The following is a 58,215-nucleotide window of genomic DNA, read 5'->3' as shown; positions in this document are numbered from 1 at the left end:
CTTGCCTTTCTCATTGGACAGGTGAACAGAGTTCCCTACTGCATAGAGCTTTCTGGAGCAAGAGAGCAGATCTAGAGTACCATACACCTTCACCCAGAAGAGGTCGTTCTTGGCATTTCTCAGTGGCATGTGACTAAAAAGGCTATTTGGCTGGTGATTTTCACGAACCTCAGCTCATTCTCGGCTATCCTGACATTATTCCTGCCATGCTGTGTCATTTTGAGTCTCTCTTCTTGGACTGGTAACAACCTTCCTTCCCATGCCCTTTGAAAATGTGGGCTTTCTCGGATAATTTGCCAGGCAGCCGTACCACTTCTGTTGCTGTGTCACTCCCGCTGGGATTATGTCACTCGTGGGGAGGATTTCTGATCAATACCACCCCAGACCTAGGCAGGAAGGAACCATCTCTGGGCCCCCATGTAGCAAAGAATTAGCCTTACCTAAAGAGAGGTCTGCCTTTGTCCTTGGCTACTGGGAGGTGATCTCTAGACCTCTGGAATGTCCTGCCTAATAAGAGGGCCTTTGTTTGCATGGAGGCTTTGGCCACTGTACATCATATGATTTATGATGGGACATACCATTTCAGTTCCAACCTGCGAAGGTATTAGCCCAAGCCTCCAAGAGGGACTGCAGACTAAAGGTCAACCACATGGGCAGTATGTGACCGAGTGCCATCAAAACAGTGTACACCAGAGACTCCTGTGGGCTTCCCTGGTTGGCAATGCTCTGAGCCTATTGCCATGGCCAGGAGGAGGTCATGCCATCCATGACTCCATGGGAAGACAGGGGCTGTGGAACAAAGGAGCCGGAGCCAGCTCCCCTAACACTACCAGATCCCAATGTGGAATTTCAAAGAGCAGAGATTTGTAAATTTGGACTTGGCCTTCAAGATTCTTGCGAAGGTTTTTTTTTCCAAAACGGCAAGATAGAACATATTTTATTTAATTGAATCGGTTGTTAGCCTGATTTATTGCCTTTAAGTATCTAGACATATGGTACGTGGGTCTCTATTTGTACTCTTTCCCCAGGCTCTGAAATGCTCTGAGCCAGCCGATTGCTCATTGTCAGAATTTTCTTTTTAGAGGCTCCTTGCTGATGATAGTATCTTTTAAGAAAGGTTGCTAAAGGTTAACAAAGCATCAATATCTAAATCTTCTCAGAGATATCTTGAGATATATGTAACAGGCTGTTAAAATAGGATTTCACTTGTCTCATTGTCTCCTGAAGTTAGAATGAGAATAACACAGTCAATGCTAAGTGTTCCCACAATCCAAACTGAAGTGCTAGACCACCTCTTCAGGTGTCTGTTGCTGCCTCCCTAAAACTGAGTGCACTAAACTTAGTGCACTGAGAACAACAATTTTATTTTCCCCAAATCCTTTGGGTCGGACATTTGTACAGGGCATGGAAGGAATGGCTAGCCTTGGCCACTCACGTCTGGGCTTCAGCAAGAATGCCGAAAATGGCAGGCATGGGGTTGGCTGAGATGGCTCAACAGGGCTCACGTGACTGGGGTCTTGCTTTGTCTATCAGTTTGGTTCCTCGGTGTTTCTCCGTGTGCCCTGCCCACATGGCTGGCTTGGGCTTCCTCGTGGTGGACCCACTAGTGAGCCTTCTTACATGGTTTCTGATTTCCTCCCAGAGAGAAAGAAGATGCCGGGTCTTTGAAAGGCTCTGCCCACAACTGGCACAACATCACTTCCACCACACTGAAGGCACATCACAGGGCCAGGTCGGGTTGGAAGACATGGGGAGGAAGACATTCCTCTTTCTTGAGGAGTCAAGCAGGACACATGTCCAGGGAGAGAAGGAAGTGGTGGCAACCACCTTTGGAAACAACATGAGACAGTTACTCATACGCAGGGGACTACAGACTCTGAGTAGTCCCTAGCTCTATACCCACCGAGGGTTTACCAAGTTTGAGGTTAGAAATCAGAAACAGAGTTTCTTCTGAAAAAGTTGCTGGAATGCCGAAGTGCTTTTCTTTCTCTGCTTCTCCTTCACCTCAAGCCTCTTAAGAGAGGCTTCAAGGGAACGTTATGGTTTGATTCATTTTCCCAGCCTTGACTTCAGCACTCCCCAAAACACAACTTCTGGTATGTACCCTCCAGCTGCATCACCAGGGTAAGAGGCACCAGGCTTTCGTACACCATGTTCGTAACAGCACTATTCACAACAGCCAAAAGGTAGAAGCAACCCAAATATGCATTGGCAGATTGAATGGCTAAACAAAATGTATGTATACACACAAGGAACTATTTCTCAGCCTTAAAAAGGAAAGAAATTCTGGGGCGCCTGGGTGACACAGCGGTTAAGCGTCTGCCTTCGGCTCAGGGCGTGATCCCGGCGTTATGGGATCGAGCCCCACATCAGGCTCCTCTGCTATGAGCCTGCTTCTTCCTCTCCCACTCCCCCTGCTTGTGTTCCCTCTCTCGCTGGCTGTCTCTATCTCTGTCAAATAAATAAATTTTAAAAATAATCTTAAAAAAAAAAAGGAAAGAAATTCTGACACATGCTACAATATGGATGAACCTGCAAGACATTACACTAAGTGAAACGAGCCAGACACAAAAGGACACATATTATACAATTCTACCCGTAAGAGGTACCTAGAATAGTCCTATTAGTAGTGATAGAAAAAGAATGGTGGTTGCCTGGGCCAGGGTGTGGGGGAAACGGGGAGTGAGTGTTTGATGGGTACAGAGTTTCAACTGGGGAAGATGAAAAGTTCTGGAAATGGATGATGGTGATGGTTGCACAGCGATGTGAAGGTACTTCATGCCACCCACAGAACGGTACACCCCAAAATGGCTACAATGGTGAATTTTATGTTATATATATTTTACAGTAATTTTTAAAAAGCAGCACTTTCCGTGGAGAAGAGAAATCAGGCCCCCAGCAGGAGGGACTGGACAACCGTGCCTCCACCGCTCCCCATCACCACAACTTCCCTGGGGAGCAGGATGGGCCAAGAGGGTTAACTCCAGACCTGTTTTGTGATCTGCATTGTAAAACCACCCGCCTCCTCTACCAACAGCTGTGTAAGTTGGTATCACGGTAGGCTGGGGTCCTCAGCAAGCCCTTGGGATAGGAGGGAGTTGAGGAAGGAAGGCTAGGAAAGGTGCTGAGCTGGCTAGTATAAGTGACCTTTCATGGGAGGCCATCAGTTACAGTCCTAATTCAGAAAGATCATGCAATTGGCTATAATGCAGGTTTTTTCTCTCCACGAGGTCAGTATTAGTCAGCTTTTCCTTCCAACATGCTGTATAACAAATGGTCCCCAAATTCCATAGCTTACAAACTTTAACTTTTCTGGCTTCTGGGTCTGCAGGTTGGCTGGGACACCTCAGCCTCAGGCTAAAATTTAGGCTAAGGTCTGATCTTCTTGTATTTCATTCTGGAACCTGAGTACAAAAGAGCAAACCAAATCACAAATGCACATTTAAAGAGTCTGCTCATATTGTCTTCTTTCCCATTTCATCAGCCAAAGCAAGTCAGTTGCCCCAACCCAGCACTAATGGGGAAGGGATGTATATTCTGCTGACACTATAAATTCCCATGGTAAGGGTAGAGAGATAGAATTAGACTCAAGGAAATGAAGAATCGGGATGACAGCCCAATGAACCACAGGGGACCAACTGTAGAATGGGCAAGACCTAAAGAACAGGAACATTTAGGCTCATCCCATTAAAGACAGCCAAGAGAGAGTTTGCTTGGCTGGGGTGGGGGTGGGTGGTGAAGGGCTGACGGGGGCTCACAGCTTGAGTGGCCCAGGCTAGGATTTCAAGTTGGGCTCTGCCAGACCACAAACCTAAGCCAGATTCAGAGATGTCTGAGAATAAAAACTCAGAGAATGTGCTTGTCTCACCACCAAAGTTAGAAATGGGCTTGGAAGCACGTGGTGTGTGCTGGGGTTTTCAGCAGCTGCGTGCAGAGCGACCCAAGTTGTCCAGAGCTGTGGGGTTGAGCCTTCGTTGTTACTGAGGCTGGGAGCTGGGGAGCACCCCCAGCATGCAAGGTCTTATTTATGTAACATAAATTTCCTGTTGGGCCTCGTTGTATACTTATGTTTTTATTTCTTGGTGCATAATTGGACCTGTGGGAAATGTTAATGCAAAGGGCCAGGCCATGGCCTTTCACTAAGGACGCAGCTCATTTCATGAGGAGAGTTGCAAAGAGCCACAATCACGCCCACAGCCCATAGGACTGACTGCACACCTTCTCTCTGGAGGGAAAGAGCCCTGAGAGATGGCCAGGCCTGTCTGTCATCAAGGGGCTCAGAGCCCACTGACATCTGCTCTTCGGGGTTCTGTGGGGGTTCTGTGTGACGTGTATATCCCCTCACATTTTATCTCCACCAATCCTCTAGACTTTCATTCCTTGCTCGGTGCAAGGATTTCATTATTTTTCAAAGTTCTGATTGATACTCTTGTTTCATGCTTTCCATTCCCAATATCCCTTCTTTCCTTTTCTATTTAAGGTGGCCTGTGAACTTGCCGACCCCATCAGATGGGCCAGGCCAGCAGAAGCATGGTTCATATACCCACTGGGTGCTCAGTGCTGGTGCCCCTGTGCACAGACAGGCAGCAGCTGTCTAGGCCTGCACAAGGCTCACCCTTCGAGAGAGCATCACCTGTGCACCCCCAGCCCATCCTCGCACAAGCTCACTAATTCTGGGGCTGGCCAGAGGGATAAGTTCAGATCGTACAGATTTGGTGAAGAGATGGCAGGTTTGGGGGGCTGAAGACTCAGTAGGCAGAGGCCGCAGGAGTCCCAAGTTTAGAGCTGCTTCTTGGAGTCCATGCATGTTCAGGCCAGAATTTGGGGGAGGGGAAAGTCAGGGGCACCATGAAGATGGTCAGGGACAAAGGAGAGGAAGGACCGGTCTTTGCCATGTCACTCTTTGCCTGGGCTCAGCCCTCACTGCCTACCCCACACCCCACTTCCCCAACATTGGAACGTATGGGTGCTATGAGGCTTAGTATGTGGGCCAGCGGTAGCTGACCTTGTAGCTGTGTCCTCGGACCGCTGCCCTTGGCCCTGGCAGGCCACAGGAAAGCAGAGGGGGCTTTTGAGGGTTGTCTTTTGGAGAAATGAGGGAGCTGTATGTGAATGCTAACTGGCTGAACCTAGGCTTCTCCGGGCTCCCTCCTGCCTTCACCAATAACTTTCCTGGAGTCTTTCCCCCGCCCCCAGTGGCTTTGAACATGGCTTCCAATTTCCTGACACCCCTTTCCTTGAACCTAGGCCAGGCGATGTCATGGTGAGAGGGAGGCCAGGTAGGGGCTGGGCTTGGGTGTAAAAGTCACACACTTCCCCGGGTCTCTTGCTGGGCTCTGCAGCTGAAACCCCGCTGAGTTTGTCTCTCCAGCTGTCCCCACCCCGGTGCCAGACATACATGACTGTGACCATGACATCTTGGTCGGCATCCATCTGCCGCCACTAGCTCAGTCCCCAGCCCCTTGAGTGACTGCGTCTTCTGAGTCAGCCCATCCCAGGCCCCCAGCACCAAGGAGCAGGGACGAGCCAGCCCCACCGGGGCCTGTCCCAATTCCCCTCCCCCAGTCTGCAAAGGGCATCAAATGGCTGTTTCACACCGATTAGTAACTGAAACACTTCCCTGGCGTCTGCACTTCAGGATTAATATGGAGCGCTTTGCTGATGAAGTGAGGGTTAAGAGACAAGAACAAGGACTTGCCCTAGCAAATGGCCAGGTACACATGTCCTGGAGGGCGTGGCTTCAGGTTGGACAAAACCCAGCTCAGGGCCAGCTTCGTTGGTGTTTCAGGATTGTTTCCATGAGAGCATTCGTTTCTCTGGTTCTCGCGTGGAACATTTCCCCAGCCAGGTTCGGACAGGGCCGGTGGTGATCGATTCCCCTTTGTTGTAGGTATTTCCTAGAGCTGCCAGGAGGTGAAGCTGGGGCCAAGACTCCTGCTACTAGTGAATGAATTGCTCCCCATCATTTTTTCAAAGGTGGGGGGAAGGGGGAAGGAAAACCGTAATACAAGGAAGTTCACGGGGCAACCCCTGGATTCCTGTACAGGAAGGAGAGAACTGTAGTACTACTGATGGTTTTTTTCCAAGGGGAGGAGAATACACACACAACATGAGTAGCTCCTGGTGCCGTAAGCAGTCGTTTTGCACTTGGACTTAATACACAATACAGAGCTTCGAGGTGGCTCAGAAGTGCCTGAGAGAGACAATCCCATCTCTCTCCAGATCGGGGATTTCACATGGCCAGTTTCTGTGACCCACTCCCTAGGACAGCTTGTGTAATATTTGGCATAGGGTTGAGTTGTCGGAGACCACACAGCTACGTAGGGAGTCGCAGCCCCAGGGTTGAGACTCTGGGGTCTTTGCAAGTGCTAGACTGAAACTCGAGCTTGGTTCACACTAAAGGGAGTTCACTGGAGGGACTCAGACCTGGAACTTGGTGACAGCCTAGCCTGCTGAAAAATGAGTAAAGAATACAATTCAGGTGATACGAATACACCTTATTTAACCCTTCACAAAGCAGGTGGTCTCCATTCCCAAGAGCCTAGAGAACCGGAAAATGAGGCAGAAGGCAGGAAACTTCTACAGGATAAAGCGTAAGGAACAGGGAAGAGAAAGAACATGAATAAGAAACAGGAAATTAGTATAGAGCCCAGAGTTGGCATGGTATTTGGGGATTTGCTGACGGGATATGCTGAGTTTCTGGTCAAGCAGAAGTTTTACAGGGACACGAGAGTTCTGTTAAGTTTCCTGTTGGAGGACACGGCACCCCCAGCAGGAGCGACTCTGTCTTGGGCCTAGAAACTTTCTTCAAAAAACCCGAGTATGCCACTTACACAAATTCACCTCTGTGGCTTCCTGTCTTTTCATGTCTGTCCCTCTGTCCCCCGACCTCCACCAAAAGAGGTATTGCGATTCAAATTTCAGAGATGCTCCTAGATTGTGAAGAACTCTCTTGCTCTAGCTTGTGTCGATGATTGTCCCTTAGCTAGAGAAAGGCATAGTGTCTTGAGTGGGCGCCTGGGTGGCTCAGTTGGTTAAGCGTCTGCCTTCAGCTCAGGTCATGATCTCGGGGTCCTGGGGTCGAGTCCCACATCCAGCTCCTTGCTCAGCAGGGAGTCTGTTTCTCCCTCTCCCTCTGCAGCTCCCCCTGCTTGTGCTCCCTCGCACTCTCTCTCTCTCTCTGTCAAATAAATAAATAAAATCTTAAAAAAAAAAAAAATTTCCTCAAACCCATCTTATGGGAGGGGGTCACTCCATCTCCTATGAGGCTGTGTACCTAAGGGAGACCATTGTGTGAAATGCTCCTACCAGGAGGGAAGAAAGCCTAAGGAAAGAGATGGAAGGCCTTCTCCTCAAGCCAAGAGCCGCCCAGCTGGAATAAACCTTCATGCCCAGAAAAGAGTGGAATTGCATGTTCTTTATTACTCTGTGAGCTTCTTTTTTTAAGGCGTTTTGCCTGCACCACTGGCTTGATAACGAACGCAATAAAAGCTGGGCAAATGTTGATATATTGCAACAATATGGAACGATGACGCAAACTGTGTAGTAAACAAGAGTTGCTGTAGAGTTATAAATAATCTTTTTATAGCAATCTTGAATAGGTCTGATACCAGATGTACAGTAAACACACTCACTTTACAGAAATGCCTTGGCTTTGGCAAGCAGGGCAAGTGCTTCCTAATGTAAAGTTACGTGTGCACAGCTCATGTGGCCTTTGCTCGGTGCTTGTGTGTGACAGAACTCTTCTTCCCTTTAGTCCCCTAAAATAGAACGGGCACAGTCTGGCACGCCCTGGTTGTGTGCACCAAAACTACACTACAGAAAATTTGGGTCATTTCACTACTTCTAGTCCTACCCTGTGGCCTATGGCCTTGTGAGTCTGAATTCGCAATCGCCGAATCAATGATTGTCATCTCAACAAGCATACTGTCCTTTCTTAGACCCGCGATTTTGAAGAAATCTAGAGTTTCCTCTCACAGATCATCTTGGGCTTTACGTCTTTGAGGGAAAACTTCATAGAATTCCAAAGGCAGAATTTTTTTAATGGACTTTGGTTCCTGACAGCCTCTGGACAGGACTCTCTTGCTACGTGGTCCTCCCCATCCTCTTCCCTCACCTTCCCTACACAGAATAACCACCATCCTGAAGTCTGTGTTCATTATACCCTTGCTTTCTTTTGTATATACTGTTATCTCGTCAATACTTATTCTAGAAAAATATTTTATATTTGCTATTTCTAACTCTAAAATTAAACCAGTTGATGCATATATGGCTATGTTCATAATAATATTTTTTATTCCTTTTTGAATGTCTTAAATATTTAACAAATTTTTAAGGTGAAAAGCGACCGGCTGGCTCAGTTGGTTAAGCAATCGACTCTTGATTTCGGCTCAGGTCATGATCTCAGGGTCCTGGGATCGAGCCCGGTGTTGGGCTCTGCACTCAGCCCAGAGTCTGCTTGGGATTCTCCCTTTCCTTTTGCCCCTCCCCTGCTTGTGCTCTCTCTCTCTCAAACAAATAAATAAATCTTTTTTTTTTTTTAAAGGAAAGCAAAAATCTACGGATTTCTTTAAAAGTGCTTCTAAAATTTTTCTAAGTATTTCTGTGATATATGACAGAAATGGTGGCTTTGAAAGCTGATATCCAGGAATACCTATGGACAGATATTTTTCAAGACAGCATCCTGTGGTGAACATTTGGCTCATTGTGAAATTGGGGTTTCTGCTGAGATCATTTAGAAAATCATTACAAACTCTAATGGCCGGTGTTGGAGGAGTTTCCACTGTAAACCCACCAGGTATATCATCCACAAAATAAATGATCTGGCATCAGAGAGAGAGCGAGCCCACACCAATGTTCTGATGCTTGTGCCTCCTTTTTGTGGTCTCTTTCCCTTGCCCCCAACCCCCTTCATCCGTCACTACCCCCACCCCCACTCAGTCCTCTCCTAAGGCCAAAGGACTTTTGGGGACTGGGGGGCACATCTGGGACATGCATTCATACCTTGTATAGTGCTGGGAATCAGCATGTTTCTCCTCCAAGGAGAACTTGAACTTCTTAGGAAGACCTACTCCCATGAGGGGCCCTAGTGCCCATGGCCATGATTTTCTAAGACCTGGAGGTGGAGCTGGGAGGGAAGCACATCTGAATACCTGACTTGAGGCAGGTAAGGAGTTGGAGGGATAGAGACAAAAAAGAGTCATGACAATATCCCATTTTTTCTCTCACACCTCCGTGGAGAATTTCTGACGCTCATAAAGAGAACTAATTTTACAGGCAGCAGAGTGACGGGACAGAAGTAGGTGTTGTAGGGATGTCCCCTCATTCAATGAACAAACTTGTAAAGGGTATTGCTCTTCTCATTTCATCACTGAAGAAGAAGCTGGGACTCAAAAAGGAGAATTTTGTCAGTCAGTCTTACAGCTTGTCAGCAAGGGGCAGAGTTCAAGTGCTGTATCTGCCCTGTATCCTGAGCCCATGGGCCTCCGAGCACCCCTGCCTCCTCGCCCGCAGCAACTCTTTCCCTGCTGGGAGCCCCCCCCCCCAACCACCACCACAGCAAAACACCTGGCTTCCTCATTTCAAGTGCTCACAGAGAATGCTTCTTGCTTCTGATCCCAATTGTCTCTCAAGAGCGGAGGTATCCCGAGAGGCAGAATCGTCTTTGCTTTCAGAGAACTACTGAATTCTTGCCAATGATCAAGATTCTCCTGGCAGATGAGGGAGTGACGAGCAACCAGCTGAATTTCTAGTAGCTCAGATCAGTAGTTGCCAGGCCCCTGAATCTATCTTGGTCTGGACCTGAAACGATGCAAGAACACGTTGTGGAATGCTTTGTTCGTGGAAGCAGCGAGAACTTGGGAATGGTAGGTCTACAATGGGCTCCATAGCCTCCCAGAACTTCTCCCATGTTGCAAAAGTATTTTCCCTCTTTATCAAATTCCAGCTTTATCCACCAGCCTTGGATACAATTAAAATGGGATTATACTTATCTCTGCTATTCCAGACAGACTGGCAGAAGTTCATTCAATAAATTCAAGATGGCAGAGAGGCCGTCTCTTTAGAATCTTTATCCTGACAGCACTATCGCAGTAACAAAGTCAAGTTTCTGCAGCTGGAGACAGACTAATCCCAGCCCAGCTCAGCTTGCTTCTGTCTGCCCTTGAACAAATGGGATGAGAAAGGCAGGAGGCGGTGGGGGTGGGGTGGGGGTAGCTGGACAAAGGAGAGCCCAGCTACTTCCTGAGTTCTTCAACAGATAAAGCCGTGTGTCCCTGAGAGTCACCATGGGCCTGCCCTACCACCACAGCCACCATCCTCCCCGGATGGTGCCACCCCCAGCAGAGACTGGCTGAGGACCTGCTCAGGAGGGAGGGGAGGCCGGGCTCCGAACCCATGGCTGAGAGCCGCGTGCATTAGCACTCAGCTGGAGAGCAGTAAGGGACTTGCAACCGCAACTCGGGCTTCAAACCAGGACCTCGTTTTCCACTCCTCCCTGCCAGGGTCCCTCAATCATAATCTTGGACACCCCTGCGGAGCCCGCCCGTCTGTGAAGAGCTGTCTGGCTGTGGCCGATTTCATGGGGCTTTAGGAGTGTGGCCAGCAGCACGGAGGGCGAGTCTGTCTCTGGCAGCTGAACTCCGATGGAAAACACCCCACCAGCGGTGGCTTCCCGGGGCCACCAGGCCTTGCCTCAGGTGCAGGCTGTGGGGGGCAAACAGCCAGCTTGCTCAACTCACCCAAAAAGAGGGACCTTCTGGCCTTAATCCTGACCATCTTGGGGGTGGCTGGAACCAGGCAAAGCTAAAGCAGAATTGGCCACCGGGTGGGAACACAGATATTTTGTCCTTGATGAAAAAGAAAATCCCTCTGAAAAATCTCTCCTTGCTGGCAAAGGTGTGCAGCTATCTAGGGCCTTTTCTTCTGGGCCATTCTGAAGCAAAACTTCTAAAGTCCTATAATTTGGTACCAAAGAGGCAGGGAGAACATGAAGCCCAGGAATTAAAGAAAAAACAAAAAACAAAAAAAGAAACCCAGAAGCTAGATACTTTTTCTCAAAAGCAGGGCTTTGCGCACTTTAACAGGCATATGAATTAGTGAGACTCGTGTCCAAATGCAGATCTCATCCTGCAGGGGGTGCCCAGGATCCTGTCTGTCTCTTTCTTTTCTTTTCTTTCTTTCTTTCTTTCTTTCTTTCTTTCTTTCTTTCTTTCTTTCTTTCTTTCTTTCTTCTTTCTCCTCTTTCTTTCTTTTTTGTAAAGATTTTATTTATTGAGAGACAGCACACAGGGGGAGGGGCAGAGGGAGAGAGCCCAATGTGGGGCTTGATCTCACGACCCCAAGATCACGACCTGAGCAGAAACCAAAAGTCAGATGCCCAACTGCCTGCGCCTCTCAGATGTGCCCAAGATGCTGTGTTTCTAACCAGCTCCCACGCGAAAACAAGGCTGCTGGCGCTCAGACCGCACTCGGAGTGGCAAGGGTCTCCCGTACGATGGTTTTGAGCGCAGACCACGTCAGCAACCACAAATGTTCTATGACATACATTAATATCCATTCATTCGTCATCCCTTCATTCTTCCGTTTACAGACCGTGTATGATGTGACTTCTGTGCTAAGCCCCAGGCAAAGAGGTGACCAAATGTAGATCTCCGTCTACCCAGAGCCCTCGTGAACCCTTGGACCAATTTACCCTGCGCGTTCGGCGTGAGAAGTTCTCTGCTCACAGCGGGTCGAGCACGCGTTGTTGGCTGCACTGCTCCCGCAGGGTGAAGGAAAGCAGGTGTCAGCAAACAGCCCTGAATGTGCGGCTCAACAGGAAGTACCGAGTGAGGCAGCTGCTGTACTTGGGGCTGGACGGAACACCTGTCAGATAGGGCCCCTCCGCAGGTGATGGGGCTGGAGGCTTGGCTGCAGAGGAACTACTAGAAAGAGGGAAGGGAAGGGAAGGGAAGGGGAGGGGAGGGGAGGGGAGGGGAGGGGAGGGGAGGGAGGAAAGAAGGGAAGGGAGGAAAGAAGGGAAGGGGAGGGAAGGGAAGGGGAGGGAAGGGAAGGGGAGGGGAGGGAAGGGAAGGGGAGGGGAGGGGAGGGGAGGGAAGGGAAGGGGAGGGGAGGGAAGGGAAGGGGAGGGGAGGGGAGGGAGGAAAGAAGGGAAGGGAAGGGAGGAAAGAAGGGAAGGGGAGGGGAGGGAAGGGGAGGGGAGGGGAGAGGAGGAGGGGAGGGGAGGGAAGGGAGGAAAGAAGGGAAGGGAAGGGAGGAAAGAAGGGGAGGGGAGGGGAGGGGAAGGGAGGAAAGAAGGGGAGGGGAGGGGAGGAGGGGAGGGGAGGGAAGGGAGGAAAGAAGGGAAGGGAAGGGAGGAAAGAAGGGGAGGGGAGGGGAGGGGAAGGGAGGAAAGAAGGGGAGGGGAGGGGAGGGGAGGGGAGGGGAGGGGAGGGGAGGGAAGGGAAGGGAAGGGAAGGGAAGGGAAGGGAAGGGAAGGGAAGGGAAGGGAAGGGAAGGGAAGAGACTGGTAAAAACTGACAGAGACAAAAAGGAACTCCCACCCTGAGGGAGCTATCTTAATTATACGACATTTTATTCCCTTTTTGTGACTAGGAAAATGCCATCTATTCATTGTAACGTAACTGCAGTAATGAAACATAGAAAACAAAAGTGAAAGCCTCCGCACATCCCGGCAAGAACAGGAAGAGTTTTGTATATATTATTCTATACTTTTTCCGTATGCAAACAAGTACCTCCGAGACCCAAGAGAAGCAGCCTAAGGGCCAAATTTCCTTTATTCACTAAGCAGGATATCGTAGGCTTTTCCACAGGTCCATTCTTTCGCTTCTACTTCAGTATTTTTAAGCTTTCCATTGTATTTTATGGCTTCCCACAATTTATGTCACCAATTCCTTATTAGTGACCATTCGTACCATTTCCTTTTTTTTCTCTAGCAAATAATGAAATAGCAGAATCTTTGAGCATATATCTTTGCATGCTTGATTTCCATAAAATAAATTCTCAAGCGGTATTATTGAGAGAAAAGAGACAGCCTCCAATATTGCCAAGTCGCTGGTTACGGAGGCGCACCGATTTAAACTCTGACCAAATATATGACATTACCCGCTGCCCAGATGGTTTCATCTTTGTTAAACTAATAGGGTCTTACTATCATTGTAATTTTGCATTCTTGTATCTTCCTGAGGCGATGGCCCAGGAGCATGTGATCAGTCACTCTGATTTCCTTCTTTTGTGACCTGTCTTTGCTAGCTCCTTGCTTCTCTTTCTGTTCTGGAGTGTTCTTTTTCAGATGGGTTTATAGAAGCTTTTAATAGTCAGGGGATATTCAAACTTTTTAAATTGCCATCTATGTTTTGTAAATATTCTCTCCAAGTTTGAGGAAGCATGAAGACAAAGTCAAGTGCTCGGGCTTTCAAGTTCAAGCCCCAGCCTGTGCTAGAGTCCTGTATGGAGGGCATACAAAGAAGAATGCCTAGAAAATTCTTACTCGAGGGCCTGGGCTTAAGAAATGCTTCAGAGAGTCGCCTTCTGGAAGAGCTGCTTGGGATTTCCTTTATGGTATCTTCCGTACGTCTACTGTTTGGGTAAAAGTCCTCTTTTAATATTTTCTGCTCTTGTGACTGAGTGAAGAAGGGTCTTGTTTGCCCAAAGATTATAATTATATTCTCCTCTGTTTACTTCAGGCCTTTCCTTTTTCCTTCCTTAAGAGGCTGTGTCCTCTGCTCTAACCCCGCTCCTGCACACACCCTCCAGGCCTGGCCGCCCTCCCTCCTAGGCCTGGCCTGCTCCCTGCTCACACTCCCAGCTGGAGAGAGCCACAGCCCTGCGCTGAGCCCGCACCCCACCGGCCTTACTGCCCACTGCCAAGCCTGTCACTACCCAGGCCTGAGACCCTGACTTCATAGTCCCTCCTCTCGCTCTGCCGCCACTGAGAAAATAGAAGCAGTGGGGAGCCAGGCTATGTCCCACCACCTGAGACCCACCCAGCTGCTGTCCGGTGACCGTGGCCACTCAGCACCAGGGGCCATCCCTCTCTGCACCCCGCAGCCCTGCACCTCTCCAGAATCTTCAGTTTCGCCCTCACTACTGGACCATCCCCACGCATAAAAAGCTGTCTTTTAAAAGATCACCCATCTTTTCTTTTTTTTTTTTTTAAGATTTTATTTATTTATTTATTTGACAGAGAGAGAGAGAGAGAGAGACAGCCAGCAAGAGAGAGAACACAGGCAGGGGGAGTGGGAGAGGAAGAAGCAGGCTCCCAGCAGAGGAGCCTGATGTGGGGCTCGATTCCAGGACCCTGGGATCACGCCCTGAGCCGAAGGCAGACGCTTAACGACTGAGCCACCCAGGCGCCCCCCACCCATCTTTTCTATCGCAGCTTCTCCAAAGTTCTCTCTCCCCAGCCCAATGGGATAGAGCTTCCCTCTCCATACCCACCCTGCACCCCAGACACTCGACCCGCCGCATACTCTCGTCTTCCCTCATGCGCTCAAACCTAGCACCATCCCGCACAGCCTGTCTTTACTTCCTGAAACCCTCTCTTCATTTGCCATTGGGTGATTAGGTTCCAGGTGGTTCTCCTCCTCTCCAGTAGCTCCTTCTGAGTCTCTGCAGATCCCTCCTCTTCCTAACTGCTTGCTACATATGGAGCGGCTGGGCTTACTTCCTAGCCAGCTTTGCTTCCTCGTGCACATCTAATTTCCTGATTTTATACCCTGTACGTGATTGCACCCCCCTAAATTCACATCCCTAGCCCCAGTTGCCCCTCAAAATTCAGACCCACACATTCAGCACGCTACCGTCTCCACCCCGATGCCTAACGGCTATCTTGGAGGTAATATGACCCAGACCATGATCACCAGGCACCGTTGTCCAGCTTGTGCACAGCCTAAGGCAGCCCGCCGGGGGGGGCAAGAGGGTCTGAAATCCTGCCCATGTCAGGTTTGCTAAGGCCTGGGCTCTGGAGTGGGCTCTGTCCATCTGCACTGTGCAAGAGGTACCTTCCTCTACAAGGAGTGCCCTTTCTAATATGCACCAAGTTTCCGTACAAGTTGGCTGTGGCTGTGGCCGTGGCTAAGATACATCTTTTGATTTCTCCCCAGCTCAGACCCACTAAGCGCAGTATGTGGCACCAGTCCATTGGGAAGGAAGAGGAGAGGGGAGAAACAAACCGAAAATCTCACCTCTTCATCTCTTTGCCTTATCCAATCCAATTCCCAAATGTATCGTGAATCTGACCTCTGGTCAGCTCCGCTTCTGCTACACTAGTGATCTCGGTGCCCATTAGCTCAGGGCTACCCCCGGCCACCAGTCCTGCCTCTCTGCCCAGACAGAAGCTTCCTAAGTCACGAACATTACTTCACCACTCACCTGTTTAAAAACTGTCAGTATCATCCGAACACAACCAGAATCAACCCCAAACCCTTGCCTGCAGATTACAACTTTTCATTTATTTATTTTTTTTTTAGAGACAGAGAAAGAGCACACACATGCACGTGTGCGAGTGGGGCGGAGGGGCAGAGGAAGAGGGAGAGAGAGAATCCTAAGCAGGCTCCACACTCACCCAGGACTCCACGTCAGAACCCTGAGATCGTGACCTGAGCCGAAATCAAGAGTCGGACGCTTAACCAATTGAGCCACCCAGGCACTCCAGATTACAACTTTTTAAAATTAATTTTCTTCCTCTGTAACTCTAGGCCCACAGCTCCAGCCACCCTGGCTCAGATACACTGTGCTCCCTGCTGCCTCAGGACATTTGCACTTGCATACCTTCTCTCAAATCTTCACACAATATTCTCCTTTTTAATGTTCAAGTCTGAGGTATATGTCACCTTCTCAAAAACATCCTTCCATGACCAAACTGGCTGAAACAGTGTTCCAGTGTCCATTTCTCTCATTTATCTGCTTCACAGCATCTCTCAGTCCCCAAATCACCATATCCACCTCTCTGCTTCCTTGTGGACAGCCTGTCCCACCATCTCCCCACCATGTCCATTTTGGAGGTCTGAGATCTTTCTGTCTTATTCCCAGGGCAGCGTTGGGAACAGTCCTGGTATACAGTAGGCGCTCAGTGAGCTGGTTAAGTGGCCTGGGAGGTAAAGGTGGTGTCGGCTGAAAAAATCACAGGTAGAGAGAGGAAAGGAGAAAAGAACAGGAACTGAGAGAGGGGAAGGCAGCAAAATGGAAGAAGGGGTACAGGTTGGAGGAGAAGCGGTCCACATGGATCAGGCCAGGAGAGAGAAGAGATGAGTGCAGGAGATGAGGCCAGAATCCTGCTGAGCACGCACGGGCCCTGCCCCATGTGTGTCCCAGACTGGGTCTCCCGAGCACGTTACTAAGGGGTGCAGTCTTGGGCCCTGAGAAGCAAGTGTTCGGACAGGCCAATGGCCACCGGCACTTACTTCTGCCTCCAGCCCAGGCGGGGGCCGGAAAACAAGATTGGCAACAAAAAGGCAAGGCTGTGAAGAGCTGGGTTTGTGCTGGGCCTCACATTCCTACCTCACTGACCTTCCAAAGGAGTTTGAAGCAAGCCTTGACATTCCTTCCACATTCCTCAGGTCCCCTGGATCCTTCTGGAAGCTTCCAGAATAGAATGCAGGGCCACTGGGGCATTTACATGGCAGGCAAGTGTGCCAGCTGCCGCAGCTGCGACTTGCCTCTCGCATGGGGACAAAGCAAGGTCAAGGAGTCTAGTTAGGAAGTCTCCCTACAGCTGTTTTCTCCACATGCTTGTAATTTCTTAGTGATGGAGGAGTGGAGGCCTTCTACCAGCTGAAAGTGTGTCTTCCTCTTGTAAAATGAAAATGTTTCCCGGTTGTCTTCAAAAGTATATTCCTGACAGGACAACGTAGGGATGGGGCCCCCTGCCTGAAGAGACCCCCATGTGAGATCTCTTTGCCACGTCCACGGTCTCTGTAGTCCCCTTCACTCTGGCATTCGACCAGTGTTAACCTACTGGACACTGGCCCTGCTCAGACTTGGAGGTTATTTTCCTGGGAGGAGGGACTGAACAGGGGAAGGAGGAGGGAGATGGGGACAGGTGGCGGAAACATAAATGCTCAGCCTTGTGCTCAAAATCCACCCCCACCCCCAAGAGGTTTGTGGGGGCTGCTTTCTCCTTGGATTTCAGTCCCCAGGAGCAGCACCGCGATCACAGACGCTCTGCTTGGAAGCCAGCATGCCCCGAGCGTGCTTATCTCAAAACCATCTCAGGCTTGTTTCTGTGCCCTCAGAAAACAGACTGTCATAAGCAGGCGTAACAGGACGTCAACAGGCCTGTCATGGGGGGGAGGGGTATGGGGGCAGGGCTGTCTGCCAACTTTCTGTCTGTTGAAAATAGCTGGGCTTTGCCTGAACAGGGAATTTCGGAGCACAGTATGTTGCAAAGCCCACCTGGATAAACTCGCCGAGAGAGTTCAGAGCGTCTCCCGGTCCGTTTCTCCCCTCTGTCAACCACAGGTTTTATGCATTCACATTTCTTCTCCCGGGAGCAGCAGAACTCTGGGTTCCTTTGAATTGTATGTGAAATCCTGCAGGACCTAGTGAGCTGAAGCTTGGAAACGAAGTAGACACAAACCCTAACCTTGTATGGTCTTAAGCGAGGGCAATGGCTCGCAGAACACTGAGCAGTGACTGCCCGGACAAAACTGATGTGGGTGGCAGAGACTCAAATCCACCGTGCCGCGGGCCACGTGGTTTACGAAGGCGAGCTCTGCTAATTGAACCATGAGGCTCGGCACATGGACCCCAGCCCAGCGCATAAATTTAGCCAGCCTCTCAATCCTCCTTCTCCACGCGTGTGCTGCTGCAGACTGGGGGATTCTCCCCCTCCCAGCGCCAAGTTGGAGAGGAGAAGCGATCAGCGTTGCCTTGCTCTGGAAGATCATCTGCTGCGCCATTAGAGGGCCCGAAGGGTTAAATCCAATCCTTGTCTTGCCTTGCCTGTCTCGAAGGTCAATGCCACATTTCAGAAGAGCTCTCCTCTGAATTCCAGGTTGCCAGTGATTCAAGAACTTAACTGACAGTTAGTTGATATTTATAATTTGTGCACATTTTCCCTTACTCGGATTCAAGGGAGCTTGGCATGAATGTTCCCTTGTTCATTCATTGGATCAGCTCATCTGTCTTCTGAAGTGTAACGGGTCTCCCAAGTCACTGGTTCCCGGTGGCTGTGGACCCAACAAGGTCTGTCTCTGGCGTCCGTTTCCCCATTGGTGGTTTGGGTGTATTCAGCTGATCTCAGTCAGGGGTTCCCTTTCTCCTCCCCTGCTCCCTAGGGAATCCTTCTAGAAGCTGTGTTGTCTCTTTCCAGGAGAGTGATGTTCCCAGAGAAAGGGGACAGTCCCTCAGGGCAGCACACGTGTTCAGGGTGAGAACTGTGGCCACCTTACGTGTTGGTGCCCTCACCTGCGTCTCCTGCTCCCTTGACCTCCAACGTCCCATGACATGGACCCCCACATCTCTCTTAGATTACCTTATGCCTTAGTTTACATCTCACAGTATCTGTTAGCTCTCAGACTCACAGCTGCATCAGGGAAATGCTGAGAATAAAATTATTTACGCATTTGGAATGCAATAGGGCTTTATGAGGGGACCACAACACATCGTCTATTCCGGTCCTTTGGGATAAAGTACAGCCACTGTGTGGAAAGCTTTGGGGAGGGGTTGTGTAGGAATAGATGCTATCTTTCACGTTCAGGCTGATGAACAGAAAGAGACGTGTATTGTGTGTCTTAAAATGTAATCAGTAGACACACTAGAAGGAAGCAGGGCTCTTTGGAGGAATGGCCACCTCCAAGTCTAGGCAGGAAACCTACAAGAGGAGCTGAGACGTCGTGTGCTGTAATCAGATAGCAGAGACTTTGGGTCCTATGAAAAGGCTATAGGAGCCAACATGAAAGAAGTCCCATGGGCCAAAGATGGAGCCATATAAGAATAAAAAAGATTAGTGAATACAGTTGCTTGAAACACATTGAATACATTAACAAAACCCAAGAGTTCATCATCATCATTATTGAGAGACAGTCTGTCATCCCCCACTAAAGAAGCCAAAAAAAAAAAAAAAAACACCAACTAAACAAAACAAACAAAACTCTTTAGATACCACTGGAGTTAGGTAGGGCACCAAATCCTTACTTTGAAAATGAGCACTTAAAGGGAAAGAGTTAAACCCCTATCCAGCCTTTCTTGTATGAACTATATTGGAGGATAATGAAATAGCCCTCATTGATGAGGGAAAATCACTTTATGGCAGGAATCTAATAAATGTGAAAAGGTAATGACTTTTTAAAAACAGCCTGTTGCAACCTCTAAGGAAATGATTGCTCCGACTACAGTCGCCCAAGATGAAGGACTGGTGAGGAACTTGACAGTGGAAGACTCGGGTCATTGCCATCTGCCCTTGTCGCTTGATTGCACATCACCCTAGGTGGACAAATGGCATTGGGCACCTGCTGATGAGACGCCACGTGAACCGCCAGCCTATGAAAGTTACAAGACAGGTGCATCCAGACCAAGTCAAGCTTCTCAAGCCAACTTCCCTAGGCAGGAAAGACTAGCCTAGGAGAAAGTAAATAACACCCAAGAAAGGAAACAGACAAACTGAGAAAGTGGGACCTTCCACAAGACTTTCGAGTGTGTTTGATATTTTCATAATGTAAAACCTAAAAATTAAGGGGATTTAAGATGAGTCTTTTCAAAAGTAAAAGTGATACTGAGAGCTAATTGTTAGAGTATCTAGGTTTACGCTTGGCTTTAAATATTAAATTAGAAGCTGTTGGCATTGACTTCTCAGCATTTTCTTTTACGATTTCTAGTAGGAAAGATCCTATAGTGACCAAAACTACAGTAAAAAATTAGAATTCTAGAATATCACTAAACATGTTACCTATTGAATAGTTTATAAAGCTAATGTATGACTTTATAGGCATAAATACCTGTTAAAAAAAAGTGTTTACAAGACCACACAGATGCTTGCTGGGACAGAAGAGTGAACTGGGAGAGCCTGTGAGAATCTCTTACAGACACTGGTGTCCTCTGTCCGAGGGGGACTCGTGTCTCACTCCTGCTGAACTGCAATGCTGCAGGGGGAGCTTGGTGAGTGTTCCTGGGTGCACGGTGCTTGGTGCGTGCTGTGACGCCCCTGAGGTTTCATAGGGAGAGAGGACTTGCTCTGGCTGCTGGAATATGAGCAGAAGAGGCCCGTGTCACTTCGGGGTGGAAGCATTTGCGAGGCAGTGCCTGCTTCTCCGCCTCCCCTTTCCTCTGCCGCACCTGGAGCTACCAAGAGATACCTCTGCCCACCGCCAGGGTGTGCTAGATGTGAGGGATGGCAGGGAAATCTCTTTCTGTGTCTCTCTTCCTCTCTCTCCCCCCCAATCTCTTTCAGTCTCTGTCTCCTATGCCACTGAGATACGGAGGATTTTGTTACTGCAGCATTGCATTTCTGATACCTCCTAATACAGAGTGCAAATGGAGTTTTTAAAAAGTCCTTGTGTTTGTTCTGCTTTTTGTCCTATGTATTACTACTAGAATAACATTACTAATTCATGACGGTTTATTCTGATCAGCACTTTGCACACACAGCCCTCTTCCAGTCTTACCACAAGCTATGTGTGAGATTCTATTCTTAGCATCTCATTTCATATTTGGGACACACAGAGGCTCAGAGAGGTTAGGTAGCTTGCCCAAGATCACACAGCTGGTATCAGGCCAAGCTGGGAACAGACCCAGGCAGCTGAATTCAAGAGAACAGCTCTTAACTACTAAGCTATGCTCTCTTTTTACTGTATGAAAATCCCATCTCTTATGTTTGCAGGAGTTCTGTTCCTGCTCAGATTGGTTGGTTAAATACTGCTTAAAAACAAACTTTAAGAAAGTAATTTAATAAAAAAGCAATTTTGAGGCTGAGTCTTTCAGGTTTACCATTTAGTGTCCTTGACTCAGGGTACAGATCACTGTTTTCTTCTCTGTAGCATCTGTGACACTTTTTTCCAAGAATAAAAACCAAAACTCCTTGCAAATTGCTCTGTTTATTAGAGCAAAACTTGCCTTATGGATCACTTCTAACTAGATAAACAATCGCATTAAAGCATCTGAAAACTTCCCAGAACTTTCTGTTTGAGGTTGAATCCATGGGCAGCTTTCTTCCAATAAAGACTGCTGTGTGTAGGAGGAACTGGCCTTGACTTGACCTCCAAACTGGCAGGATCCTTCTTGCTTTCCATCTTCTTGGAGCTACATCTCCTGGGCGTACTCCGTGTTGGGTGCTTTACTAAGTGATTCACGTGTGTTCATCCTGACAGGCACCTATGAGGTGGGACCTGTTATTACTCCTTATTTCACAGTTGGGGAAACTGAGGTATGGGGTGATTAAGTAACTTTTGCAAGGCCACAGAGCTAATACGTAGCAAGGCCAGAGGTTGACCAGGGAGTCTCACCCCGGAAATAGAACTCTTCACCGTGAGAACTCCCTGCCTCATCCCTCACCTATATTTCCAGGGATCCTCCCCCTAGCCACCTGGAATAAAGCAATGGGTACCACATCTCCCTTCAGAGCCCCGTCACCAACTTCTTTCTTGGGTCTCTCACTGGGCTTTCTCCCCAAGGCCGAATATGAGGTTCCTGTGAGAATTTCCCAGCATGACTATCTCAGAGCAGATGTGGGCAACTAAGACAGTGGTTGATTCACTAGAGGTGCCCATAGATACCCCACAGGGAGGGCCTTCCCTTGCAAAAGCCAGCCCCAGTGGACCCAGTGAACTCCTGTCCTTTCTGACCCTTTCTGGGAGTCCCAAAACATTTCTTTTAGCAGTATGCTTAATTTGGGGTCAGAATTGAAAGGTCCAAAAGGACTGGAATAAAAACAGCTTTCTCTGAATATCATAGTAAGGCAAGTCTTTTCCAAGGGAGCCCAAGGCCTAAGACAATTTGCAGGAAAGTTTTTCTTTTCCTGCCCCTCATACATTGGGATAGTGCTGAACCCTGACTAAACTTAGTATAAAAGACAGTCTTGAAGAAAAAAATAGGATATTAAAGAATAGCTTGAGGTGATAGGTACTGTGATGGGCCTTCTAGGTCCTTCTTCTATGAAGGACCTGTCATCCTGCTGCTGGGAGTGCTGGTAGCTGAGCAGCAGCTGTCAGCCACTTCGGGGATCGCCTCGGCTGCAGAGAGAGTGGCCTCACCCAAAATCACACCCTTTCCAGGGTAGCCCACATCCCGTGGCTGATCCATACAGGAGGTCCACAAGCCTGATCACGTTGGTCCAATTCTAGAGAACCATTGTAGCTCCCTGTGGGTTGGGCCAAAGGTGACAATGGAGCTTCATTGCAGCTTGACTTCTCCTTCTGCCCATATCTGCCCCCTCCCATCCACGGGGGTTGATCTCCCATAAACATTCTACACGCTGGCCTCTGTCTCAGAGTCTGCCACTCTGAAGGCCTGATACACTGGGACAGCCCCAACCTGTGGCAGGTAGGATATGTGAAGCAGGTAGGAGCCAAGGTTGCCCTCACGACAAGGACACTGACCTGAGCCTGGGCCTGGGGGCCACACCTGCTGGAGCAAAGGATGCCATTTGACAATTGCACAGCAGGACCATATGGACCCACATGCTCCTGGTAGTGGCCCCTCTATCGTTGCCTTGGAGAAAGTAGTGAGAGGCTTAAAAAGAGTGAATTTCCCCGATTTCCAGTATGCTTTCTGGTTCCAGCTCCAGCAGCCCACTACTACTATTACAATCTGTTAGTTATTCTGGCTTCAGTGGGTTCCCCAGGCCCCGGTGCAATTGGAGTGACTTGTTCTGCCCCCAAAGTCATGGAATCAAAACAGGATCCTTTGTTTGCAGAACTTACTAACGATGGCCATGAGGCAAGATTCGAGGAAGGCACTATATATGTCAAATAAAGCTTTGCGCTTCCTACATCTTTCTTGGATTTCAGAGTGTGTCCTAACTTTATATATACCTCTGGAGTCATTCTAGGCACCAACCTGGACCCTGGACTGTCAGTTTCAGCCACCATCAATGAGAGTGGAGGAGGAGGAGGTCTGGAGCACAGATCATTGCCACGGCTGGAATCACAAGGTTCTTCGTATAATTACACACGTAGAGCTCTCCTCTGTTTCCATTATTAAGAGGTTCTTCTGTAAGACACAAACCACTGGTCACAGCTAATCAAGAAAAATATGCACGTCCTTTGCCAACAACAGCTGCCCACATAACCATTACTCCTAGTCAAATGCTATTCCCTGATCATCTCTCTGGACAGATCCCAGGAAGCAGTTGGCTGAAGAGAAGCTCTGAGAGTCTGAATCCGGGTTCCAGTCTGTCCAGGTGACACATCGAAATAGACGCCATCCAATAGACACTTTCCCTTCCACCCAGGGAAAGTCTCAGCCACTCACTTTGCTCCCCACGTGGCGCCTTTTCCTTCCATCCCTCTCCCTCTCTTTCTCTATTTCTTTTGCCTTCTTTCCCTGTTCTTCCAGAGGCAGGGGAGTTGAAGATTTGTTTATTGGCACGCTCACTGCCTTGTTCTAGAAAGGCTTCTTAAAAGAGTGTACAAAACACAACAAAATTGTGTAAGTGTAAAGTGGGTCAACAGGAGAAGGGGAAATAAGAAGTCTTAACAACATAAGGCTCAAGGAATAAGACACAGAAAGATTGATTCAAGCCAAGCCAAGCTCCTGTGTTTCATGTTTCCATGTTCTGGAAGCATTTGCAGTGGCTTATGCTACCTCCTCTCTCTGACCATGTCATTATCCAACACCTCGGCCATAAATACCATTTACACACTGATCATTCTATAGCAGAGACTCCACCCATTATCTAGAAGCCTAGTGATAGATGTTATTAAGGGAGGTGATGCACCTATAAAAAGGTTACGTTTCCCACATTCCCCTGCAGCCATGTAATTAAGTTCTGGATAATAAGATGCAAGGGGGGATGTGAGGAAGTCTCCTCAAAGGGCACCGAGTCAACTGAAGGCGCAGCCTTGTGCCTTCCCCCACTCTCCCTGCTACCTAGAGTGTGGAGTTAATGGGGAGAGGTCCACAGCTCATCCTAGACCATGGATGGCCTTGAGGAGAGCAGCCACATGCTGAGTGTGATGAAGCAGGAAGATAGGTGTCTGGGTCCTTCATGGCACTGTGGGGCCCCATAGCAGCCCTGACATGCCCCCTCCAGATGACAGCTAAGTGGGAGAGAAATAAGCCTTGTCATTGTTTGAGCCACTGATGCTTGGGATGGTTGGTTATATGTAGCCATGCATAATTCTAATCTCTCTTTCTCTCTCTCTCACATCTTGTCTCTAGCTCTAATCTTCTCAGCTGCATATCTGACATTTCTTCTTGAATGTCAAATAGGCATCTTAAACTGAGTAAAACCCAAACAGAACAAACTTTTTCCTCCTTTTCCTTCCCTACACTTGGCCCTTCCAGAGTCTTCCTGGTCTTGAGTAAGTGGTACCTCCATATGCCCAGTTGTCTTCCTTGGTTCCTTTTTACTTCATTCTCCCATATCAGCAAATCCTAATGGCTCTACTCCAAAACCCAATCCACGCCCGTCTGCTTCTCACCATCCCAAACCCAGCTCTTGTCATTGTAGCCACTGGAGTCTTTCACCTGGAATATCCCACAGCCTCCCATCGGCTCTGATTCCACTCTTTCCCCAACTGTCCCTCCCCCACAGCCACCAGAGTGACCTTTCAGGAAACATATATCAGATCCTATCAGTGATCTGCTAAGACCCTCTTGCAGCTCCCATTGCGATGAGGAGGAAGTCCTAACTCTGTGCTATGACCCACAAAGCTCCAAGGGAGCTGAGCCCAGCCTACCTGTCACCTCACTTTCCATGAGCTTGACTCTTTGCTCTTTCTGACTTTCCCACCCTATCATCCTTAATCCCACCAACAAACACGCTGGGAGTATTTTTCAGGAATTTCCACCAGCCTACCCCTACCCGAAAGCCAGTGAAGTTATCTCCAAAGCTCAGGGGCATCCACAGAAGTCACAGTGCAAATATAAACTTTCTGGTATTTTATCATAACATTTCAAGCAGATTTTGCATTCAGCTTTAGAATATATTGAACCAGAGGGAAAAATGGATGGCTAGGCAGACGCCATGTTCCCTGTGTGGCTCGGTGCACCTGGAGCATGGCAGTGTGTGTGGTCATGTCACTCATCACCAGGGCAGCCGTTCCTGCTTTTACTCGGACGTCAGGCTGGTTGACCGAGTTCACTACCTTCCCTGCAACGGAAGTGCAACAGGAGTCTCTCTCGGAGTCAGCTCCCTCAGAATCATTGCTTGGCATGGGAAGGTCAAATGCCCCCACCCCTCTGCAGGGAAAAAGTGTTTACGACCATCGAAAACATGACAGAAGAGCCAAAAGTCAATGAAATTAGCTACGTGAGGCAAACTTTTGCATATTCTGCAGCAGGGTTAAAAACAGTAAACCTTCCCTCAATGTGGAGAGTTGTAATCAAAGAAATGAACTGCTGCCTGTAGATAGGCGAGGTACTCCCCGTGGAGGTGCGTGCCCTCCATGCCACAGCGGTGCAGGGCAGACACCCTACCCTGCAGGCCTCCCGCAGCTGGACCCCTGCCGGCACTGCTGCCCCCCTCCTATGGGCCTTCCACCTAAAGACTCTTCTGGGCTTCTAATGACAGGAAGGGATGAAGAGCCAACCAGCCTCTTTTTTAATTGGTTGTTGGTTTTGTTTTGTTTTTTAACAGAAAAAAACCCCGGTAAATATGGTAACAAAAGAATTCAAACAGTTAAGCAAGATATACAATGAAAAATAAATGTTTTAGTTTAAGATTCAGAATACAGACCGCAGCAAACTGCCTGGGTTCAGACCCAGCGCCTCCACTGCGGCCTGGGTGACTGTAGGCAAATTACTGAAGTTACCCGTACCTCAGTTTCCTTGTCCGAAATACAGAGAGCACAATACCTACCCCGGAGAAGTGCGGTGAGGATTGTATCTGTTAATTCAGGTAAAGGCCATACATTAGCTTTATAGAAAAACAGATGGTATTATTGTCACTATTATTGATTTCCTGCGACTTTGAGGTAACCAGAGGCAGCAGATCTTTATGTATCCTTCTGAAAAGTTTTTATGCACACATAAGCACATGCCCTGTTTTTCACATGACAGGTAACACGTTATGCATTGCATAGCAGCTCACATGAATCTCTATCTCCTTCCCTTCATACAGACCTTCCTTACTTGACCAGTCCCTGCTGATGGACATTCACATCGTTTCCCCGTTTGTAATTACAAATAGTACCGGGATACACGCTTATGCGGGTACTTGGTGTGTATTCGTAAGGATATCTGTAGATTAAATCCTTGGGGTTGAGTTGCTGGATCAAGGCTCTACACATTTTAAACTTCGTTACGTGTTACTGAATTGTCCTCTAGTCCGTTTTCCATGGGGATATCTCTGGGACAGCTGAGATGGGTCGTCTAGCGACACAGGAAAGTACTTTCTGTGCAAGAAATTTTTTGTCTCCATCTGGCCGGTGCCTTCCAGAGGGTCCCCAATACCACACTTCTCACATCTGATATGTGGGCCTTCTCATCTCTGCCTTATCGTACCTGGAACACGTACCTTAACTTTTCTGCCCACTTGCACATTACCCATTTCTAACTCAACCCTTTCATTGTAATGAAATATCTAAACTCACACCGTTCAGGTCTAACATGAGAATTCTTTAGCCACCTTGCATCTATTTCCAAATTTCTCTCATTCCCTTCTGACTTTATGACTAATTTATTTGGTCCCTTTTCTATGAGTTCTAAGACCTGGAGAGTCCATCATGTTTTTTACTGATGGGTTATTTGTCCTTAAGGGGTATCATTTGTGTTAGGATTCCAAAAATCTCCATTAACAGTCTCTCTCTCTTTTTTTTTTTTTTTTTTAACCTCAGGTGCTCTCCCATGACTGGCCTCACTGCTGTGCTACTTACTCTCCATTTCCTGCCATTGAACAGCACATGTGCTTGTAAGTAGATTTATTACCTGGCATTTTCTTGAACAGAGAATGCTCCCTGGTGTTGGAATTTTCCTAAACCAACAATCTCCTTCAGAGTCACAGTCAATAGCAGACTTTAGCATACCGTGGGGTTGTGAACAGTTGCACCCGCTACGCATTGGAAACCTGGACTGTGGGACCCATTCAGCCGGCACCCGGGAGCTCCCCAAGATGCTTAAAAGGCCTCAGTTTCCTCATCTGCAAAAGTAGGGCCAGATCATCAACCCCTGCCAGGACTAAAACTATGTGATTTTCATGCACTTTTCCAGATGGACTCTATCTACCAGTAATGTTCGTGACTATTCCTTCTCTGGAAAAGTCCTTCTTTCCAGAAAGACATACAGAAACAATTAAGAACATGTTTTAAACACACTTTAGATTTGCTCGTTTATTCCCCTCAAAGACTGTGTCTTTTGAAGTAAAGAAGAAGGAAATAAGGGGACATAGAGGTAGTTGCTACCTAAAAACAAAGGCAACAACAATCTCCATCCAAATTTTGAGGCCACCTTTGAGGCTGAGGTGTTTTTAGGGAGTGATGAGATTAAGTTGGGGTCTACAATAAAATTTTACCATGGGAAATAAGAATTACTGAAAAGAAATTTAAATCCTTTAAAAAAAAAGATAAAAAGGGAATCTGTCATTGTTTAAACATTTCCTCCGTGGTTTAGCATAACTTTCCAAGATTTATATTATAGATTGTGAAACTCCTTTCTCATGGTCAGAAATCTCATCACCCTGCATTCTGTAGACCCATAAAACTATTTACAAGTAACTGGACAAAGAGAAAATAAAAAAGTAACAAAGAAGATGGGTTTGTCTTTATAGACTGCCAGAAGCATTTTCTTTTTTTGGCATTTAGTGGAAAGATTAGTCAATGGCACTATGCACCAGAGCAGTTTTGGTTTGCTGTAAACAGTGTAACCTTGAGACGAAAATAAAAATTGGAGACAGATTTCTCATTGAACAAGATATCAATTAATGTTGTATTATCAAGTCTCTTCTTAATCTAAAGAACAATGTTCCCTGCTTGACCCTTTTAGTTGCTCTGTTTCTGAAATTATAAGTTCCTCACTGTCCACCATTTTTACCCTCATTGGCTACTTCTGTGGGTAATATCCAGAAAATTGGGTGTTTCTCCTGATAACTGGATCAAGATTTCGCTTTTACTCATTTCACATCAAAGCTTTTCTACAAAGTATCTGTTCATTTATTCAACTGCCTAACAAATACTTACATAACATTAGCAAAACTCCCAGCTCTAGTTCATATACTCCAGGGGGAATCCTATCTGCTTTCCAAGGATTTATGTGCTAAATTTTGCCTTGGGAAGATACACATATCGGAAGTTACCATATGTAATATGATTCAATCCAGCAAATATTTATTGAAAGCCCACCATGTGCTAGGCACTGGGAGCACAAAACTCAATAAGATGCAATGGGTCTCCCAGTTCAGTGGGGAAACAGATGTGGTGTAAGCAGGCAGTTCTGCTACCATGGACTCAGACCCGTGACACAAAAATGTACACGTTTCAAAGAGAAGAGAGAGGAACACAGAAGGGAATGATTCATTCTGCCTGGAAGGGTCATAAATGTCTAACTAGAAGGTGTCACCCTCGTGAGACTTGAGGTCTGATCAGGAATTTGCTAACTGGATATGGCAGTGAGTTGGTTATGAGGCAAAAGAAACAAAGCAGGGAGGAAGCATGGTCCACTCAGAGAAGTCAAGTAACTCCTCACATATGGACTATCGCATGCAGATGGACAGCAGAGCAAGGGGACACCAGGCATGGTGGCCAGGGACAGATCACGTAGGGCTGCTGCTCCTTACCAAGGGGTTCATTTTATTGTAGTGTCAGTGTTGTTCACATTGATGGGTTAAGCAAAAGAGTATTGATAAGACAACAAAAAGAGATGTCACCAAGTTGTGAGAGGTGGGGGTGGGAGCAGTTTGGACAGCAGTTGTCTGTTAGGGTTCAGATCATAGCCCCCAGCTTACCAGCTGCATGACCTAGCACAAGGTGCCCAAGCCTTTTATGCCCTTGTCTCCTCATCTGTGAAACTGAAGATCAAATTTATAGAGAGGACACATGGGTTAAAAAAGAAAGTGCTTAGTAAGGGTTCAGCAGGTGGTACCCATTATTAGAAGCCGCATCTTCTTTGTAGCTTTAATATTTAGGGGACCGCAGAGTTTTGTCTCAAAGCAAGTGGGATTCGAGCTGGAGTTCCCACCCACGAAGACGAGCTTCTGAAGCAACAGTTGAAGCCAGGGCTGGTGTTGAGTCTTGGCCTCTTACAGTATCAGCTGGGTTTTGTGAACCCTGTTTCTCCCCATTTCAGAGCTGTGGGAGGTGGTTCTTGAGCATGGCTCCGCAAGATATGGCATCTTCCTTTTGCTGTGCTGGGTCTTCACAATGACCAGAGTCAGGAAATACGGATCCAAGAAAGACCCTAAACAAGTCAGTCACTTTACAGGTGGGGAAACTGAGTCACAGTCTTCAAAGTCTTCTCTTGTGGTCACGACTTCAGCTAATCTCAAGGGAATCTGGTCAGGGGCCTGCTGCCCGAGTTAGTTTTCTTCACAGCATTCCATGCCGGCTGGACCACGGAGGCTTCTTCACCTCAGTGTTTTATTGCTTTCTTCTGGGACATCTCCCACCTGGCCTAGTGAATAAATGCTCTTTGTATGACTCAGAGTTAGAAAAAGACTTTTTTCCCAAGCCAAAGTCCTCCCAAGACACCTGTCTCTTTTAAGGAAAGGAAAAACAAACTTGTTCTTTGCCCAGAATCTTTGGATCCAAAGAATCTCTCTCAAATCCTTCCAATGACCCCTTCAGAAGACTTTCCCTAGCACGGATTGCTTGGATTTTTATCTTTTCCCATCCCCACCACTTCTTACCTCCACTGCTCCCTGTATCCACCCCTCACCCCCAAGGGTTGCCCTTCGAGAGTGTACCCATCTCCAAAGCAAAGCCCTCCACAAGGACGGGTAGGTATGGGGTGTCTTCTCACACACATGTTCCCCATGTATGGCAGGAGGGAAGGATGCTGGGAGGAGAAGGGACGGATCGGTGGCCTTGAGCAACCCCTAGTTTTCACACACATCAACAATGACACTGACTTTTTCCTTCTCCTCCAGAAAGATTGTTGATGATAACACTTCAATATATTACCGGCAAGCCCAGCCCTGGTTTTATTGTCAAGCTGGATTCTGTTTGTACTGGAGCGCATTCCATTCTCAATTTAGTTTGGGACAAACCAGAAAGGGAATGCACCTCAAACATAATAAAATGTGACTCTCAGGAGAAAAGAGACTTAGTTCTAGGCCTCTGGCCAAATTAAACGCATTCTTTGCTACCACCACCTTTAGATTATGCCTGACTCATTAACTGTTTGTTATATTCAGCTTTAAAACGGTAAAAATGGGCAAAGTTGGAAACCCAGCTGTAATCAGGCAGCGTCTTGGTAACTTGCACATTCCCCTTGTTTGGTTGGGAATGATGCAAGCCAAGATCATTACCAAGAACATAGCCTTTTTTGTAAAATGTAAGAGAAATTATTAAATAATAGATAAGCATCATTATCACTAAACATATAAATAGATGTTTGTCTTGCTGTCTGACATTCCATGCACAGAGAACTTGAATTGCATTATGTGGCTAATTCTGTCTGAGAGTGTGGACAGCCTTATTAGGAAGAGGTAGTGCTTTGTTGCGAAGGGTGAAGTCAAAGGAACACAGTTTCTCTCTCTCTCTCTCTCAACCTCTCTCTCTCTCTCTCTCTCTCTCTCTCCAAACCCTTCAGCAGAGAGAACTATGGTAAAGTGAAGAGGACATTAATTAGTGAGCAGCTCCTAGCAGTCCAGCATGACAGTGGAGACGCCACATATTTTGTGGTTCCTGAACCAGGCTTAGGTTTGAAATAACAAATAAAAGCCATGTGAGGTTATTTATTATTATTATTTTTTTTTTTTTTAGCCAGGGCCAGTACTTCCCACAGCTGTGAATTCTTTTTCACAGCTGTCTGCTTAATTTCAATGCTGAGCCCATCTTTGAAGACAGTGCTTTAAGCTTAGAGCAGTATTATGTCACCTCTGAAAAAGATATGTTAGCAAAGAAGACCCTTTTCTGGGCCAGTTGGTCCCCCCAAACCCCAAAAAACCAAAAAACAAAAAACCCTACAAACGTTCTTTTCTAGTTCCCTCATATGTAAGACATACTTTTAAAAACAGTTTTTAGATTTTGAAACAATCACAAACTTACAGAAAAGTTGCAAGTACAGTACGAATAACTTCTTCCCCTAGATTGTTTGAGAGTGAGTTCTTAATCTGATGCCCTATCCCCTCTGAAAAAGGACAAGAACATTCTCCTCCATAACCACGATATAACCATTCAAAGCAGGCAATCAAGTGATACATGACTGCCACCTAATCCTCAGACCCCATGAAAATTTCACCAATTTTTCTAATGTTTTTGACAGCAAAGGGAGTGTGTTCAGAAGCACACATTGCTTTTTGTCATCATATCTCCTTAGTCTTCTTTAGTCTGGAACGTTCTTCAGTCTGAAAGTCTTTGACTTTCATGGCCTTGACACCTTTGAAGATGACAGATCAGGTATTTTATAAAAGATTCCTCAGTCTGGGTTTGTCTGATTTCTCTCATAATTAAATTCAGGTTATGTATATTTGGCAAGAATATCACAGAAGCGATACTGTGTTCCCATCACGGCATCCCATCAGTGGTCCACAGTTTCAATTTGTCCCATTACTGGGGATGTGCACTTTCATCACACAAGGAAAGCAATGTCTGCCAGTCTCCATCCTCTTTGTAGTCAGTAAGTATTTTAAGGGGAGTGACTTTAAAATTAAAGACATATTGTTTTTATGTTTAACAAAGAATTGGCATTTTAACTCAGCCAAGACTTTGGAGACATAAGTTTCAGATCTGGTAGAAAAAGAGCCAAAGTAGCTCTCCCAAAAACAGAGTCCCATTGGAAAGGATGTTAGAATAGTTTTACCAAGAAACTCCTAAAAGTGGTGACAGATAAAATCCTTTGAAGTAAATAATGCAGAGATTTTTGTAGGAGATGGAATCACTGGAAACCTTTTCATCACCTTGTCATTTTAGTTTCTGCCTGGACTTGTGGTAGAAGATGAGAGACTCGCTCTGAGAGTGGAGTGCAACTAGTTTAAATGCATCCTGTTCTTACAACAACAGCCTTCCAGGAGTTAGAAACTAGACTTGAAGAATTTCAGGAGTATGTCTGAAATCAGAAGGCCAAGAAATTGGTGAGTTGCCTGGCTAAGAATGCCATAATGAGCTCTATGTGGGATATCGCTCTACTAGGAAGCAACTAGATATTGGATACAGTGGCGTATTCTAGACATGGGAGCCAGTGGTATCGTCTTTAATGTCCTACCCCACAGAGTATCCTAGATAAAGGTGATGCTAATGTTATTTTCATTTCAGAAATAAGGTCCATAGATGTTGAGTGACTAGCCCTTCAGCCCTAGAGCCAAAGCCAGAGGCCAGCTCTTGGGAAAGGTCATGACTGTGGGAGTCAGGGAGCTAGGAGACCCGCACTCATACCACCACCACTTCCTCTTGAGGGAAGATTTCCTTGTTCTCTCTGAACTTGTTCCCATGTCCATACTTGCTATAGTCCCCTGAGAGCATAATTGCCCACCTTGTTACCTGGTGTGCCATATATAATGGAGCCAAGACCCAAGCTTAGTCATCTCTGTGAATAAGACTGACCCTCAGAAAAATATACTGCATATGACCGATAAAATTTATTAAATATAAGCCATCTTATTTAATAAAATGCCTTTAAAACCCAGAACCATATTCCCCAGAATTTATCTTCTTTTCTTAGCTATTTTTCCATACAAAGATATTTTGATAGGCCTATAATTTCTAAAATTTTCAGGGGTTTCTTTACCTGCTATCTTATAATAAAAGGTAAAATATTGAAACTTTCCTTGTTTTACCAGCCTCATTGGTCTTTAGGAATACTCAGTATCTAATTTTAGGGGTTTCGACTTGGTTCAGATCATTTCCTAAAGATCTTGAACAAATTGGAATAAATAAATAAATAAATTGGAAGAGCTTTGCATATTTTCTTACTTGAAATTATTTCTTCCATCTCCAGACCACTCTATGAATTCTACTCTATAATGTGTATATATGTATATATATATATATATATATATATATATATATATATATATATATATACATATATACACACACATGCTGATATGTATATGAATATATATTTATAATATTCTTTTATTTTATTTTATTTATTTATTTGGCAGAGAGAGAGACAGCCAGCAAGAGAGGGAACACAAGCAGTGGGAGTGGGAGAGGAAGAAGCAGGCTTCCAGCAAAGGAGCCTGATGTGGGGCTCGATCCCACAACGCCAGGATCACGCCCTGAGCCAAAGGCAGATGCTTAACGACTGAGCCACCCAGGCGCCCCAATAATATTCTGGGGAATCTAGAAAAGCACCAACAACATTTGCTAGAAGGAGGTATCATCGCCAAACAACCAAAATTGAGGGGGAGGGGGCACCAAATTTCAAACATCATGTTCCCTTGTCCAATCAGTTCAAGTTTTCCCCCCAGAAAATGTAATTTTAAGCATAACATCAGAAGGATGAAAAACATATGACACCCCCTTTTTCTTTGGAACTGTAGAGATAATTAGGAAGAGGACTGGAACAAGTAAAGAGCAGTGGGGGTCGGGATGAGTAGTCATGAAGAAAGGAAGACACATGGGCTGACAAGTTGAAACAGATCGGACTAGGGATGGCGAGGAGGAGGGGCTGGGCAGGGAGGCGTCTACAGAAACAGAAGTAGGTGCCAGAAAATCAGAGTTGGCGAAGCTGGAGTTGCAAAGAGAATGAGCAGGGACCTTCTCTGGGCAGAATCTAGCTGGACTCCTGGCTGCTCTTCCTGCTGACTTCTATTTATTCTCCCCTAAATTTTGTCCTCTTACACACACACGCACACACACACACACACACACACACACACATTCATCTTAAAGGTTTCCCTTCAAAAATAAAATATTCTGAGCTTAGGGTAAGAAGAGAAATTGACTAAGCAATAAGACCAACTGAACAACAACTTCAAGGGAAACACAAACCAGGAGCCCCTCCAAAGCTGTGCATAATTACCCTGCATAAGTGCCTTCCGTCTGACAGGTACGGAATCGCCAGAGTCACACAACGAAGGCAAGTGGAAGAAACAGGTCATGCTCAACGACTTGCAGCCAAAGGGTGAGCTTGCGTTTTACAAGCTTGGGTGCAGTTATTATTAAAGGTGATCAAGACACTTGAGGAGCTTATAAAATGTTGCTGCTGAGGAAGGAGTTAAATACCCACATGGAAGTAATAAGCAATGATAAACAATAGGGCAGAAGATGGAAAGTTCTACAAATGACCTGATTTCTTCCACAAATGAATGGGAAAAATAATAGGAGGAATTGTTATAAGTTAAAGAGTCCTAAGAGAGCTCTCATCCAAATATAATATGTGAATTTGGTTTGGGTCCTGATTCTAATCAATCACTCAATCCATCCAATTATAGAAAGACAATTTTGAGCCAGTCAGGGACATTTGAACATGAGGTTAGTTATTAGATAATATTAAGAAGGAATTATTGTTAATTTTATTAGGTATGATAACAGAATTACGTGTGTATACACAAACACACACACACGCATACACACAAGCATGGCCCTTACTGTTAGAGATACATACTGAAGAATTAGAGCCAAAATTATGCCTGGAATTTGCTTTAAAATACTCTAACAGCAACCAAAGAAGATGGAGAGGACAATAGGTATAACAGGATTGGGGGAAATATTAATAACTATTGAACCGGAATGATAGGTACAAAAAAGTTCATTATAGTTTCTCTCTACCTCTGTGTGTTTTTGAAATTTGACTTTAAAATTATTTAACAGATACTGATACTGATACTGATCCCAGGCAGACTAAATAAATTAGTACTCTGGTTGAGGAAGGAAGAGAAAGCCCTTGGAGTCAGTATTTTTTACCCACCATCCCCACCCCAAGTGATTCTAATATTGCAGCCAAGATTGAAAACCACTTGATTATTAGGCATTGTTTTTAATTCTACCAGAATGTTTAATCAATGACACATATGGTGTCCATACATCTTATTTTGGGCTTTTAAAAAAACTGCTTGAATAAAGCAGCCCATAGAATTTTCCCCCTCCTTCATCATATATATTTTTTTAATTAAACTTGTTATTTTGAGATAATTTTAGAGTCACACACAATTGTAAGAAATAATAGAGACATCCCCTATACTTTTTACCAGTTTCCTCCAATGATAACATCTTGCAAAACTATGGTACAATATCATAATGGGGATATTGACATTGATACAATCAAGATACAAAACATTTCCATCACTACATGAAAACTTCATGCCGTTCCTCTTATAGCCACACCCACTGCTCTCACATTCCCACCCCTTCATTAACCTCAAGCAACCACTAATCTGTTCTTCATCTGTACAATTTGCTCATTTCAGGAATGCTACGTACATGGAATCATAAAGCATGTAGCCCCCCCCTTTTTTTTAGAGAGAGCATGCATGCACAAGTGGTGGTGGGGGGAGGGGCAGAGGAAGACAGAGAGGGAGAATCCTAAGCAGGCTCCACGCCCAGAGCGGACCCAGACTCCAGGGCTCAATCTCACAACCCCGAGATCATGACCAGAGCCCAAATCAAGAGCCGGATGCTCAACTGACTGAGCCACCCAGGCGCCCCAAGCACGTAACGCATTCTGATCGGCTTTTTTCCCCACACAATGTAATTCTCTGGAAATTCATCGAGGTTAGGGCATGTATCACCAATTTTTAGTGCTGAATAGTATTCCACAGTGTGGCTGTACCAGTTTGTTTAACCTTCATCTGTTGAAGGACTGCTGGACAGTTTCTGGGTTTTGGCTATTAGAAGTAAAGCTGCGATAACCATCTGTGTACAGGTTTTTGTGCGTAGACTTGTTTGATTTCTCCAGAATAAACGTCCAGGAGTATAACAGCTAGATAAATGGTACTTACATGTTTAGTTTAAAACAAAAACAAAAACTGAAACTGTTTTCCAGAGTAGCTATACCATTTTACATTCCCATCAGGAATATATTTGTGATCCACTTTTTCACATCCTCACCAGCATTTGGTGGTGTCACTATTTTTTTATTTTTATCATTTTGGTAGATGTGTAGTGAGATCTCACTGCAGTCTCATCGCATTTCTCTGATGGCTAATGCTGTGGAACATCTTTTTTTGTGCTGATTTGCCATCTGTATTTACACTCCAGTGAAACGTCTTTTCATATATTTTGCTTATTTTCTAGATGGATTGTTTGTTTTATGCTGTTCATTTTACTAGACCTTTGTTGGATATTTGGTTTGCAAATATTTTCTCTAAGTCCGTAGCTTGTATTTTCATCCTCATGACAGGCTGTCTCAAAGAGCAGAAGGTTTTAATTTTGAGGAAGGCCAATATATCAATTTTTCCTTCTGCGGATCAAGCTTTGGGTTGTTAAGTCTAAGAAAACTTTGCCTAGCCCTAAGTCCCAAAGATTTCTCCCATGTTTTGAAAAAGGTTTAGGAACTTATTTTAAATTCCCATGGTTTGAAAAAATTATAGTTGTATGTTTTACACTTAAGTCCATTATTCTTTTGGAGTTGACTTTTGTGTAAGACGTAATTAGGCGGACGTTCAGCCTTTTGTTTTTGGATACCCAACTACTCAGCGCCATTCGTTGAGAAGGCCAGTTTTCCCCACTGAACTGCTTTTGCACCTTTGTAAAAAAAATTATATTTGTATGAGCCTATTTCTGGGTACTCTAACATTGATCCATGTGTTTTTCTCTCCGCCAATATCACACAGTCTTCATCTTTCTGTTTCTACATGGTAAGTCTTGAAACCAAGTAGATTGATTCCTTCTGCTGTATTCTTTTTTTTCAAAATTATTTTAGTTCATCTGTTTTCTTCGCCTTTCCATATAAATTTTAGAATAATCTTTTCTATAGCTACAAAAAAAAATCATGTTAGAAAACTAACAGAATTAACATTTTTACTGTGTTGAGTCGCCAAACTCAATATAGGATGTATCTCCATTTAATTAGATCTGTGATTTACTTTATCAGCAAGTTATAGTTTTCAGCATGCATAGCCCATATGTATTTTAAATGTACTTTAAATATATACCTAAGTATTTTGCTTTTTTGAGCAATTGTAAATGATATTGTGGTTTTTTTTTTTTAAGATTTTATTTATTTATTTATTCGACAGAGATAGAGACAGCCAGCGAGAGAGGGAACACAAGCAGGGGGAGTGGGAGAGGAAGAAGCAGGCTCATAGCGGAGGAGCCTGATGTGGGGCTCGATCCCATAACGCCGGGATCACGCCCTGAGCCGAAGGCAGACGCTTAACCGCTGTGCCACCCAGGCGCCCCATGATATTGTGTTTTTAATATCAATGTTTATGAATTCATTGCTAGTATATTGAAACAATTTTTTTAATGTTTTTCTTGTATCCTTCGGTCTTGCTGAACTCATTTATTAGTTCTAGGCATCTTCGTGTAGATTTTTGGTCTTTTCTGCGTAGACAATCATGTCATCTGGAATAGAGGCAGGGTTTTGTCTTTGCTTTGTTTTTCAACTATATAACTTATGCTTTCTTTTCTTGTTTTATTGCACTGACTAGAATGTCCAGCAATATACTGAATAAAAGTGATAAGAGTGGACATCCTTGCCTGGTTCTCAAACTTAGAGGGAAAACATTCAGTCTTTCCTCATTAATATAATGGCATCTGTAGGTTTTTTACAGATGTTCTATCAAGTTCAGGAAGTTCTCTATTTATATTTTTCTGAGCATTTTATCATGAATGGGTGTTGAATTTTGCCAAATATGTTTCCTGTATCAATTAATATAATCATGTGATTTTTATTCTTCACACTGTTAATATGGTACATTACATTGATTGATTTTTTTTTTAAAGATTTTATTTATTTGACACAGAGAGACACAGCGAGAGAGGGAACACAAGCAGGGGGGAGTGGGAGAGGGAGAAGCAGCCTTCCCGCTGAGCAGGGAGCCCGATGCGGGACTCGATCCCAGGCCCCTGGGATCATGACCTGAGCCGAAGGCGGATGCTTAACGACTGTGCCACCCAGGCGTCCCTCACTGCTTGATTTTTGAATATTGAACCAGCTTTACATCACTGGAATAAACCCCACCTGGTCATGTTGAATAATTCTTTGTATATATTGCGGAATTCTATTTGCTAATATGTGTTAAGGTTTTTTGCATTTATATTCATGAGGAATATTTGTCTGTGGATTTCTTGTAATGTCTTTTGTTTTGTATCAGGATAATATTAGCTTCATAAAATGCATTAGGAATGTTATTTTCTATTTTCTGAAAGCGATTTCATAGAATTGGTGTTAATTCTTCTTTAAACATTTGGTCTAATTCTTAAGGGAAATTATCAAAGCCTGGAGGTATTTTTTTAAGAAGTTTTTATTTAAAATTCAATTTCCTTAATAGTATAGGGCTTTTCAAATCATCTATTTTATATTGGGTAAATTGTGATAGCTTGTGTTTTTCAGGAAATTGACCCATTTAATCTAAGTCGTTAATTTTATGTACATAGACTTGTTCATAGTTTTCTCTTATTTTTATTGTTTTGATTTCTGAGGGGTCTGGAGTGATAACCTCTGTTTTAGTCCTGATATTATTAATTTGTGTCTTCTCTCCTCTTTTTTTCAAGGTTCTTAACATTGAAGCTTAGATTATGATTTGAGATATTTCCTATTTTTAAGGTAAACATTTGGTGCACTGTTTTAACCATATACATATTTTGATATATTTTATTTTCATCTCTATTCAGTTTGATGTATTTTTTTTTTATTTCCCTCGAGACTCTCTCTTTAACCCATGCAATATTTTAAAATGTATTGTTTAGATCCTAAGTGTTTGGAGATTTTTCTGTTATCTTTCTGTTATTGCTTTCTTGCTCGGTTCCATTGTGTTTGGAAGACATTCCACGTGACTTCAAATCTCTTAAATTTGTTTTGTGACCCAGGATATAGTCTATCCTTGTATATGTTCCTTGGGCACTTGAGAGAATGTGTATTATACTGTTGCCGAGTGGAATACTCTATAATTGTTGATTAGACCCTGTCAGTTGACACTGCTGAGTTCTCTACTCTTGCTGATTTTTCTGTCTGGTTGTTCAATCCATTGTTGACAGCAGGGTGTTGAAGATTCCGACTATAATTGTAAATTTGTCTCTTCTTATTTCAGTTCCATCAGTTTTGCTCACGTATTCTGTAGCTCTGTTTCTTTTAGCATACACATTTAGGATTGCTGTGTCTTCTTTGTGCATTGATCCTTTTATCATTATATAATTTTCTTTGTTCTGAAGTCTGCTTTATCTAATATTAATATAGTCACTCCTGCCTTCTCTTTATCAATGTTTACATGATATATCTTTTTTTATCCTTTTACTTTAAACTTGCCTATATCACCATATTTTATTATACTATATATTATTAAGTGAGCTTCGTATAGATAAAATATAGTTGGATAATTTTTTAAATGTACTTTTATTTGTTATATTCAATCCATTGATATTTAATGTAATTATTGATACATAAAAAGTAAATCTGCCATTTAAGTTTTTGTTTTTTGTTTGTTTCCTCTGTTTTTCTTTTATTTTCTTTTTCCTTTCTTCCTACTGGTTACTTGAATGTTTATTAGAATTTCATATTGGTTTTGATATATGTATAACATGATAGAATCATATTTATTATTCATATATATGATATATAAATATATATGAAATATTAAAATACTAAATTTATATGAAATATATATGATATAAATTATTACAGTCTACTGATGTCATCATTTTCCCAGTTTTAGTGAAATGTAAAAACCCTTTTTCCCTTTAGGCCTATTATCCTCTCTGTTTATAATTATTTTAAATATTCACTGTATGTCCATTCAGAATCACATCAGCCAATGTTATAATTTTTGCTTCAGCCATAACGCAGAATTTAGAAAACTCAAGAGGAGAAGTCAATTGTATTTACCCATATTTTTGCTTACCATGTTCTTTGTTCTTTCCTCATGTACCAAGAGTCTTGCTTTTATCATTTCCTTTCTGTTAGACGACTTCCTGCGGCTGTTCTTTTAGGAATAGTTCTACTGATGATGAATTAATTCTCTTAATTTTCCTTTGTCTGAAAATATATTGATTTCTCCTTAATTCTTGAAGGATACTTCTGCTAGATTTGGGATTCTAGGTTGACAATTTTTTTCTTTCAGCATTTGAAAAATGGGCCATTTACTTCTGGCCTCAATGGTTTCTTGTAAGAAATCCACAGTCATTAAAATAGTTTTCCCCTGCAGGTAAGATGTTGTTTCTTTCTCACAGTTTTCAAGAGTTTCTCATTGTCCTTAGTTTTCATAAGTTTAAATATGATGTGTCTTGTAGATTTCCTCGGGTTTCTCCTGTTTGGATTTGCTCATCTTAAATTGTTAAGTCTGTATCCCATGCCAGATTCAGGACACTTCAGTCGCTAGTTCTTCATTTTTTCTTGTTTTCTCTCTGTTGTTCAGATTGCATAGTTTCTTTTCTTTTTTTTTTAAGATTTGTTTATTTTAGAGAGAGAGAGAACAAGCAGGAAGGGCAGTGAGAGAAGGAGAAAATCTCAAGCAGACTCCATGATGAGCACGGAGCCTGATGCAGGGCTCCATCTCATCACCCAGAGATCATGACCTGAGCTGAAACCAAGAATCAAATGCTTACCCGACTGTGCCACCCAAGCGCCCCAGATTGCATAGTTTCTAATCTCTCTCTTCACTGAAACTCTTCTCTTTCCCTTCCATTCTGCTCTTAAGACCATCCATTGACTTTTAAAATTTTGCTTCTCGTATTTTCTACAAAATTTTCCATTTGGTTTTTCTTTCTTTCTTTCTTTTTTTAAAAAAGATTTTATTTATCCATTTGACAGAGAGAGAGGCAGCCTTTGAGAGAGGGAACACAAGCAGGGGGTGTGGGAGAGGAAGAAGCAGGCTCCCAGCAGAGCAGGGAGCCCGATGCGGGGCTCGATCCCAGGACTCTGGGATCATGCCCTGAGCTGAAGGCAGACGCTTAACGACTGAACAACCCAGGCACCCCTTGGTTTTTCTTTCTATCTTCGATTTCTTTGCTGAGATGTTCTATTTCTTTGCTAGACTTTCTATTTTTTTTTTTATTTGCTTCAAGTGTGTTTGCAATTACTTACCGAAACACTTTTATGATGACTTCTTTAAAAATCTTTGTTAGATAATTTGAACATCTCTTGTTTATCTTGGTGCTGATATCTGTTGATTGTCTTTTCTCATTCAGTTTGCAATCTTCCTAGTTCTTGATATGAGAAGTAATGTTCTATTGAAACCTGGATTTGGGGCCTATTTTGTTATGAACCTTATTTAACCCTTCTGTGTTTGCTGACTTTTTCTGACATGCCCCTGGCAAGAGAAGGGGTGAATGCTGCCTTGTTATGGCCAGTTGGGAGCCGAAGTCCAGGTTCCCCACTTGGTCTCTGTTGACAGTGGACGGCAGGTACTTCTCACTACTACTGGGTGCGTGTAGGGGTTCTGGTTCCCCCCCAGGCCTCCACTGATACCTCCTTGATTGGGAGATGTAGGAATCTTTCATTTCTTCTCCCCATGTGGCCTCCACTGATGCCATGGCTTCATTACCCCTGAGCAGTAGTAGCAGGGCTAACACTCCGTTAAGTCTCCTCTGACATCTCCTCAGTGGGGGGGGGGGGGGGGGGCACGGCACCACATTATTATTGGGTAGGGGGTGAGGAGGAAAAATCCAGGCTCCTCAGTCAGACTTTGCTGGCATAGGTATAAGTGGGGTCACAGTCTTTTCTGTGGGTTTGGCTCTATTTGAGTGATTATTGTCTTAAAGTTTCCTGTCTTCCGAGGTTGCCCATTTCTCGGTCCTTTGGCTGGAGAGAGCAGGCTCTGTCGTGGCTTACTTTTGTTTGTGCCTGTTGTCATTTTCAGATTGCCAGATTCTTCAGCTCCAAGTCTTGGAAATATGCAACAGCAGACAACCTACAAACTTACTGCTGTACTATTCTTTGGGTCTCAAAGTCTCCAGCCTGTCTGCCTTCTTTCCACCTTTCAGGTTCTTCTTTTATATGTTTTATATGTTACGTCCAGACTTTTTAGTTGTACTTAATGGGAGGAATAGGAAACATATGGCTTCTCTAACTTCCCAGCAGCTTATAATATTTTAATACCATATATGATACTTAGAAAAGATGTGTGTAAGGATGCGTGTGTATTACAAAGCATAATAGCATGAACACTAAATCTTTTAAATGTTAAATATATAATAGCGAATTGGACTTTTTCCTAGCGAAAAATGAAAACCACACTACTCATTCCCAAACTAGCTCCCTTTGGCTGACAATCTGTTAGGCATTTTTGTGCTCTGAAATGTCCTTTGATTCTCAGAACCTGCTGAGGATAGACTCTTGGCCTCATGACCTAGTTAGCATAGCTCTGTTGTTGCTGTTGTTGTTGTTATTTAAAAACCACCTTTCCTCTGTTCTGAAGTTTCCTGCCTCCCAGCCCCATGTCAACATGGAGAGTGACACAGCCTTGCAGCTGGGAAGCCTGTGAAGCTGATGACTCAGGGTGACTAAAATAAACACACTTCATAGCTGAGGACTCTCCAGTCCCAGGCTACTCTGACCCACTCTCCACTCCGTCCTGTGCCTTCTTCGTGTTTGTCCTTCTCCTAGATCCTTTCTTATTCTCCAGTGTAGCATGGTGTAGCTATCAGTCCATTTGCGTCCTGTATTAATGAACGTCAGTTATGAAGGAGAAGCGTGCCAACAGCTGTTCGTTCAGAAAGAACCAGAGCAGGCACACAAGGAAGGGATTATACAAAACAAGGGGACCCTGACCGGGAGACAGGATCTCATAATTAATTGAAGATTACTTGGGAGGGCTCCAGGTTGGCCACCACACGCTCCCTCTTCTCCAGGGAGAGGTTTGATAGCACATGGATTTTCCCTTCGCTTCTCTTCTAGACTCTTTTTCTTTCTCCTGGCAGCGCTCACCAAGCTTCAGGAAGTGATGGGGTACAGGAAGTGGACCTCATGCTATTATTGAACAGATGAGAGTCCCTGAGATCCCGAGAGCACCACATGGAGCCCCTCCCTCCCTGACAAGCCGTGTGCGCCTCCAAGCACCCCAGCGTACCGGAAGGCTAAGCAGCAGGGGCTGTGTGTTCTGTCTACAATACACTGTTTGGGTTGATTCTGGGAAAAGATCTAACCAGTCTTACCAAGAACAAAGGGTTGCAGCTGTAATATTTTACCTTCCGAGAAACACAGCAGCTGGATCTTGCCTGTGAGGCTCTGTTTCTGCTCCCCGCTTCTGTTTCTCCGGCATGGGAGCTGGGATTGTGGTCAGAGGAACCCAGTGTTGGTGCAGTGCCCTTCTGTAGAGCCATGTGATCTTGGACTAATCACTTTTGGCTTTGAGCCTCAGTTTTCTTGTGGCTAAAAAAAGGACAATGGGTTAAGGAGACTTATTCTACAATCGACTATTTCTTACTTGATATAAAGGCATCATCTATAATTTTGTTGGGTGTAATCATGGCAACATGAAAATAATATCATTAGCTTGGATTTGCTCTAGAATACTCCTGTGAAAAAGAGAAGGAAGGGAGGTAGAGGACAAATGCCACAGGACTGGCAGAATGTGGATAATTGTTGAAGGAGAGTGTGGGGCTTGGGACGGTTACAGTCGGCTGTCTACTTTTGTGTTTGAAATTGTCCATAAGGAAAAATTTAAAGAGTAATACCCAGCTTACATTCCAATAAGATCAACAAGGTAATGGATAGAAGCATCCTTTGGAAACAGTGTCTTACAGTAGAAGAAGTGGTCTCTACCCCGTGCTCTCACGGTGGGAATAACTGTGTGAGGGTGCACCTCTCTCACCGACGGAGTCTGGCTGTAAGAGCTGTAACATGGCAGGACAGCAAACCCATGGAGGATTCGTCCTCACCGCCCCTGTCACCTGCTGTCCACGTAAAGGAAGATCAAAAGCATCCTGTGGGCCGGAAGGTGGAGGGGTGTGTCCGCTGCAACTTGGTGTTCACTGCCTCTCACTCTTTTCCCTCTTTGGTGTGTTTCCTGCTACAAGTTCATTGCTGCCCGTCATTTCCTCTTAGATCTTTGCCTCCTCTGCTCGGGGGAGGTTTTTCCCATTTCCTCTTCTTCTGGATTCTCCTTGCTTTTGTCTTCAGATTCAAGAAGAGGCCGTCCAGGTGGACAAGGAAGATACTCAGATATGGAGAACTGAGTCAGCCCGAGGGCGGGGGTCAAGGCCGGATAGCCCGTATGGGGTGGACACCCCTGGGCTGCCGTCAGGAGCGGGTAGGTTGGTTGGCATCCCTGTTTCTGAGCTCTGGGAAGGCATCGTGTTGGGTGCACAGCTGACAAAGTCTGATTCATGTCCCAGGGACCCACGTCTAGTGGCGGAATAAGGCAGATAAGCACAGGGTTATGAAATGAATTCAATTTCAGACATACGTATGGAGGATTGATAGGGTCTCAGAGAAGATGTGCTAACCTTACATCTGGGCATTTCGATGGTGGGCGGGGTGGGGAGCTGTGTTCTCAGGAAGGATGAGTCCTGAGCTCAGTGTTGAAGGCTGAGGAGGGGCAGCAAGAAGGAATCACAACAAACCTATGGACAGAGGCTCTTCTCCTCCTCCCGTTCTACAGCCCTCCTCTCGGGAGAATTCTAAATCAAATCACAAACCCGTGTCAGCTGCAAAATGACTAACCCACTGGCTCCATGTAGATAATACTTTTATTTATTTGATGTTTTAATTTTTAAAATTCTTTTTTTATTTTTATTTTTTTATTTTTATTTTTTCATACGCTATTCCTTCTGTTCTTTTTTTTATAATAATATTTTTTTATTATATTATGTTAGTCACCATACAGTACATCCCTGGTTTTTGATGTAAAGCTCGATGATTCATTAGTTGCGTATAACACCCAGTGCACCATGCAATACGTGCCCTCCTTACTACCCATCACCAGCCTATCCCATTCCCCCACCCCCCTCCCCTCTGAAGCCCTCAGTTTGTTTCCCAGAGTCCATAGTCTCTCATGGTTCATTCCCCCTTCTGATTAAAATTCTTTATTTAAATACAGTTCAGTTAACATATACTGTCATTATTAGTTTCAGGGGTAGAATTTAGTGATTCATGAGTTGCATATAACACTTGGTGCTCATTTAATGAGAGCTTATTAACAAGTGACAAAGGATTATAAAACCACGAAGAGGCCCAGGTAGGTTTACAGAAAGAATGAATTTTTTCCACACCGATCAGGAAGGAACTGGATGGCCCTCAGACCGTACGTACCCTGGCTGGGTTACTGAACCATACCATCCGTCCAGGACAAAGGTTATTTTCAAACATGTTTGGTTCTTTTTGTTACTCTCTTCCACTAACAGGAAACTGTTTGTTTTCTGCATCCAATTTAGTGCCCATTACTCCTATTTCCTGTGTTTATTTTTGGTGATTGAGTCTGACGTTTCTCCTTGCTACAATTATCTTTTACTGTGCAGTCTCGTAACTTGGCCACAGGAGCAATGCTAGTTCATTATTCATAAGTTTTATAAACGACAAGCCAAACAGAGTCATTAAAAATATTCACACTTAATACCAAAATACGGTCCCTGCTTATTATCCTGCCCTGGGATAAGGTATGTTCACGCAGAAGATGTCTTTCCTTCCTGTTCCTGAGAAGCCTGTCCTTGGGCTGCCCTGTCTACGCCCAACCAGAGTGGTCTCCTCTACTCTCCTGACTTCATCAATGTCTCCCAGTGATAGGCCCTCAGCTTCCAGAGGTAGTGCCTGAGCTCCAGGCCTATCTGTCCAACTGACATTGGACATCTCCATCCGAATGTTCCAGGGGCTCCCCAGACATGTTTGCCACCTCAAACTTGCTCCATTGCTTCTATTTTCCAGTACCAGGTATTCAGCACCCATGCAAGTCATGTGGGAGCCATGTTGAGCTGCAACCCTGCTGCGTGTCCCCCTCCCCTCATCCAGTCTCTCACCAAGGCTGCCCAGATGCTTCAGAATGGAGTGACTTGCCCTTGGGCAAAGATGTCTCCTCCTTCTGCTTTCTGCCACTCATCTCTCACTCCTTGAAGTAATGGCTGCCCCTGCTTCCAAAACAATTCCTTAAAACTTCTGTATTACTCTCATGCATTAAATAAACCCATTAGCTTTTCCACTGCTTCAAGATGAATCCAAATTCTTTACCGCTATGCAAGGCCTTTCACATGCAGGCACCAATCCGCCTCTCCAGGCTCACCTCCCCCCCCCCCCCCCGGGAAGTTGGTCAATACCGTCCTCATCTTCAGCTCTGGAGCTGCTCTGCTCCTTCTGACCCTCAGCCATTACACACGTTTCTCGCTCCTTCTTCCTGGAACGCCCTATTCTTCTCAGTTTTGTCCCTTCATAAGAAGAAAAAGTTACACTAGATAATCCCAGGACTCCTGCCTATTTCATTCTTTCATTTATTCATAAATTCAACAAACACGTACTGAGCATTGACTCTGCCAGGTATAACTCCAGGGAGCAGCAGTTACCAGGACAGAAAGTGCCTGCCCTCACGGAGCTGAGATTCTAGTTGGAGGGGAGACAAAATCAAGCAAAAAGAAGAACAAGTAGTGTGTTGGACTGTGATGAGTGCTGTGTAGCAGGGGAGGCAGAGGAGAGCAGTTTTATTATTTCTCCCCTTTTCACAAAGTGGGGACATGCTGTATTTTTCTGTCTGTACTAGTTTCCCGAGGCCACCATAACAAAGTGCCACAAACTTCGGTGGCTTACAGCAGCAAAAATTTATTCTCTCACAGTTCTGGAGGCTAGAAGTCCAAAATCGAGGTGCTAGGAGAGCCATACTCCCTCCGAAGCCTCTATGGAGGTACTTCCTTCCCTCTACCAGTGCTTGGTGGCCCCAGACATCCCTTGACTCGCTGCAGGTGACACGACTCCAGTCTCTGCCATCGTCTTCATGTGGCCTTTTCCCCACTTCGTCCCTCTGTGACCCCTCCTCTTCTTATAAGGACACCAGTCATCGGACTTAGGAATCAATTTCATCTTGGGATCCTTAACTAATTACATCTGCAAAGACACTACTCCAGATAAGGGCCCCATCGGAGGCTGCAGGTGGACATACATTCTGGACACACTGTTCAACCCACTGTACTGTCTAAGCAGTGAGTGAGGCGTGGCTTCTTCTTACCTGCACAAAGGCAATATCGAATTAAAGATGAACTTAAGCATAAACATGACCCAAGGGGATCCTGGTGTCAATTCAAACACTCCCTCGTCAGGCAGGAGCTGTTTTCTCTTTTCTCAACCACATTTTGGCCCACGGAGGGAAAAAGGAGGGTAGAAACAACTCAATAGTTAACGGTGGCTGGTGGGACCTCAGCACGTGGCTCTGGAAAGGCTCTGAACTCTTCTGCTTCCTTGAGCATTGCTGGGATGTCTGTTAGAACAGCGGCACTTTTCAGAAGCAGTCAGAGAATGGCATTTGCGGTGATCACAAGCCGATTTTTAAAAAATTTTCTCTCTTCCATTTTTACTCCAACCACGAGTTCAAAAAAAAGTCTTAGGTAATAACAGGTAACCAAACATAATAATTGAGCACAGCTCTGTGTTTTATATGCCTTCTTTAATCCTCACAACAAATTTATGAAGTAGGTATTATTAATATTCCCATTTAATAGGCTGGAAAAAATACTGAGACTCAGATAAGAGCTCATGTGATCATTCCCACCAACGAAGGCACGAGCCCGGGGGCGGGGGGGCGGGGAATCACCGTGGCTGTTAATTTACAAACCGATGACTCGGGCGTAGTGGTTCATTAGAGGAAGAACTTCTCTTTCGAAGCATTTGTTTACTTCACATTCTTTAATTATAGAATTTCTACAACACCCATTTTCAACTTAATGCAGCTCAGAAAAGTGTTTATAATAGTTGCACTTGTTTCTTTTTTTTTTTTTAAGATTTTATTTATTTATTCGACAGAGATAGAGACAGCCAGCGAGAGAGGGAACACAAGCAGGGGGAGTGGGAGAGGAAGAAGCAGGCTCACAGCAGAGGAGCCTGATGTGGGGCTCGATCCCGTAATGCCGGGATCACGCCCTGAGCTGAAGGCAGACGCTTAACCGCTGTGCCACCCAGGCGCCCCGTTGCACTTGTTTCTGAGCACTTATTTGTGTAATTGGCAACTTTTACGCATTTTTTGAGTATGTGTTTGCTTAAAGGTTTAGAAGTTGTTTTTTTTTTTCAATGTAAACTTGGTTAAACAATGCTCAGGCCTCCAAGGAACGGTAGAGGAAATGCCTGCGAAATCATAGAGGATGATAAGATAGAGACCCAGACCAGCAAAGAACACAGAAGAATGAGAAGAAAAATCAGAAATGAGGCCAGGAGAGCAACATGATCCGAAATGATGGCAGGCAAGTTTCAAGGAGAACAGCCAATCAACAATCTCCAGCCAGGAAAAGCCCTTGCTTAGGGACTGGGGACTCTGAATGTGAGATCACACTGGGAAACATGAAGAACAAAGATGAACAAGTTGCAGACGCTCATTATAGGCCATCCTGTTGGCAAGAATTCACCCACCCCTGGTTTGAGAACATCTGAGAGCTGTTTATGCATCAAGCAACAAGAATAACAGCGATGATGGTTCTCAGAAGTCCCCTTGGGACTGGCTTTCACCTCGAAGACACCACTGTGGTCCTCAGATTCTTTCCGTGCTTTATCTGAGAAAAATGTGTTTCTTGTGCTTGTGACAAAATAAATGAACATCGGTTAGGTGCATTAATACTTTGTTAATACCCGCTGGACCATCCTATGCTAACGTAGCGTGGTCGGGAGTTTTCCACCTGCCCTTGACCAGGACGCCTTGAACTTGGGGGTGATGTCTGCCGGCACTGAGGCTGAGAGTCCTCTGCTCGTGTGTCTATTTTCGATGTGTCTGCTAAGTCTGCTTCCCTCCCTAGATAAATTTAGTTAGCCTGATTGAATAATCTCCCACCTCCACAATTCAGATAACTGGCAAGATTAGTTAACTTCTTAAAGTATTTTTTTTTGTAGGAATATTCCTGGTACAGAAAAAATGTCACAAATTTTCCAAAACCAAAGCTTTCTGATTTTAGCTACCTACATAATAATCTATTTTTTCAAGTTCAGTTTTGCAAAGAAGAGAGCATTCTACGTGATAGGAAGCATGACAATGCATCTAAAAGTAGTTTAAAAATAAAGCATCCCCTTCGCAAAGGAAGAGACGCTTCGTTAGCAATATTAAGCATTTTAAAAACTTTAAAACTACACTAATATCTGAAGGCGTGTGCTGAGTCATCTCATCCTGAGGGGTGACAGGTAGCACAGATCACCCATAGCTCCTTTGTGGGTACCCTGCCCATACCTCCTCGTATTGCAAAGGCCTGACCTCCAGCTGTCAGTCTCTGCATTTCTTTGTCTGAGGGATTTCTGCTGTCCTTCCACGAAACAGGCCGTAATGTCTGGAGACTTAACACCTGTGGGAACAGCCCTCAACCAACCACTGATAGGAGTTGCTATATAAATACCCCAGCTCCCTCGCCCCTGGGATGCTATTACTCTGAGGAGTGTGTCTTGCACTGGCTCCCAGAGTCCCCGGTAGCATCATGTCCAACTACTAAGAGTCATGACCTGCCTGATAACACATGCTTTCCCTCTTCTCTCACTTTCCTCTAGTCCACTGGTCTCTCCTTCATCTCCTCAATAAACTACCTGTCCTCAAATCCCTGTGTTTCAGGTCAGCTTCGGGACGAAACCCAACTGAGACAACACAATATCTCTGGTAATTAATATTCAAGCTGAAGTCTAAAAATGTCTAGTTCTTATAAACCTGTAGACCTAAGTGATTTTCGGTACCCTCCATTTTGGCAGAATTCTCAACTTCAATGGTCACTCACAGCTCTTATGAAAATGTAACTGTGTCTGCTTAGACATTTCCATGTTTTCTTCCTGACTGAGTCCTTAAGTACCTCTGAGCACTGAAAACTCTGCTCACGCTACTTGCTGTCTTCACTGGTACCGCAGCAACCGATCGAACAAAAAAATCGGTGCATAATTACATGGCTTCATAGTTAGCAGGAAATAATGATTGCACAGGACACAGACCTCTTGAGATTGGCTTACCTCTTTCCCTCTCTCTCCGCCTCCTCCCTGCTCTTCCCTTCCCCTCTCCCTCATCCCTCCCTCTCTGTTAGAACCAAGGCCCTATTCCTTCAGACCTGCACAAAACACCACGTCACAGGGCTGGGATTTGGCTTCTGAAGTAGCCACGAACACACGTGACAGTGTAGGGTATAAGCTGCTGGTGGATGAGATGGTGCCCATGGGGGATAGGAGGGAGCTGGGCAGACAGTCCTCTTCCCTGCCTCTTTTCTGTGGCCCACGCTGGGCTGTGGTTTCTTTGCAGAACCTTCCAGAAAAGTCCAAAATGCTGGTGAGCGGGCTCCCCTGCTACCCGCTGTGCAACGCCCCACATGACTGCTCTGCATCCTTCACTGTGTTACTTCCCTTCTATCTCACCTCCCAAAGCTTGGGGTCTGCACCTTTCACCTGAGTGTCAATACCTTAATAATCCTGCCTCAGGCTCTGCTTTCTAGAAGATCCAAAGGCTGCAGTGATGATCCAACCCCTTTTCATGGGTGTTTTTCATGTCTGTTTTAGACATGTTTTGTGCCCAGAATTAACTTTATCATGCCCACCACTTGCTTCTGCACGATTTTTTTGGATCCTAGGTTTATTGGGGTTGAAGCGTGGCTGGAAGGTACTTCAGACACTCCTAGAAGGTTTACAATGATTCTGATTTTCAGAAGTCTGGAGTCCTTTGGCCACGTGTTGTCTAGGAAGTTCAGATTCAGACCCACTGACCAGCTGACTACTGACCAATGTTTGGATGGTTGCTGATTCAATAGGAGTCTGTGTGGGCGCTTCAGATTCTCATGTAAAGTGAGAAATGGGATCATCAAATTTACTGGGAGAACCCCCTCTTGCTGCTGTGGGGCTCAAATGAATTAAATAGCATTTTAAAAATACATAAACTGAGTTTCATACGCACACGGGGTTGTTACTGGCATCGTGAAATATGTGGCAGCCCTGTTTGCAAATGCAGAGAAAATCTTCAACGTTTCATTATTACGTCTCAGCAACGTAAGAAGGTGTCAGAAACCTGTTTGAAAACGATCAGCTCCTGCTTTGAGTCTCTAGATGATTTCTACTCTGCTTTTTTGACAGCATTCTCTAACTGAGGGTGTTAACACCCTGATCCCCTCCCCCATCTGGTCATCCTGCTGATCCGGGTCCTCTGGCCTTTTGCCCTTTACCTTTATTCTCCATTTGTGCCCTTACTACTTGTTTGGAATTAGAGTAGACCTCATTTCTTGAAACAATGGTAAAGAGCAGATGATAGGTCTTATTGATTTCTTTAATAAAAAAAATTCAATGTTGCCAATCCTGTGCTGTCTTCCCTTTTTTTAATGAATGTTTTATTGGGCGTGAATGTCCGGGGAACACAGTTCTGGCTTTCTTCTTCAAACGGTGCCTCAGGTACTGGTTTCCACTGCTGTCAATCTGTCTGGCTGCCCATACCACTTAAGGGTTGTTGGCTTTGTGATAAGCAAGCTTCCCACAGCTGGTTCAAGAGTCATCTTTTGCGTAAGAGGCCCTGTGTGAATTTCTGCCACTCAGAATGGCTTGTTATCTCTCATCAAGGAATGTATCCGCCTTCAAGATCCAATGATTTGAATTGATTGAATGCTACAAGGCCTCCTTACCCCAAAGCTCTCTCTAGAGCCTGTGTCTGTGCCTGAAAGACCTGCTGTTGGAGTTCTTTCCTTGGATGAAATCATTCTGGCTCACGGAGTCCAAGTAGAAGATACAGGAACAACACAACGTTCAACCTACTTCTTAAAATTTTGAGATGACCTTGCATGCTGAGCAATGAACATAAAGGTTAAAGCATTGAGAAGAGGTTCCATGCTGAAAGTAAATAAAATTTGACAGTTAACTCTCACACAATCCTATTTTCTGCATGGTGGTATAGAAAGGAGGAGAGAGAGGCTAGTCTTGTACCCTGTGCCAAGTGAGGACAGAAGGAAGAGAAAGGCCTGGATGGGGACCTTCAGAGTCTCAGGCCCTAGAGATGTTGTTGACTCAAGAAGGTGTCCTCTTGGTCCAGCCTCAGGGGCGGGCTGCCCACAGCAAGACCATTCTCAATTCAAGAATGGGCATGAGAGGCCTCCTCCCTTCACAAGGAGAGACGCTTGGCCATGCTTATGGTACACAAAAGCCACCAAAGTTGTGTGCAAGTGCCTCCATCCCTAAGCTCCCCTTCCCTCCCCAGCTTTTTATTTTGTAAATTTTCCAACTTATAGAAAGGTTGTAAAAAAAGTAATACAATCAACAACCAGGTAGCATCCCCATAGATTTAACCTAGAACAACGCTTCACCTAGGTTCTACAGTTGACACACTTGCCACGTTACTCTCTCTGTCTCACTCATATCCTCTCTCGTCATTGGAAAATTGCCTGTATGCATCATAATGCTTTACTCCTAATTACTTTGGCAGATATTCCCTGGGAACAAGAACATTCTTCTGGTAACCGCAATGGCTTTATCGTGCCCAGAAAACGTAACAGGAATTCCATAGTTATCACCTAACAATCAGTCCCTGCCTCAAAGTCTCCAATTGTCCCCAAACGTCTTTCATGGTTGTTCTCCGTTACTTTTTTGAATGAGGATCTAATTGAGGTTGTCACCTTGCTTTTGAGTTTATGTCTCTTTAGTCCCTTTTCATCTAGGACAGTCTCCCATTTCTTCCTAGAATGTTGACTTTTTGAAGAATCCAGGCCAGTTTTCCTGCAGAATGTTTCATCTTCAGGAAATAGCCCACAGCGTGCATCTTGGTGTTCTTTACCTTCCTCGTCCTCTATATTTTCTATACACTGTAAGTTGGGTCTGAGGCATAAGGTCACCTTCAATGGTATTGAACCTGTGCTTCCGGGAAGTTTCCTTCAGTCACATTCCCAGGTTACATACCTCCTATGAATTTATGATTTGTTATTTAACCAACACACGCATGGTAGTTATCTCCGTCTTTCGCGGCCTCTGGGAGGGGATTAACTCTGCATGAGATGGAAGGTACCCTATTAGAAAAAAGTGATCTTGGGACTGTGGAACATGGCACAAATCACTGAAAAGGATCCTTGATTTCTGCCTCCTCTCCCTCATTACATGAACACAATAACAGCTGGAGCTTCGAAGCAAAGGGGAATACTGGATCTTAGAGGAAAGTCTAACTCTTAATCTCAACCTGATCCTACCCAGGGAGGAGGGCTTACCCCCCCCCCACCCTGTTCCCATATCTGGACACCATTTCCTCTGAGCTGCTTCAGGGGTGTGGCTGTCCTGAGTCCACAACCACACTTGGTGGGCAGTGTAGGAGAAACTGCAGTTGCGTGCCGTGTTAGAATCCATGATACTACGCAGCTGAACCTCGCACCTTTCCTCATCAGTCCTGCTGCTAAAAAATTGAATATTCTATATGAAAAGTGGTGAGGCAATAAACGAGATAAAGTAGGTCAAGAAAGACAAAGGTGGGGGGAGAGAAATGATTTCTGATGAATCTTGGAGTTACTAATTCTGTGTCACTCAGATCTGAAAGCGGAATATAGATTTTCTGTATCAGGAGAGTTGGAGTCTCACCAGCCAGGTGTAATAACAGCAGTCCAAGTTTATTGAGCGGATGCTTTAGGCTAAGCACTCATCTTGTAGATGACTATCCCATCTGAAGCCTTGTAGCCTCTGAGTTAGGTATTATTATCATCTATAAAATTGAGGCACAGGGAGGTTAAGTAGTTTCTCCAAGCCACACAGCAATTAATTGGATGAACTGAGATTCATGAGCCCGACCATTAACCACTATGCCGTGATTTTTCTATGTGGCCCAAGAAAAGCATCTGGGAAGAAAGAGGCTGCTGAACCACTAGATATCCAAGACCTACAAAGGATCTCAAACACGCCTGTTGTTTGGTGCCCTGACCCGATGGACCACCTTTAAACTGTCCTGATACAGCTGGAGGCATGTGGGTGAGCAAGCCCTTTGGAAGGAAAAGTGGCCTCCAAAGATGACCAAGGGATGTGTCAAGCAGTTGGAAATCTGTGTGCAGATTGACAGGTTCATGTTCCTCCCCACTTACCCCTTCTCCTAGATCTGCTTCTTCTGTACCTGCTATGGCACCCAATAGGCTCTCTCGGGGGGCAGGTGCAGTAAGATACAGAAAATGAGCTCAATGTGAATCCAGTCCTTATTTATGAAACTCCGAAGAGTTGGTATCCTTTCCAGCCCCCCCAAAAAGCGAAAACAAAGGTCTGCTTTAAGAGTGTGTACATCCGATGAAACTGGCTTTGCTCAGGTGCTAAGGCCAGGTCAGTACCGGAAGCAGAGTGTTCCAGCTGTCGACGACACCCATGCAGTCAGCACCAGTGGGGACTGGCTGAGAAGGCAGCAGGGTCAGAGGCGTGTCTGGACACTGTTTCTCCACCACCACACTCGTTTGTAAATAACCCGTCTCTTACCCTGCCTTGGTGGGTCTTCTCAAAAGCTACCTATTCCGTGGAAATCTCTGAACACTGGAAACAGTTCGGTCAAGGGACAGAAAATACTGCTGAAAACAAACAAATCACTCCTTTTGCAGTTGCAATGATCTCTGCATGACATCCTTCGCATTCCTTTTGCTGAAAGATTGAAATGGAGGCACTTATGGAAGAAATGCTAATTGAAACAAAAAGACACTTGTTTTTTTAACATATCAGATGGGCAAAGACTCCAGGATAGGTGAGGATGTAGGGAGATAATCCCGTTCACACGTTGTTAGTCAAGTATAAAGACCTCTATGGAGGGCATGGTAATATTTGTAAAACAATTTTTATGCACACGCCCCTTGACTTGGCAACTCCACTTCTAGGAATTTATCCTGCAGATATGGTAGCACAAGTGTGCAAAAAAATACAAAAAAAAAAGTTCACTGCAACATTGTAATTAAAAAAAATCTGGATATAACTTAAATGTCCATCAATAGGTGACTGACATAGAAAATATATCTATAAAAACAATACTATGTAGCTATTAAAAAGAATAAAGCAAGCTTGCATGTATTGAAATAAAATATGCTAGGATATATTTTTGAGTATATAAAAAATAATCACTTAAAAAGCATGTTTCATAATAGCGTATGCAAATGTTAAAATATGTATTTTCAGTGTTTGTGCATGCGTGGAAAACTCTGGAAGGATATATAGGAAATTGGGGTTTGGTTTTTGGTTTTTTTTTTTAAAACAAGTCTAGTTTTTATGACACAGTTTTACACAAACATCTGTTCACAATCTGCAGTTTAAACATTGTACATTCACAGCTATTCAATTACAAAATCTTCAAACAACGGATATATAGGAAATTGTTAGCCATGGTTACCTTTAGGTAGTGGGAGCACGTGAGGGCAAATTTGTTTGTTTTTCATCTCTCGTATCCTTCTGTACTGTTGAAGTTCTTAAAGGGGCATGTGCTACATTTATAATTTTTTTTTAAATTGGCTTCCATTTTTTAGAAATAATGACGCTGCAAATTCCTGGGTCATGCTCCGAATTCCCACATTCCTCTTTTCTATAGAACATAGGGACCACAAACACCACCCAAGGCTGAAGGAAAACAGTGGCAAGAAAGGGAAACGGAACATAAGCCATGTCATCCATGAAGGCCTGTTTTCCTACTGTCCTCAAAAATCCTTCCGTCCTTCTGGTTTTTCTCTTTATTCCAGAAAGTTCTGCTATCCATTTATGATCACCACCCCACTCCACCACCCCAACACCCCCCACCCCACCACCACCTTGCCACTACCACACCAAAACTCTCTCTTCCCTACCATAGTAAATAACACCACCAACCACTTGACTGCTCAAGCCAAAATCCAGATTCATTTCTGTAGCAGAGATAATATTCTATATTTCAGCGTACCCCATTTCATTTTAAAAAACATTTTTAAAAAGATTATTTATTTGAAAGAGAGAGAGAGCAAGCATGCTAATGCATTCGGGCAACAGCGGGAGAGGGGCAGAGGGGGAGGAAGAGAATCTCAAGCAGACTCCTCACTGAGTGTGGAGCCCATCACGGGGCTTATCATGGGGCTTGATCCTACGACCCTGAGACCATGACCTGAGCCAAAACCAAGAGTTGGACACTCAACCAACTGAACCACCCAGGCACCCCTCCCATTTCATTTTTCAATTTCTGGGCACACAGAAAAGTTATCTTTTCTGGCTTCCCTTGCAGTCAAGTAGGGGCCATGGAATTATGGGTGGAAACTGCATTTCCTATTTCTGCTTCTCTTGTGCCACGTCAATAGTCACATAGACATTTTGTTCTGAATGGTAAAGCCACAAGGTGAAGGAGGCTCCGTCTCCCTGGGTCCCTGCACGATTGTGTGGAACAGAGTGCCTCCCCACACTACTTACCAATGTTGGGAGACATAATGTGAGCTAGAAATGAACTTTAGTTGGATTAAGTCGCTGAGATTTGGGGTGTGGTTACTACATGCTAGCCCAGCATTAAGTATTTAATATATTGTCTTTTCCTCACCCCAGACGTTTCACTAATTCACAATCCTAGAGACTCTAAAACATCTCCTGAATGTTCCCAGCCTCCGGCAGGGCCACTGCCACCACCACAGCATGCCAGGGACTCTTTATGACCCACCTACGAACAGCACTGGTGTCTTTATTGTCATATAGTCCCAACTTGTGGGATATCAGTTTCTAAAATCTCATTTTAAAGTGTGCTTTCTTGGACCATTTTTGGTGCCAGTCCTCAGAGGCTGGGTTCCCTGGGAAACTGATTCGGAGATGGAAGTTGGCACGTGGGAAGTGTATTAGGGAGTGATCACAGACTCATACCTGTGGGTGAAGGGAATAGAGCAGGATTGTGTGTCTAAGGGACCAGCCGTGTTCTGCTTAAACTGAGTGATAGATAGGTGGGTATTCATTGTATTAATATTCCTTAATCTGTACATTTCTTTTACATACGCTATCATAAATAAATGATGCATTTCACAATTTTCAAAGTTTGTGCTTTGTTTTTACATCTTAAGAGAGGTGGATCACAGTGGGTACTCTGATAAAATGTCTTAACATCAGAATTCCTGGCACTCCTGGTTTGTTACCTTGGGCAGCCATTTAAGTTCTCTATACTTCAATTTCTTTATGTATAAAACGGATGTTGTAATAACATACTTCACATAGTTGTGGTGAAGAATCAATGAGATTATTCATGTAATAGTGGGTTAAATAGCATCCCTCTAAAATTCACATCCACCTGGAACCGTACTTGGGGGCGCCTGGGTGGCTCAGTTGGTTAAGCATCGGCCTTCGGCTCAGGTCATGATCCCAGGGTCCTGGGATCAAGCCCCACATTGGGCTCCCTGCTCAGTGGGGAGTCTGCTTCTCCCTCTGCCTGTGCTTGTGCTCTCTCTAAATAAATAAATAAATAAATAAATAAATAAATAAATAAATCTTTTTAATAATAATAAGAAGAAGAATATTACCTTATTTGGAAATGCAGCCTTGGCAGATGTAATCAATTAAGATGAGGTCCTACTAGATTAGGGCAGACCTTAAAGTCAACAACTGCTGCCCTTGTAAGAAAATGAGAGGACGCAGAGATCTGTGGCTGCGCAGATCTTAATTAAGATCTTCTTAATTAAGCTGCTATGAAGAGGGTCGTGTGATAGAGGCAGAGATGGGAGTAGAGCAGCTGCAAGCCAAGGAACATGAAAAACTGCCAGAAACCACTAGAAGCTATAAGGGGAAATAGAGGAGTCTTCCCTAAAGCCTTCAGAAGGAACATAGCCCTGCTGAAACCTTGATTTTGGACTTCCAGCCTCCAGAACTGTGAGAGAATAC

The 58,215-nt window shown here is 44.8% G+C and overlaps 1 long non-coding RNA gene across 1 annotated transcript; it reads right to left on the bottom strand.

Annotated features, from left to right (window-relative positions):
- Window positions 1-15,431: 15,431 nt before the first annotated feature.
- On the bottom strand, window positions 15,432-43,600 carry LOC113244244 (uncharacterized). Its single transcript, XR_006408159.3, has 3 exons — window positions 43,482-43,600; window positions 22,993-23,145; window positions 15,432-21,309 (listed from the first exon to the last, which is right to left on the bottom strand). It is a non-coding gene; the product is annotated as an uncharacterized LOC113244244 (long non-coding RNA).
- Between the last annotated feature and the right edge of the window lie 14,615 nt (window positions 43,601-58,215).

Source organism: Ursus arctos, unplaced genomic scaffold, assembly GCF_023065955.2.
Source record: "Ursus arctos isolate Adak ecotype North America unplaced genomic scaffold, UrsArc2.0 scaffold_30, whole genome shotgun sequence".
Taxonomy (NCBI): domain Eukaryota; kingdom Metazoa; phylum Chordata; class Mammalia; order Carnivora; family Ursidae; genus Ursus; species Ursus arctos.
Note: the sequence above shows the minus strand (reverse complement) of the source record. Positions and strands in the feature narration are given on the sequence as shown.